This window comes from Tigriopus californicus, chromosome 12 (assembly GCF_007210705.1).
Source record: "Tigriopus californicus strain San Diego chromosome 12, Tcal_SD_v2.1, whole genome shotgun sequence".
Taxonomy (NCBI): Eukaryota; Metazoa; Arthropoda; class Copepoda; order Harpacticoida; family Harpacticidae; genus Tigriopus; species Tigriopus californicus.
In genome coordinates this window covers 9,643,760-9,704,503 of record NC_081451.1, presented here as the reverse complement: position 1 = coordinate 9,704,503, position 60,744 = coordinate 9,643,760, and the positions used below count along the sequence as shown (strand labels likewise).

The 60,744-nt window shown below is 40.1% G+C and overlaps 2 protein-coding genes and 3 long non-coding RNA genes across 6 annotated transcripts; 1 reads left to right on the top strand and 4 right to left on the bottom strand.

Annotated features, from left to right (window-relative positions):
- Positions 1–1,211: 1,211 nt before the first annotated feature.
- LOC131891340 (uncharacterized) lies at positions 1,212–7,164 on the bottom strand. Its single transcript, XR_009374391.1, has 3 exons — positions 6,823–7,164; positions 1,356–1,439; positions 1,212–1,297 (listed from the first exon to the last, which is right to left on the bottom strand). It is a non-coding gene; the product is annotated as an uncharacterized LOC131891340 (long non-coding RNA).
- A 3,784-nt stretch (positions 7,165–10,948) lies between these two features.
- Positions 10,949–20,078, bottom strand: LOC131891336 (uncharacterized). The gene is made up of 12 exons (XM_059240862.1): positions 19,858–20,078; positions 18,442–18,653; positions 16,096–16,203; positions 15,880–16,020; positions 15,291–15,497; positions 14,965–15,111; positions 14,783–14,901; positions 14,590–14,717; positions 11,652–11,882; positions 11,493–11,588; positions 11,265–11,425; positions 10,949–11,170 (listed from the first exon to the last, which is right to left on the bottom strand). Exons 1-12 carry the CDS (start codon positions 19,964–19,966, stop codon positions 11,018–11,020), a joined length of 1,812 nt encoding a protein of 603 aa, XP_059096845.1. The 5' UTR covers positions 19,967–20,078; the 3' UTR covers positions 10,949–11,017.
- Positions 20,079–20,182: 104 nt separating this feature from the next.
- On the top strand, positions 20,183–24,978 carry LOC131891685 (uncharacterized). The gene is made up of 5 exons (XM_059241314.1): positions 20,183–20,320; positions 21,723–21,795; positions 22,876–23,124; positions 23,935–24,184; positions 24,899–24,978. Exons 1-5 carry the CDS (start codon positions 20,255–20,257, stop codon positions 24,951–24,953), a joined length of 693 nt encoding a protein of 230 aa, XP_059097297.1. The 5' UTR covers positions 20,183–20,254; the 3' UTR covers positions 24,954–24,978.
- Positions 24,979–26,400: 1,422 nt separating this feature from the next.
- LOC131892294 (uncharacterized) lies at positions 26,401–31,628 on the bottom strand. 2 transcript variants are annotated; one of them, XR_009374547.1, is made up of 4 exons: positions 30,805–31,628; positions 29,854–30,736; positions 29,103–29,784; positions 26,401–27,295 (listed from the first exon to the last, which is right to left on the bottom strand). It is a non-coding gene; the product is annotated as an uncharacterized LOC131892294 (long non-coding RNA). The 2 variants fall into 2 exon arrangements; XR_009374546.1 differs by having other exon boundaries at positions 29,103–30,736.
- Positions 31,629–37,405: 5,777 nt separating this feature from the next.
- On the bottom strand, positions 37,406–38,323 carry LOC131891702 (uncharacterized). The gene is made up of 2 exons (XR_009374454.1): positions 38,011–38,323; positions 37,406–37,934 (listed from the first exon to the last, which is right to left on the bottom strand). It is a non-coding gene; the product is annotated as an uncharacterized LOC131891702 (long non-coding RNA).
- Between the last annotated feature and the right edge of the window lie 22,421 nt (positions 38,324–60,744).

Here is a 60,744-nt window from a genome sequence, read left to right as displayed (position 1 = left end):
CACAATGAGTAGGGCACTAGTATCAAAATTACGGTAGTTTGTTCATTTTTTCAAAAAAAGGAACTGTAATGCCATTACATTCTGAAATGGTGTAATTGTAACGACGCCCCCAAAAACAAAAAATAATCGTTGCTCGTTCCTTTTTTCACTCTCCAGGCTGGCATTTGATTTTTCGTTTCTTTCTTGACAACTGAGGAAACTTGAAGGTTTTAGGCAATCTGAACAGTTTTCTTTCGATATTTTCGAATATCCGGAAAAAAAGAAGTGAACAATGAACATGTTTGCGGTTTCAAATCCTCGTTAAATTTGCCTTTTTGTTTATTGTTTATGTTTCTTAGTTCAAATTTTGTTGGACTAAAAGACCTGTAACTCAGAGTGAAGTCCTTCTTTAGCTTTAGTATATTGCACTAGATTTACCAACTCTCCTCATATCTATCCATGACTTTAGGCACAGGGTTCTAACAAGGCAATCGAGAATTTTCATGGTGATCCATTGTGACTTGTTGTGTCATGGTTGCAAATCTTCAACAACCATTAGATAAAACCAGAATCAAACCCCTGTTATATACAGGGTGCGCCATATTATTGTCTACACTTGGAATTGCCCTCAATAACCACATAGCCTCTTAAACATTAGATCTGCGAAAGAGAGTTGAGGCCAAACTTGACAAAGGTGATACCCCCATCGAAATTGCCAATAGCTTTGGCATTCACCACACCTGGGGTTACAATATTAAACGTTTTCGAAGACGGTCTCGGCGGATGTACGGTACAGCTTTGGCATTCACCACACCTGGGGTTACAATATTAAACGTTTTCGAAGACGGTCTCAAACAACAGTGAAAAAAATTAAACGGATGCCAACGAATCAGTTTTCTTTGGTTTGAATTGTCAAAAAAGCGAAATCGATTTTGCAACGTAGCATAGTTTATGATACATTACCCAATAAAACTCTCTAATATACTAAAAATCAAATATCTATAGTATTTATTTTGTCCTTATAAATATGCCTTTCGACTCCCAAGGTTCAATTCAAACCGTGCGGTTTGTTATCTCCAAAAGATTGATAATGTTAAAGTACGTTCAAATTTGGAATAGAAATGATTTTCCTCTTATGCATTTCCATTGGCTTAGCCAAACGAACATGGCCAAGAATGAGGGTAATGCAATGCTAAGCAAATAATGTCACATGCTCATTAGCATTACATGTTGGCAGGAACACTACTAATTTTAGGAGTGCTTGAAATAAAAATTTAACTATTGAGGGGGGTATTGATTTAGCGAGTTGAGGCAAAACCTGAAATGTAGGTAATCTAAATTTAAGTATAAGTATATGTAATGAGGAACGCACTTACATTTTTTGGCGAGTAACAGTTGGGTAATGAATTACTATTTTTGGCCAAAGTGATTGCAACTGGGATTCGTTCCTTTTGTTGAAACTGAAAGAAGAAAAAAATACATTCATCTCGTTTTAAAAAATGTTTACATTTCTAGCCGATTTTTTATTTTGACCATGCCTTTTTCAGAATGCATGTTTTGGTTGTCATTGATAAGTAACTGAATGTTTATTTTGAATGCTTTTTTTATGAATTATGGCGTAAGTTATCAGTACACCATATGTAGCCCCCGCACGAAATATGTTTTACGTTCTGCACTCCAGAGGGCGCTTTGTCATTCAGCCTCTACCAAATGAAGGGCCGATTGGGCCAATTCCTTTTTATTGAATTATAATGTGTTTGTGCTGTTTTTGGCTAATTCTATCAAAATCTTATTTTTAATTAGTGCCTCGGGTCACATAGTGTCCGGAAAAGATATTGCTTTCAAGGCAAGGCAAGAGCAGTTTATGTACCAATATACCATGCTTCTTCCCGTTTTTTTGGGCTGTGTGACGCTATAAATCAGGCCCTTATTGACAGAGATACTTTTGTACACAAAGATGATATTGATCCTTTAAAGCATTCACGGTTTCAGAATGCTTCAAAATATGAACCTCACTTAGAAGTTGCATAAATGAGTCTGTTTTGAAATTCGTATTGGGAGAGACTAAAAAAGTTGGGATTGTACCGTGTTCAGAGAAGGTACGAAAGGTATCTGATACTGTACGTCTTCAAAAGCATCCATGAGCTTTGTCCCAATCAAGGATTTAGGGTCAATTCTAGTGACTGTAGAGCACCTTCCAGGCTAGTTCGAACCATGAAGTCCACTCTTTTTTCTCGGGCTCCTTCATTGTTTAAATTGCTTCCCTTTAATATTCGTAGCGAATACGTAGGCCTTGTTGATCCGGTTGCATCTTTCAAATCAGACTTGGACCAATTTTTAGATAGCATTCCAGATCAATCCTACATTCAAGGACTAGCTCGGTCTGCCAATTCAAATTCATTGGTAGACCAAATATCATATAAAGATTGAAAGGTAATAAATAGACGAACTATAACCTTTCATTTTATTAGAACTGTGGATTACATTCCTTGTAGCGGTTAGAAAAGCCCGTGAACAACCAAACCAAACCAAAAAAAAAACTTTTCCTTGATTTTTGACAGGACTCAATTCATGAGCATGAAGTTCAAGAAAAATGATAATGAAATTACTTTTGCCTTGAAAACCCCCAAAGCATTTGAATAACAAAACAAATTACAGCTTGCTTCTCCTTTTCATAACTTACTTTTACGTTCGCGAAACTTATCTTGCGTGATTTTGGCAAACAAAGTACATACAAACATACCATTTTCAAAAACAGGGTCAATCAGAATTAAAAGTATTTTTAGTTATGCATTGGCATGAAATTTGCATTTGCAAATAAACTTTCCAAAATATAGACATCAACTCTTTCGTTCTTGTGGTCTGTAAGGGCTATTTTGCCTTCCATATCGGACAACATATAGATAAAGATGAAATTTACACCATGATATCTTCTAGCACCTGGATTTGAAGGTGCCCTTCCTAGGTAGCAGGTTCTTGTCCTTTCCATGGTGCCTCCTGCCCTGATCATTAGGGCTCGGAAATAAAATTCTTTTTGAGGGCCAAAGAATCAATAACCAATTTTTTGAAGCACGGAATAACTTTTTTGCTCAAGAAAGAAAATATCAAACGCAAAGATTACGCCTGAAACAGAAACGCCTGTTTAAAAGCAAAAGAAAAACATAAAAAGAACGTGAAACTAATTTTGCAACAGTTTAAAGCAATTACCAAAGGTTTCAATATATTTCATAATTTTAAAACCTTAAGAATAGAAAGCCCTCGAAGTTGTCTTCTAACTTGGAACCCCAAATTAATGCCCCAAACCATGCAGGTTTCTAGATCATATTTGTTTCCTCTGGGTGAAGAGACCACTTTTTACATCAAAACTCAGATACGGGCTTGAGGTTATTTCAGACGCACTCGACTTGAATGATCCAGTCTTGAGGAAGCTAAGTTCTCTCCACTCCGCGGTCATGAAAGCTGCCCTGAATATACCAACAAGAAAACACTTGGAATATAACGTGTAACGTATTTTACAGAAAACAAACCAGGTTTCTATAGACGCTATTGCAATATGTGCTAGAGCTCTTCTGGCTTGGCATTGTGGAAAAGACTGGTTAAATCATCCCCTTACAGCCGGACGAATGGAGGTTCATGTGGGGTGAAAAGAACACGCGCCAAAGATCGTCCAGAGCTTACCCTCCCCATGCAACCAAGAAGTCAATTATTACCAAAATTGTTGAAATTTGGGAAAGACTGCCTGTGCACATCAGGGAGGAAGAAAACAATGCTAAAGTGAAGAGTATAATCAAGACCTATGACCCATCTACTCAGATATGAATCCAAAGAAGCAACAAAGACATTGTGAAACATATCTTTGTGTGACGGGGAATATAATAATCCGTAAGGTCGATCAATAGGAACCATACAAATTTAAAACTGTAGATCTTGTGTTCCTGCGACCAGAAATAAATAAGTCATTCATTCATTCAAATGCAAATATTTTTATATTTGCTATTTTGTGTGTAAAGTATTGAGATTCTAGTTGCATTTTCAGGAAAAGCTTGAGCTTCTGCCAACACGACAAGCAGGCATAATGTGTGAATTAGAGAGCACTTACTTTATTGCGACAAACCTTGAAGATTGGCACAATGCCGTTTATAAAGGAGGTGCAGAAGGTATTCTTTACAATGTATCTTCAAAACCATCCATGAGCTTTCTCCTCAACCAGGTTTTAATAGTCAATTGCAATGAATGTAAAGGTTTACAATTTTGAGTCCTCCGAAATATCCAGGTTAGTCAAAACAATGACAGTTGCTTCTCTTTGGGTTCCTTCAATGTTAAATTGTTAAACTATTAAAACGTGTGTCCTTGATCCTTCCTCTAATATGAGGTTGATTTGATACTCAGTTTATTTGTTCCGCCAGTTCCCGCCTTTTGTGTGGGTGAGTGAAACCAAGTTGGTTTTAACTTATTCGAGAAGATTACAGATATGAGCACGAGACGACCAAGTCCAACATTTTGATGATCCCGAAATAAACCCTTGTGTAAAACCCCCATCACATTAAATTCAGATATAAAGAACTTTTTTAAATGAATGGAATAGGTATATGGGCAGAAAAGTACAAGAAATGCTTTTTGTGAAATAAGATTTGAAAACACAATTAGTCAATAAAATTTCCCATTTTTTTCTAAAATTGACTGGAGTTCTTGAAAATCATTCACAAATATTGATATTTTTTGCTGAAATGGCTCAAAATGCACAATAAATTGCAGAAAAATGTCAAATATTGGTCTTAAACTTGCAAAATTTGCATATGCAACAAATCTGGGGAAAAATCTCGGATATGAAAGTTTTTTTGCAAAATTTGCACGTAATGCAGGAGGCAAGTTTTGGCTGGCCCTACTTATTACAACTTGAAAGTTGGGTTTGCAGCTTAAAGATCGAAAAATGGCCTCAATATATTACAAGTTATTGCGAAGACATATAGTCGAAAACTTGTTCGACTTCTTTTGAAACATCTTTGGGCCTCCAGTAAGTGATGAACAGGAGGTATATCTTACAAGAGGATTCCCTCAGACTAGAGCCCTCTACCTAAGACGTGTGTTTTGACCAATCTACTTTATAGGTCGGGGAGGAAAATCGAACCGGGTCTCACTCATGCTAGGAAACTGCGCTAACCACTACACCACAACTCCTTTCTGTTCAAGACAAATATTTCAAAGTTTTCAACAATATATTTGGCCTACCTTTAAACAACTTTTTGAACAATTTGCCTTTTGGGAACTAAATATCATTTAAATATTTCACTTCCAAAATTTGAATGTTTTCGGGGTCTTGAACTATTATGATTCCGTGTTTCTATGAAGTCCTTCTCTGTCAACGAAACTGTTGGTCAGTGAATGTAACACAACTATTAGGGCTTCGAAGGCTTTTCGTCAACCAAGAAATAAAATTTACATACAAAATGTGACAAAAAGGTCACAGAGCGCTTTTGTTTTGCCACTTTCGTCTTTGAGTCACTATAATTACTTACCTTCCAAGTCCATTTTGAATAATCCCTTTCACTTAAACATGGTCTTGAGGAACTTACTCGACCAGTAGATTTAAATGGCCCTTTTTTCTGAGTCTCGATTTAGGACATAACATGAGTTGAAATATTTGATGTTCAGCTTGCTCTTTCTCTCTCACCAGTATGTCGATCTAGAATGGTTGACAACCTTAATGACTCAAGGAAAATACCAAAAAAGATCATGGTAGTTTATAGCTTGCCTAGACAAGGACCAACTCTCATATTAATAGCTTAATAGCTTGATGTAATTTCAGCCCAGATTAAAACCTTATATAGTGCCTCATTATACTTCAAAATATAAAATTTTCAGAAACCTAGTTAAAACAGTCTAACTTCACGTTCAAAGTTTTTGGAAGTTCCTATTAAACCGACTTCGCATTTCTATTTTCAAAATACACAACAAATCGGCTAGATGAATGAAAATGTAAAAAAGTGAAATTTTGCTACCGGCGAAGAACTTCATACTGTTTTAGTACGTGGGCTCACCCTTTCTTCACACTGTATGCCTGATTCCGTTCGATGAAAGCATTAATCATGAACTTCTAGAAATATGGACTATGAACAAGCTTCCCGCCAAATCACCCTGTTCTTGGTCATAGTAGGGCCTTGTGTTAGAATACTAATACAGGGCACTAGATTAGAGCAACTCTGAACCACCTTTTGAGTTCAAGCAATGAAATAAGAAACGTAGATCTTCGTCAATTAAAAGCACGTCATTTTTAGATTACATACTTGTAAAGTCGTTCGTTTCAAAGTTATGTTGTCAAAAGCCTTTGTTGCTGAGCAAGAGCGGGCCGAAATTTTGACCTTTATGTAGTGTTTACTAAATAACTTTGGACTTATCTCCTGAGCTCTCTAAGCATAGTTGATGGGGGCTCAAATTTGGCCAAGTTTATCTATTCAACAAGATCTTGTGGTGATATCAAATGCTTTTTTGGAACAAGATGAATGGTTTAGGAGATAAGAATTTTTTGTATCCGTTCGCAGTGCACATCACTACGCAGTTGGGATCAGGGTAGTGCTGGGGCGAGTCCGGCAAAAGTTGGATTCATACGTATCCTTTGACTTCTTGACTTTTGGTCGAACTCGCCGAGCCCGGCTGAGGACTCGAGTCTTTTACTGGAGTCAGGTCTAACAAAAAGACTAGTCTTGCAAATTTTAAAGACGAACCCGGCCAATTTTTCCAAAATCGAGTAAAAGACTCGACGAGTGCACTCGCACTCGACCCAGCATTAGATCAGCAGCATGTTTTTTTTGGTTTTTTTATTGTTTATTGTTGAGAGCCACTCACCCATGTAAAAGTGGTTTTTTTTCGATGTTGCGTGAAGTCGGAGGAGAAGTGGCGGGGTGGTTGGTTCTATTCTTCTTCCCGATTTTTCTCATGGAATATTTTCGACGCTAAGTATACCCACAGACGGAGAAACATTCTGATACGAAATATGACACTGCCTATCGGAACTGCGAATGGACTAGGTGATGGCTAGCTTTGCTGGCTTGGCGAGGTTCTATCCTCTAGCACCCCAAGAACAACTTTAGTATCTTGAAAATGCAAAGAAATTGCAGTTGATTAGCAAAAGTCATTGTTGAATGGAATTTGACGTATTGATTTATCATTTCTAGTTAGATTCACTTACTGAAGGATCACCTAACTACCTTACAATGACGTAATATGCATTCATATCTACTGGAATCGAGGTTTTGTGTTTATCATCGAGTAATTGACAAAGGACATAGCAAGGGAGTCTTTCCTTTCAAATAAAATCTAATCCCGGCGCTAAACCAACTGATTTACATCCGTCGTGTTCGAAAAATGAAATTGCATTTATGGCGTAAACAAGAAAAAATAATTTTTGGTATTTGGTTTAGACCATGCAAGTTATTACTGAATACCAGATGTAGACACGGGCATCAAAAGATGTAGACTGCGAACCGAACCAAAAACTTATAACCCTGAAGAGTTCATTTTATGCCACATGAGCACTTCATACGACCACAAGATCTTGTTGAATAGATGAACTTGGCCAAGTTTGAGCCCAAAGCTACTCTGATCGATCTCAGGAGATATGTCTAAAGTTATTTAATAAACATTACATAAAGTTCGAATTTTCGGCCTGCCTGTCAGTTACATTAGCCTTTGACAACATAACTTTGAAACGAACCACTTTTGGGGGACATCCTTGCCGCTGCTGGGATTAATTCCCAGCAGTTCAAGACGAGAAATTTATTCATTTTTTTAAACTTGTATTCATATATATTATTTGATCGACCAACGAATTAGAGTTGGCTGATCTGGCTTTGGATCGGTTTTCATCCTCCATCCTTTCAGCGAAGCTACTGTTGATCATTTCCAGCCATTAAGCTCCAGTCTTCAAGTATAGAAATGTTTATACTTCAAGATTATTGACATTGCAATTCAAGGATCATGCAATAGTTGGCTCTTTTACGCTCAGTAGAGGTTAAGACACCTTTCATTCACTATCAAGGAGTGCTTGGATGTTTCTGGCAACCCCTGACATCAAATATAGTTTGGAAGTTTGCACGAATTCCTCTCACTCGTAATTTTTATTCACGCAAGTCAAATTTCTTTGTTCATCCATGTTGTATCACCCGTTCAGCTTAACCTCAACTTGGACAACTGAAAATTTGAACCATAGAAAAAAAGGGGTGACGAGAATTCTTCTATAAACAACATCCCTGAGCTAGATAGTAAAACTTGCCATCTTCCTCCCTATAATTTTGAATGTCTATGGCGAGTGAATCACCGTGGTTTGGATAGCGTGACTAAGATTTTTTCAATTTCTGGTCGTGAGTTTCAATTCTAAAGTTTCTAAATTTTCCGTTATACTATTGGGGTACATTTGGCGGCATCAAATATGTCCAGTGTACTGTTGTCCATGACAAGATCTACTTGTCTCATTTTATGGCTTTAATTCGAAAAGTTGCCAAGAGTTGCTAAAACCAAGATCAAGCCGATTGGCTCGTTCACGGTCCATATTTCTCGAAGTACGTGATTAAATAAGCTACGATGGAAACCCAGGATCAAGTCCGGTTTGAGGATTGATGTCGGACTGCTCCTGTACTCTATCATTCATTTCATGTTTTCTGAGTAGAAAATAAATCAACAAAAAAATTAATGAGTGGAGCTTTTCAATTTATTGTACAATTACTTTTTTTATGCTCTGGTTCACAATAAAATATCGTCCGATTCTTTGTTTTATGGAAGCACTCATGAACTTCATGGAAATGGTCAGATTCACGTGCATGCAAGGTTTATAGGGGATGTCAAGAAAAGGAAATTCAAGGAAAAATGTGGTCCAGCACCCTGATTTTGGGCATTTTTGGGAGGGAGAACTAAGACAAACATCATAGTTAACTCCCACCATCCGCCCATTGAACTGTCCATAATCAAGTGATTTTGAGTGAGCTGTGTTACAAAACCCAACAAAACGAACAAAAACAGAATGAACATGTTTGGTGTTAATTGGTCAAAACGCTATCAAATTGGCCCAATACCACAATGCTATTTGCTTAGATAAACATGTAAAATGAAATAGATATAAAAATTCAATGCATGTACATTGCGGTTTGGCTGGGCGTGTTGTCTTTGATTTTACTGCTACATGGAATAACGTCAGTTGCTCATGAACGCGTTCACTTGACAAGATTGCAAAGATTGAGATAGGGAGGTAGATTGTCAATTTATTAACAACGTGGCTGCCCGCTACTACCAACTGTGACGTCACTCAGCGCCACAAGAAAGAGAAGGACATGGACAAGTACATAAAACACATGTCACAACTAGGCCTATAAGTCTTGACTGAGTCACTTTTTAAAACCTTTTAGAAAACCTATGCTATTAAGTAATATTAGGAGGCCAACCCTAACAGCTTAGAGGTATGCTTAAAAGAAGAACTTCACGTGTTCAAGGATTGAATAAGCACAATGAATTTCTTGCTTTACATCAACCTTAATGTTGACTTATTTTGCCAGTGAATGTGCAAAACTCTAATATCTATAGTTTTGACAAATGAAAAAGCGTAAATATTAATCTACTCTGACAAAACAACAAATACTGTCAGGCAAATCCTTGCCATTTATTCAAATCTAAGAGAAATTGCGCCAGTCGCAACATTTTATATTGAAAACATAATCTACAGGTCTTTTTAGTTTGGTCAGGTCCTAGATTTAATATTCTTGGGTTTTAAAGTTGAAAAATTGTAAAATTGTAGCATTAGACCTTAGACTTGCCAAAACCATAAAAACAGAGGTTTTTGACTTTATTAAATAATAATTAAAAACCACTTTGCTTAAAATGACCAACCGTGTCATGAACGAGAATACGGATTTGCTATTTGAGACTATTATACGACATATTTTAAGTAACAGATTATAAATTTATGCTTATTCTTGACAATCAAATTGACTATGGCAGACAAATTTTTTTAAGTCTTTTTGGCCCTCTCATAGCACGTTGATTATCAAATCTTCATAAGTAGAAATTTTTCAGACCATTATCATCAAGATTGATGCCATTACCTTAAAAAAAGTGTAACATTAGGCAAGAAAGACGAACGACATGGAGACCCCCGCTCGGGCAGTCAGCTGTGCATTTTTATTAAATCTGATTGCAATTAAGCCACTTATTTTTTGACAAAATCAGTTTGGTATGAGTAGAAGGAACTTACACAGCAAGTTTCAGCACGACTGGGGCTTTGGTTGACGAGTAACTATGAATTGAAATTTAGCACTCTCTGTGTATTTGAACGGGTCATTTTAAGGAGAATTGACACCTCAATTGTCTATAAAAGGACGATTGTGGTGCCGCAGGTTAGTACATCGTAACAATGACTGCACTGGGTCTTAAAATGCCCTCAGTTCTATAAAAATCATTCAATCGTTCTGATTTTTTTTGCCACTAGAGGCTTGAGATTGCCATAACCAAAATTGGTTACAAAACAAGTATGTTGACTCTTTGCCAATATTAACAAGTTCCACGTGTTGTTGTTTTTTTTGGAAGTATCCTCGTCACCCTGTATGCCCAAGTACGAGTTAATTGTTGTTTTTCCCGTCATTAAAATCCCACGTGCTTAAAAATTCAGGCTTCGCTACCATCCCACGGAATGACATCCAGCTAGAAATCCAGCACGAATCTTTTTTTTGTGACCTTTCTCCTATGGAAACCTTTATCCGCCAACTACACCTACAAATGGAGAACACAACTGATACTGGACATGAAACTGCCCAAGGGGTTTTAGAAATGGATGATAGGATGGCTGGCTTCGGCAGCCGGGCGATGCTCACTCCTCACACCTTAGCAGTCCGAACCAAAAGAGTTGATAGGGATGAAATAAGTCAACATTTCCGACCCTTTTGTCCATTTAGCCCCTCTACTGCCCTGCCCCTAATGGTGAAATAAGTTCATAAGGGAGAAACATTTTTTGAATAGAGAGAAATTCGCAGATGGCTGGAGAGTGAATAATACAATATTACTTGGCAACAATGACAAAATTGTCAAAGCTGCAAGATATTAATGTAATATTTTGGTGAACATTGGAAGCGGCAATGTTGGAGGTGGCAATATTGGAAATTTGTTTGTGCCCGTTGTAACTCTTCAGGTATTTTCCGGCCTCGTTGAATGCCTGCAAAACCAAAATGGAGATATGTAAAACCAAAATGGAGATATGTATACGTATGTTTATTCGATGTTAACAATTGATAACATTCCTTCCGCACCTGAATCCTGTGATTTTCCGAATCACCCACTAAAATCACATTTGACAATGGATGGAACACTGCACAAGTGGGAAACTCAAACATGCCATGGCCACTTCCTTTCATTCCAATATCGTGTAAAATTTCACCATTCAAATCAAAAAGTTTGACGCGGTGATTTCCTTTGATGTTAACAATCAATTAAGTTATTTTTATCATTTAACACGTACTGTGCGCGTGCTTTCCTACCCGTGTCCGCCACAACAACAATGGTGCTGGCGAAATTGATATTGATGTCTTCAGGATGGTTCAAAGATGGAACCCAAACATCCTTGTCAAACACATCTGCAAACAATGACATTTGGAAAGGCCATCATGCAATTTTTGACAACAGATCGTTGGCCATACCCTTCTCCAAAGCCCCACCGAACATGATCAGAGGTTGGCCTTTAGCGTTGACCTTTTGAACTCGGTTGTTGCCACTATCGGCAATATAGATGTTACCCTCCTTGTCAAGGGCAAGCCCACATGGCTCTTGCAAGAATCCGGCGCCATCTCCTTTGGCCAGTATAATGTCCTTAAGGGAATGCTTATCGTCATCCAAATGTTGCAAAATTTTCACGTTGCAATCCCATTTATCTGGAGAGAATCAATGTGAGAACTTGAAACACTGAAAAATTATTCCAAATTTGAATCAAATCATTCGGATTGATTCTTGTTGGACCCATTCATACTTGTAATTTTAAGCTACGCAAAGTTCTCTCACAAAATAACCCGTAATCCTAGCCTAGCATTGATGAATTCTGCCCCAAGCAATGTTTTAAGGTCAATTGTAGTGACCGTAGAGGCTTAACGTGTATTTTGAGAGCACCTCCAAGCCTTCGTGAATTCAGGCTAGCTAGAACAATGAAGCCCAACTCTCCTCTTTCTCGGGCTTTTTCATTGTTCAATATTGCTGCCTTCAAATATTCGTAGGGCGTAGGTAGGCGTTGATCCAGTAACAGGATTTAAGTCAGACTTGGACAAGTTTTTGACTAAAATTCCGGATCAAGCTTATATTCAAGGGTTAGTCTGATCCGCGAACTCTACGTAATCGTTGGTCGATCAATTTAGATATGAAATAAAGTTAACTCAAATAAATAAGTTATTCGTCTTTAATTGTTGGGGATCCCATTTGCAATCGCAAAAAAATTAAAAAAAATAATTGACGACGTATTCTTGCTTGAATATTAAATTCAAAACTTAAGATGCACCTTATTTTCTCTTGAGCGGGTGCCTGTCGACTCCAAGACAATATTCAGGCTTGTTCAACCCCGTAGGAAAGTAAGGGGCTTCATGTTTTATTGAGGATCTAAAACCTGGCAATGATTCGACGACCAGCAAGTGTCCGTAACAAGCATTTCAGATGGAACAAAATGTGGTAGATGGATGCACTTTTACGGGTTTGACCTTAAAAAGCTATATCGCAAAGGGCAATGTTCCATGCTCACAATCTGACAATGCTCGCTTTAATTTTCCTGACACGCCTTCGACCAAAAATTTACTCTACCAAATTCTGGCCTTAAAAACCCTCGTTCTACGGCAAACAAATAGGAATTACGGCATTTGCGGGAAGTAAAAGTAGGTCAGGATATGAGAACCAAAGTTTTGGTTGGACTGACTTGCTTGCTTTTAGAACGATAATCCCAAAATACTGTTGACATCGACATATTCATGCTAAGGGTAACATCCTTTCCTATCCTTGTGGTGGTCAATTTCACCAGGAACTTTAATTTAGCAGTGCAATTCAAATGAGGTTCTGTTGGAGCTTTCTGAAATCCAGGTTTGAAATCATCCATTGAGTTACGTACCTTACATATCTAATCATCACGTTTCAGAAGTTCAAGCCTTATCTCTCACAACAAAAAAGGAAACAATTATGGTGCCATTTGGGAAACGGAACGGGCTAAAATGATGATTTAAGTGTTAAATTTGATCTTGGTTATGTTTTCACCCTCCACCCTTTCAAAGAGGCTACTGCTGATTGTTGCCAGACATTATGCTACATTTTTCACGTATTGAATTGTTTATAATTCAAGATGATTCACATTGGAATTCAAGGTTAATAAAACAGTTGGCTCTTTTTCACTCTGCAGTGATTAAAACACCTTTGATTTGGATGTTTCTGGTAACCGCTGAAATCAAAAATATTTTGAAATTTTACACGAATTCATCTTACTCGTAATTTTTATTCGCGCTTGACAAATTTCTTTATTCGTCCATGTTGTGTCACCCGTTTAGATCAAATTAAACTTGGACTACTGAAAACATGACCCATAGGAAACAACCCAGGCTGACTAGAGTTCTTCTAGTTACATGCTAAAACTTGCCAGGTTCCTCCCTATAATTTTGAATGTCTATGGCGAATGAATCCGCCTGGCTTGGATAGCGTGACTAAAATTGCTTCAATTTCTGGTCGGGAGGTTCAGATCAATAGTTTCATAACTTTCTATATAACTATATAACTATAACTATAAAAATAGTTTTCATAACTATTCGGGTACATTTGCCGGCGTCAAATATGTATGAAAATGGTCGATATTAGACTTTAATATCTGGAAGAATTTCCAACACAGCCTCATGTCATTTGGAAGACCTTGTGTACTGTACGTTTGAGCAAATTGTGGACACACAAGTTGATGTCAAATATGTGCAACTTGCTTAAGAACTAATTGAGTTACAAAAATAGCCTTTCATTAATAAAATAAGCAAAACAATTTACTCTCATTCACAAAGGACCTCTCTTTGCCAAGCTAGATCTTTTTCGCCACTGTCACGACTATGACGGCTCAGTTCTTGATGAAAGGAGGGCCCATCCAAGCTGATATTGAATGCCGGTAATTTCGTTCTTTTTGTCTTCAGGAGGCCCATGAACGTTTTCAACGGCTATATTTTGGATCAGCGACGTTCAGGCTCATTTTGAAATTCACCGCGGTATATCCAACCAAAATTGAGCATTCCCGTTTTGAGCTCTTGTTGATAGCCCAAATGAATTTAGAGATATGGAGTCAAGAAGGCAACAAGTCGCAGCGCTTCTTGAGGTAAAAGTGAGCGTGGCTGACATAGGTGTTCCAGGTCAAAATCTAGCTCTTCATGGCTCTCTTGAAGTCCAAAGTGAACCAAATGGGACGAAATTAGGGACATTCAACCCATATGGGGTTGCTCTAAAACCTTGGTAACTATTCCTAACCACACCCACGAACGGAAAACCAATCAGATTTGTGGTACATGAGACTGCCTCGTGTAGTTTGGAACAGAATAATGTGAAGGCTTCCCCTCCCCCCCCCAACAAAACAATGAAACTTACCTAAGACAAAGATTTGCTTATTCTTCGAATCGAAGGCCACTTTTATGGGATACATGAAATTCAGGCCTGGTGCGCTCTCGATAGTTTTCAGGTGGGCACCATTTGGTTTGTAAACTTCAATAACGTGCCTGCAAATCATTAATTCGGTGTCGATTCTTTCAAATACCTACCAAGACATAGACATGCGTCTTACTTTTCCGGAAGGCAGATGTAGATGTTTTCATTCCATGGGCATATTCCTGCTCCAGTGGGCCTCTTTACATGAAAGCGGTGCATTTTCTTCAGCCTTGGAAGCGCTGGTTTGCTATGGGTCTGAATATTCACTTTTAGCTCTTTTTCAACCTTAAACGGACGCTTAGATATGTCATGACTTACATCCACAAGGATGCCCGAAACGTCCTCATTTTTGACGGTTTCGGTGATGGTAAAGTCGTCGTTGAGGGTGAAGGTGGTATTTTTTCTCTTCAAAATTTTTTCCTTCAACTCATCTTGGCCATCAACCAAGCCTTGATACTTCAAGGTCTAAAGGCACGAATTAATTATTGATTCATTTTTGATCGGTTCAGAAACATATTTTTATATGTAGTAACAATTATGTAGTAATTTTGCAATTTGAAAGCTCTAATTACAAATGGGTTCAATAAAGCGAAAACGTACCAAAGACAAACCTCAACGTAAAACACAAATATCAGTGTACGTACCAAATTTGATGTGTCCTCGCATTTTCCAGCCTCTTCTTCCAGCTTGTACAATTCTTGGAATTTGTCCTTCATTTTTTTCCCTTCAGACTCTTCTTTCTCAATCCGTTGTTTCAATTCTGCACGAAATCGCTCTCCTTGTTGCCCAATGAAGCGCTTTTGCTTAGCAACCTCTGCAACTGAGAGCTCGTCCAGCTTTTGTAAGGCACCCTAAGAAATGGCCAAATATATTTTACTCAATGCTATTTTTGGTTACCTTTCTCCTACTTTTAGAATTTCTTTAGACGAGAGGGCAGCAATTGCAAAACACCGTCTTTGTCCGTTTACACATGTAGGCCAATAAGTCTTTATTTCCCATGGGAATAAAGTAGGATTTGATGAGAGAGAACCAAACATTCAATCTTCTAGTCTGCTTTGCTAAATGTCTCATTAACAACAAATTTCCACATTGAGCAAGCATATCAAATGTTCCCAAGTTCAGCGAGCAGGCTCATTTTCAATGTCGAATAAGAAAAACAGAAAAAAAAATGCTCAACAAATCCCGAGTTTAGCCATCAAAAAAGAAAGTCCAAACCCACAGTCCGACACTTACCCGAAAATTGGCCTCAATTGCCTCTAAACTAGCTTCGAGGGTTTTAATCTCGCTCATCCGCTTGCTCATTTCCTCCTTGTTGATCGCTTCGTCCAAGCGCTGATTGGTCTTCTCGGCATTCGGCAACGAAGAGGTGTCTCCCTTTTTAATTTAAGATAAGGTGAATGTATCAAAACATCGGATTATAGTGTTGCTGTTGTCCGAGGCCTCACTTACCTTTACAACAAAAGTTTCCTCGTGACAGGCCGGGCAGCTCAGCAAAGATTTGGGATTCACATAATCCTGAAGGCATGAAGCACAGGCCACATAACCGCAGGGGAGTCTCTGCAGATGACAAAGCAAATACGGTAGACAGTTTTTTTCCTTTAGTTGGTGTTATTGTACCGGGTGCGCCATATTATCACCACCGTAGTATACATTTCAATGGATGCAATGAAGTAAAACTCATTTGGAACGAGTCAGAGTGCTTAAGACTTGAAATTAAAGTTGAAAGGCATATATTTTGATATTATGTTTCTCAAATACGCAGCCTCTGACTGCCACCCAGAGCTCGAGTCTGGGGACAAAGCTGGCGAAAATATTGTTTGTATATCCATTGTCCATATCGGCCCAGGCGTCGTAAACTGACCCCTTTAGTTTGCCCATATTGCTGTGAATGGTGGCACCGGCATTAGTTTTCACACGCCCCCAGATGTTGAATCCAGGGGTTCTGGTTGGGGTTATTTGGAGGCCGAAACAATTTCGACCACAATTCTCTGGAGCCCCACCTTTGTTCAAGGTAGGCCTGGACGTGGAGAATAACCTGGTGGCGGGCGGCATGGAGCTTATTGATACTGTAAATCGTGGAACCGCGTAAACTATTGGCAATTTTGATGGCGGTTCCACAGTCCTCTTCCGGAGTTCTTGCATGTTTAAGAGGCTATGTTGTACATTTTCAAATTTAGACTGGCAATATGCTCGAAAGTGGTACGTTATGATTCCTTGCAAGCTATGCCTAAAAAGGAAACTTAGCCAGACCGTCCATTGGCACAGTTATCCACAGTGGTAAAAATACCCTTTAAAGTTTTGATGGAAATTCCCATGCACATCTTGGCATTTTTCTCCCTCAGAAAATCATGGGGAACAATTTTGATTTTATTGATTTATAAAATTCTAGCCCACATAAAAAACTTACATACCTAAAGACATAAAAACTAAAATTTTCAAAAACCTACTCAATGTAAGTTGGGAGCACATTTGGTTAGCTCTTGAATTTAAATTATGATATCATCTGTTTCACCGCTTCTTAGTTACATGGAATTTAGTGGCCCAAATTTCATCGTTTTTAGCCCCAAAATGCCCCGGTTATATGTTAATTCAATTTCCCAAAGAATTAATATCAATTTTCAATATCACAAATACAAAAGAATATTTTTCCTCTTCTTACATCGTCTCACAAAAGCTAAAAATGCTATATAATGTCACTTAAAACACACTAAAAGTGTAATCTTTGAAAATGTGTTTTAAAATCATCATGTGTACACTTAGTTATGCATTCACTTGAATTCTGAAGACGGTACATACAACAAACAATGTTATAGATTTTGTTGTTTCTTGAAGACTTTGTTGAAACTGATTAAAAATAGCTTCTTTAATGTTTCATTAATATTTGTGAAATTTTCAGTGACCACTTAACAAAATGTACCTTGGACGCTTTTTAAAATGATTTTTCAAAAATATGCATTTTTGAGGCTTTTAGATATGGTTGTACAAGGTTTTAACTTAATTTGAAATTATGCAAGAAACGGAAAAACAATCATTCATTTTAGCGATAATGAAAATCGATATTATATCTTTGGGAAATTGAATTAACATATAAGCGGGCATTTTGGGGCTAAAAACGATGAAATTTGGACCACAAAATCCAAAGTAAATAAGTAACGGTGAAATAGATGATATCGTAAATTACATTCAAGAGCTAACTAAGTGTGTTGCTAATTTACATTGAGTAGGTTTTTGAAAATTTTAGTTTTTATAATGCTTTTAGGTATGTAAGTTTTTTATGTGGACTAGAATTCCATAAAACATTATAATTAAAGTTGTTCCCTATGACTTCTTGAGAAAGAAAAATGCCAATTTGTGTTTGGGAATTTCTCTGGAAACTTGATAGGGCTTTTTGAACACCGTGTATCGGGGACACAAACAACGGTAGCCTATAATACGGCGCATTCGGTAATTTAGTCTCATGATTTTGCAAATGAGGTAGTGAAATAACTCATGTGCGCAATCATCGCCAATTAAAAAGGGAAAATTGCATGAAATGGAACATTTTACCTTTTTTCATCATTTCTCGATTCCTGTATTAGATTGGAAAAATTGAACAGATCAATGCTCAAAATTTCTCAGAAGCGTCAATGTACCTTAGTGGCTTTGAAGTGTGAACTTGGAAAAAAAAACCGTTTTTACTCTATAACACTCCTAGAACACTCAACTAGTCATTCAACACATGCACTTCTTCATTGTTACAAATGATGCCAGCCATTGAGCCTAAAATATGAAAAGCAAAAAAAGAAAGAACCTTACTTTAGGGTTCTTGTGCGCTTTAAAGCAAAGTCCACATCCTTGATTAGCCTCTTGTTTGGCCTCGATCTTTTTCAGTGCACTGATGCTGGAGTTTTTTCGGACCTGGGATTCAGGTAATGACCATTTCCTCGAAGCGACACGTTGATGTGAAACTTGATAACCCGTTGAGATCTTTCGGGGGTTGGTATTTTGTGACTGCTTTCGAATCGGGACTGCAAAGGACAAACGGTTTGCGAGTTAAAGCTTGCTCTGTTCCCAGGCGTCTTCTAGTTCAGTTTGCTCCCTTTGCTCCCTTCATGTTTTACTTTTTTTCTTTGTGCCAAAAAAGCAGAGGCTGTAAAAATGATATGACTAAGCTGCTAGGTTCCTGTACAGAACCAGAGAGGTTATCATGGTGAAAGGAGAATACACGACTGTGGAATGAAATGGATTGATGCAAATGAAGAATGATAAATTATTTCCAATTGCCCACTTTCATTACAGTAGCCAGAGAAAAGGTACCAAGTAGACAACCAACAGGAAATCGTCGAAAAGGTCCCTTAAGTTTACAGTTACCCTAAGACCATCTTTATAGGTCAAAAAGAATCATTTGGCATTTTTCTTTTGAATACCAAAATCATAGGAATTGTAATCTTTATTAATCTAAAAAAAAAAAAACACGTTGGAGAGGCTAAATAGTATGCGTATTTGATTGAAATCCTAACCCTTCTAGGGTGCCAAAGATATATCAAAAGTGTTTGAATGGTAACTTCAATCATTTACTCTTTTATGATTTTTTTTTTGATTTGATTTGGTTTTTCACGGGCATTTCTTACCGCTACAGAGAATGTAATCCCCAGTACTGTTAATAATGAAAGTTGATAATTCGTCTATTTATTACCTTCCAGTCTTTGTATGATATTTGGTCTACCAACGAATTTGAGGAGGCAGAACGAGCCAGTCCTTTATAGTAGGGTTGATCTGGTATGCTATCTAAAAATTTGTCCAAGTCTAACTTGAAAGATGCTACCGGATCAACAAGGCCTACGTATTCCCTACGAATATTGGAGGGAAGCAAATTAAACAATGATGGAGCCCGAGAAAGAAGAGATGTGGACTTCATTGTTCGAACTAGCCTGGATTCTCGAGGGCTTGAAGGTGCTCTCAAAACGCACATTAAGCCTCTACGGTCACTATAATTGACCCTAAATCCTAGATCTGACCCTAAATGTGCATGGTAAAATGTTCAATATAATAATCAACCTGAAATGAAGAAAGAAAAACAACCATTGAAAGCACCCCCCCCTCAGAGGTCGCACGTCTCTTTGATTGTTAAGAAACCCGAATTTGCCTATTTACTTTGCTCGTTCCCCACAACCAAAGGATGGACGAAATAATCTGCATTGCTTCAGTCTTTGTTTTAGTTTTTTCTCTTACCACTAGTCTTCGAAAAATCTGATAGGCTTTGAGCTCCTTCCCTTTCTTGGTCTTGAGGATGAGCCTTTTGCAGGAAGGATATCTTCCTTATGATCGAAGATGCACTCATATTTGCCCTTAAAATCACGAAGTTTGAAAAGGCGAGTAATCCTAGGAGGAATGCGATTGCAGTTTTTACACTTGATGCTTGATCATGTATTCAGATGTCATAAATTAGATTTAGCTAATCATTTCGCGTCACCTCAAGATTAGATAAGCGGAGCCTGGAGCAAATCAAATGTCATTTTTTCAACTGGGCCACATATTTCGCTATCTCATATCCTGTCAATGCCACATAAATATATGTAGGGAAAGAATTTAGACTTCGAGCACCATTGGACACTCTTCTCTATACGGCATGAGGAGGTGCATCTTAATTGCCATTCTTGGTAGCTTTTTCTATCTATCCTTGGCCAACAACTATGTAAGTTACTCGGAGTGAACGATTGAAAATGACACTTTTCATCTCCAATTTACCCAGTCTTTCACAAAAATAGTAAAGAAAGGGGGAGAGAGCGTAGACCCTTGAGGACTCCCTATCCCAAGATCTAAGCTAGGGGATTCAAAAGATTGGAAAAGATTGAAAAAAAGACTGCCAACAAGCTAGGACCTCATCCATGCTCTGGTTGTGGCGTGCCATTCGGTTTTTTGGGGGGGTCGATGCTGTCAAGAGTTGCGCTATGCAAAGGTAGCTGGAGGTCAGAGTGCTCAACGTGAGACCAGATTGACATTGGACTCCTTTTTCCACGATTGTTGATAGAGCCGATAGAATTTAGATGAGAGTAGAGACCCTGGTCAGAGACGCGCGAGGTTTGACAAGTGGCTCCACTTCAAAAAAGTAAGCGATCAGATGAACTGAAGAGTTTCCAAACAGATTTCAAACTGATGCGCTTTGCAAGAAAGAGTACTGTCATGACAAGCACCAGTGCATATTTTTTTCAAGGACACTGCGAAATTTTACTCAAAGCAAGCTGATGCATGGATATGACATTTTAGATTATTAAATATAGTTTTGTTACTTTCTAAATAATTTATGTACACATTTTTTATAAGATTAGATTGCCAACATATTTCATTCTATTATTTAAATTAACATTATGGCTTGTGAACTTTCTGAGTCTCTCAAGAAACAAAGCCCATGTTCGTTGACAATTGGCAGCCTATCAGATCGCTCGAATTTGATGACGTATACTCAACCTCGCGGGTCTCTGCATCCAGGGTCCCTAGATGGGAGCAATAACTCTGCTTTGCGTCTTTGGCTCCCTCTTTTGTACACAGGCACAACACGGGCAATTTTCAAGTCGACGTCGAAAAAACTTGTTCTATCAAAAAGCCATTGCTCTACTAAAGATCTGTCGAAAACTCATTGCTCCTATAAGAATATGTCAAAAGGTCAGTACTCTTCAAAAGAATTTGTCAAAAGACCATTACTCTTTTACGAGTCTGTCAAAAAGTCGTAGGAAAATATGTTTTCCAACCTTCATTGTAAACCCCTTGAAAATGATTTGGTTTTGGCACCTTGAAAAATATATTTTTAGACGAATCATTCGATGAAAACATGACTTCAGATATGATGAAATAGAATACAGTGCAAATTTCAACAAGGTGAGTGCAAAGTTTGTAAGTCAACAATCTGTCTTGACGTACGATTTTGCATATCTTTAATTGTGCAAAAAAAGTACAAAAATCTGGTTTTGGGCTAAAATGTGAGTTCGTTAATCCACTAATGTTTGCCCAACGGATCCTGATATTAAGTGTATGAGTTACGAAAGAAGAGGAAATGGAACAGTTTTTAACAAATATCTTTAATAAAGCGAACATTTCAGCCATGGACCAAGCAAACAATGCCTCAGTCCGGAATCAATCCACCATTTTCATTGAAACTGGGTCCTTGCTCAGGTAAGAATGGCACCTAAAGTTGTATTAGTTGCCATGAAGCCCCTCACTTTATTATTATTATCGTGAACATTTCAAGTTTGAGAAAGTAACAATGTACCTTTAATGTGGTTATGAGATGGCGGCACCTTTGAATCAGTCTAGATGTATGCTACGGATTCTCTTCACATTTTGTGACAAAAACATCACTTTTCAATGCGCAAAATGGTAGCCATATCAAGGATTTTCCCTTGTTCTATAAAATGTTCCAAAGGATTGTACCAATGTTCTTCAGGAAATAACCCTTTATTACTTAGGTCGGCATTTGCTCCAAGGACTGGACCCTTGCTTTACATTTGCGGAGACAAGAACTTTAGACTAAAACACTACTTGGGTGGAAAAGTTGATGAATTGAATTCCAATCTTGTTTACCGTTGCTCATTAAACCAGCAGGGCTTTCATTGCCTATTTTCATCACTTTTATTTGAAAATTGTCTTGTAAATGTCTTTTGATCTAAAATACTACATGATAGCTCTGTTTGGCCTTCTTTCTCTCTTTGCTTTAAAGATTGGGGAGATATAATGAAATGTGCGCTAGTCTGGGAGGCTCAAGTTAAGAACAACTAAAAGAGGCCCTTATTTTCAAGGCCATACAGCCTAATCGAAATAAGGAAGACGCACAGAAGATTGCAAAATAAATATACATTGAACACAATTTTTTCCCTGCCATTATGTTACTTGGGTCACTAATTTTACATAAGATTTTGATGGAAGTAGCCAAAAAGCTACTCAAACGCAAAATAATTCAACTAAGAGGAATTGGCCCAATCGGCCCTATATTTGGTAGAGCCTAAATCACAATATTAGACCATATATTGTATAACCAGTGCAGATCCCTTTGAGGTAATGAGGTTGAGTGAGCGCTTACTATTTCCTGATGCGCTTACAGGACAAAAATAAAAGAAGATATATACTGAAGATCATTTGGAATTAAAAAGACGCATTTCAATCAGACTCGAAGAGTAAGATACCTTTATCAAGTTGATCCCACTCGGTACGAGTGAAACTCATACATCGAAATAATAACCTGATGTCCTTCATTAGACATTGATCCAATCAAAACGGCTACATATGGATCAAAGCTCATCGAGTTTCATTATTGCGGGGAAGATTGGCGATCAGCTCAAACTCTTTGCATTAGCCGGGGTGGAAAATTGTGGACACCAAGTTCCAACACAGAATATGAATCCGTGTTCCAAGCCATTGACTATGATGTTGGCGGTAAACTTCCAATTTGGTTCCACAGCTTTCGCTCTTGGTGGATTGGCTCTGTTCGGCGACCTTTTTCTGATGGTAAGGGCGAATGAACTCAAGATCGTGCATATTTAAAATCATTTCAACAGATATTATATCCAAGGATATCTCAGCGACTGCAGTGGCCCTTGATGTGTCTAATGAACTATTTGCCTTGTAAAAAAGATATTATTCATTAGAGATATTTTTACCACCAGAGCGCGGGGAACTAAAAAGTGTTCATTAAAACCATTATTCATTTTTACCCTTTACGCTTGAAAAGAGCTTTTAACACAAGAAAAACTGAGAGAGAGGATTCAGATTTACATACTACATCATATATCATATTATCAAATCCTGATTTCTGCCAGAAAAACATGCTTTTCATTTTCAGCTTGAAATGTTAAAATTATATTTCAAAGTGGAAAACACCTATTGTGTCTATTGAATCCCAATTTTTTTTATTTAATTCCTTCTGACATTTGCCACAAACAAACTGTTAAAGGCTGATTTATCCTCAAGCGGGTAACATGAAGCTTTCAAGTTTCACGAATTTAGAATTTCCTCTTATGAATCTTATTAATGGAGGTTTGAGTATCACATGTCAATGCCTGATGCTTTACATTTTTCAGCCAAAAAAATTAACCACATAATAGGGTTATATTCATGACAGTTATTTGACAATCTTAATCTACAACATTGATTGTGTTTGCAGCCTCAAAACTGATTTAAAAAAGGGTATTAAGCCATCCTGAGAAAAATATTTCGTCTACAGCAAAATCAGAAAATCGCATACAAATATAGGCCCTTCTCTTTGTTTACCCCTCAACAAATAACCATTGTGTTCTATAAATATTGGCTACTTTTTAGGTGTCCCTGAGGCCAGGTATTCTGGTAGTAATGGGATTTGGATTCCCAAGCCCAAATCTTGTGAGTCGATTACCTCATACAATATCACCTTAGTCAAACAGAATTGCAACTTCAAACAACCCTTCATCTGTGAGGTTAAGCCATATTGCAGTTGCAAATACGGTGCCAATGAATACCCTTGTAACCGGCAAATCACGGTATTACACCAATGTTGTCTGGATGTGTTTTGTGACCCGCAGGGCCGCATCAAGTGAGTATTGACTATTTCGTAGAGTATATGCACAACACACATAATTTCGATTTGCTAAAATTATGTACTAGCTTGAGCTACTTTTAACACTGAAAGCTGTTGTAATGCACATCCCGTTTATCCCAAGAGGTCCAATTGACATTTTCGGTCACATATTTTGTAGTCACGTATCCCCTAGTTTATGAACTAAGTCATAATATATGTTGCAATCAACACTTGTAGGCTTTCTTTAAGATTTAGACACCAAGGGGATCAACTAAACATAGATAAATAGTTACTTTCCTAATGGAAAAAATATTTGTTGTTGTAAAACTCACCAAACGAAGAAATGATTGTGGTTTTTTATATTTCTCTAGAGCTCCATGGGCTCATCTGAACACAGATTCCTAGTTTATTAGTAAGGATAGTTCTTCAAATAACTAACAATAGAGATTTAATAAACATGGTTCTCCATCAGTTCAAAGTTACCTTATGATTTTCTTCGTCATTCATTTTCATCAACGAGTAAAACAAGAACATTATGGTGACAAATAATGCCGAAAATGGAACACACATCTTACATTAACATTTAAGCAATTACTAAGTAAGTTCAAGAAAGCTTGATTTTCTCATTTACTTAAATGTACTCAGCTACTTAGGAAAATTTTGATGGCTATAACATTATAGGAGCGTTTGTTTAGTCTAGTATTTAAATATTATGATTTTTTCTTTCAGGCTGACCACTTTATATGGACGAGATGAATATGGAAATGTTTCAAAATTGTGTTGATCAATGCCAATTCCGAATACAACACCCAATTATGTTTTACTATTTCATGCCGATCAAGGTTGAAATCTAATAGATGTGTGACAAAAAGTTAATACCAAAATACATCAATGGACATTAATCCTATATATCAATCCAATGGGAATCAATCAATCAGATTTGGACGTAGGTTAATAATATAGATTTCACGTCGAGAAAAAAATCGTAAGAACTTGACGGTTCAGATATTCGAAAAAGCTGAACAAACACAAAGTCCTTAGCTCCGACAAAAGGTCGATATTGAGTAGCTGTATGGATTAGTTGAGTAACTATGTTCTTTAGAAGAAGTTCTTACGGGCAAACATACGCACACTAATAAGCAATGACTTATCTGTCTGAAATATGACGTTCAACATAGATAATTCGTCTGAATAGCTATAAACAACCCTAACACACTGACTGAATCGGCACTTTTATTGACTGAATTTGCACTGGCTTCGATTTAAACCCTTTCAAAGTAACATGGTTTTAATTGTTTAGATGTTTCCATTTTAACGACCAAAAAGAGAAGAGCGCCATCGGCCGTTCGGCTTGCTTGCTGCTGCTGGGACTAGTGCAGGCAGAAACATTTCTTTCCTTCATATTTCAACATTACCATGGCCCCAGTTACAAACGTTATTGTTTTGAATCAATACATAGGCGCCAAGACTCTCATTTCAAGCATAAAGTCATTAAATCAACTGAACTGATCGTCTCTGGCTCGTACCTCATTCAGGGTCCCCTGCTCGTACTAATGACACTTGTGTTCATTCAGAATCTTTAGCTCGTTCCGTCTCAGTGAGCAAAATTCTACTCAATGCAACAACCAGCTCCGTCGATTTAACGAAATTGAAGTACTTGAAAGACAGAAATTTCCCAAGTAAGCAATTGAGAATATTTTGCATAAAATGTGTGACCTGGTTTGTTTGTTGCGAGGTCAGATGGCAGCTCTCTCGCTGGGCCTACCATTTGATGATGGGTGTCTCAATTGAGGGATGTTCCCGCTACGTTATCACTACCAAGATTAATTAGTGTACCTCACCCTAGGGAATGCCCACAGATTCAATCATTTTAAGCAATTAAAGTAGCAACTAATGCCATTATTTAAATACTGCAAAGAAGCTTGGACTTGGCTAGCCTGGGATCGAACAAGGATTCGTCACTTGGAAAACGGGTACTCTACCAGTACCGTACCGCAACTACCTGTTGATGCTGAAGAATTGATTTAAAAATATGACATATGTGACTCAGATCATTATGGCAGTAATAAATGCAAAACCTGCGATACGGCCCAAACCAGTGCCAGCAGCCGTAAGCAAGCCAAACGACCCATGTCGCTCTTTTTGCCGCTGGCGGCCAAAAAAGAGAACGAACTAGTTCCTAATTGTTTCAATGCAGCACGTCAAAAGATCAGAAACTTAAAAGCCAGGTGAATCTGTACAACCAATGGTTGTAAAAATCGAATTATGGTCGCCCATTAACGGGTTAAATGGGGCTTGAGCAAAGAGATCGCCGGAAGAGAACCGGATAGAGCAACCCTCACAAATTTCCGATAAAGAGAGAAAGAAAGTTATCATCCCTATTTGTATTCATAACGCAAACAACATTGTGCATACTGAAAATAAATTTATGACAAATGTGCAGTTTTATATACCTTATGTAGGGATGTTACTCTATCCCCCCCTCCGTCAAAGTGTAAACAACAAGAGACATTGGCTCTGGTAGGCATTGCAAGAAGGACCATGTACTACGAATATACGTAGACGTTTGACCCCTCTCTCAAGAAAGGATACTGCTGAAAAAGTCATTTGCAATTTCAGTAGAGTTTTTGACAGTTTAGAGTTAGATATTAGTGTTGGTGTTAACGTACCTGGATCATTACCTGAAAGCAAACGGACAATTTTAAATAAAAATACAAGCAACACATTTCCATTTGTTTTATGAATTCATTAGGGGTTATATTATTGCTTGTATTGTTAGCAAATGCTCCTACGATCGAAAGGATCATTCATGAAGACCTTCATCTTAAGAAAAAGGCTGCTCTTTGGGTCCCGTGCCTATTGTCAGACGATCACAAGAAGGGACATCTGACGATGGCGCATGAATACAAGAAGCTGGTTTTCCAAGAGAGAAGTTCAGTTTTGCGAAAAATTGTCACAACGGATGAATCGTGGATCTCATTTTCAACTCCTGAGATGAAGAACCAAAGCAAGCGATGGTCCAAGGTTGGAGCAAAAGGTCCGACAAAGGCATTCAACTTGAACCGCGAGAAGAAACGGATGCTTATTGTTTTCTTTGACTGCGATGGGATGATTTACCACCATTTCCTAGAAAACAAAAAGACGATCAATTCTGAATACTACAGTGAAGTTATGACAAGATTTTTGGAGCATTTAAGGGAGAAGAGGCATGACAAATACGCCTGGGAGTGGCTTTTGCACAAGGACAATGCTCGACCTCATTACAGCAAACAAACGATGGCTTTCATGAAGTCAAAAGGTATCAAGCTGATACCCCACGCTCCCTATTCTCCGGATTTAGCCCCATGTGACTTCTTTCTGTTCCCGGAGCTCAAAAAACGCGTGGCAGGCCATCGTTTTGTCACTGATAATGAGCTAATTTACGGGGTACAGGCGGGTCTGGGAGAGCTCTCACAAGAGATGGCTTATTTTTCGTCTTTGAGAAGTGGATGGACAGATTGAATAAATCGATTTAAATGGGGATTATGTGGAAAAATAACAATGACATGTTTTTCCCTCAAGTGGTTAGTTTTTTATTATTTGACTTATTCGTTTTTTCTTGGTATTTCCCACGTATTTAACCAAAATCAAGTTTGCAATTTTGTTTTGTCATTTGATATTTTGCCATAAAGTGCCATTTTGTTTGTCCCAATCAACAATCCGCAATAAGCTTGTTAGTTTTAGACAAATGCAACCAGTTCAAAAAGTTATTTACCAACAAATTCAAGTTTAAAGAAATTAAACTTTTTGTCGCACAATGCCTGCCACAGGGCGTTTGCAACAGAGGTAAAGTAGGCCTTTTAATTTCATCTGAAGTTAAATTTCAAATTGTCCTTGAGGCAACTAGAACAGACAAGCATACATAAGAATTGAATTATAGAAATCATAGCTTTGTTGAAAAGCCAGGGTCGTTGGTATTCGTTTTTTTAGATCCGTAACTGAAAACGTGTTGGCATTTGATTGTAAGCATTCACTCAAATATGAGTTGCTCCCCTAGTGTGGCACCATTATCAAAAAACCTTATTTAATAAAGGAGATTCCCCAAAGATCAATTCTTGGCCCCTTTATTATTCATCATTTTTATTTCACCTTTACAAAGGTTACCCCCCTCAATCGTCAATCTCGTCTTATGCAGATGAGACAAAGTTAGGTTTTGGTTGGAATTCAAATTGCAATCAAGACTTACAAAATTATTTAAATCAGGTTTATGAATGGGTACACAGACAAAACATGAACCTGAACGGCGGGAAATTTCAGGCCATGTATATTGATCCCAAAATATAGGCACACCATCCTATTTAGATGACCGTCAAACCCGATAGAGGTAGTCGACCCTATTAGAGATCTGGGGATAATCATTGAGAACCAGGGAAAATTTGACGAATTTATCATGACTAACGTGTGTAAGGCATTTCAAACATAATAATGGAAATACAGAACTTTTAAATACAGGGATCCGTTTACAATGAAAACTCTTCACAAATCTATGGGGACCTTTAGGCAAGCTCTGGCAGGTTCGTTTGTTTGCTGGTACCAGTGTCAGTGATGCAAGTCTGGGGTTTCAAACACAATTTTGAGCGGCTCACCCTTCTTTCACAAAACTATAAAGAAAGGTAAGCTTCGTTGAGACTAGTCTGAAGTGCCAAATTTGCAACACTGGCACTGGCAGGTATGTTTGCTTGCTGGCATCGCGAGCTTGCCTGAACGTCCGAATAGTTCAACAGCACCTGGAGTAGGCTTCCCCTAACTGGGCCCCGATGACCGTAGCATGGTTAAGTAAGATAGCGTAGTATTCTTGGATTATCCCTCCATATATTGATAGTTGAGGTTCGATGTCGACTCTTTTTCCATTCAGCTTACTAGCAAATAAACACTTGTCATTCTGCTCTCTCACCTAATGGATTGTTCCCATTCTTTCCCCGCATTTCCGCTTCGTCTGTTTCCATCCTTGCATGGCGCAGTCATCGTCCCGTTGACAGACTGCGCCCAACGGGTTTACAGAGCCTCTAGCTCCGGGATTTGACCTCAGATAGACACTCGCCACACTGCACTATTCTGGGTTACTTTTTGGTTTCTTTCTTGGACGGAGCCTTTCACTGTCATTGGAAAGTTGAGATCATTATCTCCCTCAGTAGACACTTTTGGTCAGGACTGGGACGTCAAGGCCACCATGGCACCTCCCTCAGCACCGACCATAAAAAACTTGTGGTAGGTCAAAAAGCAGTGTTTCGGGACGTCAAGTCCGTGCTGGAGACTGCCAACAGGGATGCGTCCACAGTGGATGACGTTGCTTTTCGGGACACGGTTAGCTCGGTTTTGGCCGCAATCCAAGAGGGCGATGAGCATCTTAAGGATCTTGGCCGAGCTGACTCCAGCGCCAAGACTGTGGCAGAGATCAAAGCCATTGATGATGAGATGGAGCTTGCGCAACAACAAGTGCGTGGGGTGGCGATGAAACCCTGACCCCAACCACGAATGTCTCAACCACAACACCAAGAGCCATGTTCTAGGAACAGATGGGCCTCAAGCCGGTTGATCTTGGCGTCACCTTCTCGCAACAGGAGTTCACTGCGTAGCTGCGGAAATTCAATTCTTGTCATTTGGCTTCCAATACAGACAGACACTCTTCGGAGCAACACTCATACCTTCTCGCGGGACTGTACATGGGTCTTGCCAATTTCGTTGCCGCTGGCACTACATCCACGTCCATGATGCACAAATGCTATGAGATATTGAAAGCCAGGTTTCTTGAGGCGTATTGACCTTCCAACACAGATGGTCATGGTTCAAGGCGTCCATGTCACACGGACAAACTTTTCCAGAAGCCTACAATGCTCTGAAGACGCATAGTTTGGAGGCTGAAATCAAGTACATGACGAAAGATGATTGGATGATATTTTGCCTCCTCAGCATGGCCTCGGCGAGGCCGTTGTTACAATGCAACTTCCTGAAACTCAAGAACCCTTCACTGCAAGATTTCCTGGATGCAGCCGCAGCTTTTGAGGTCGCTTATTCCTTGCAGGCGACGACGACTCTGGCTGCAACACTCGCTGTCACAGAGGAGATGGATTTTGAGTCAGATGCAGCGCTCAATGCGGTAGCTGCAATGAAGTGTCCGAATTGTGGGGGCAAACAGCACTCACCATCAGTCTGTGGGTCATGAACTATCATCTGCAAAACTGCAAGAGAACCGGCCATTTTGCGAGATATTGCCGGGCTACGCCCAGCCATGGTCATGGACACGCTACATGTCGCGACCAAGGACGTCAATGGCGGGTTGAGCTCGAGGAAACTACGGAATCGGCGCCAACGCAGCAGCAATCAACGCGGTCCAGTTGCTAATTGCAGAGGTCAGCAAAGAGAAGGCACAAATTTGCGTGATCAACCCGGGTCTTCAGAAGATGCCAAGGACGACTGTACTTTTATTTCCTCAAGCTCAAGACATTGACCGTCTGGGTGGTGTCGGATTCTGGGGCTGTCTTGTCAGTTTTCCCTCTCTCCTTTCTTCTAGGCGGTTTTCATCATCTCCTAGAGAAGAATCAAATTCAACTGATTACGGCTAGTGGATCACAACTCTTAAACAACAGTTAAGTTACCTTCTCTCTCTGGGTATGAGAGTCCAGTGGTCTCGTGGGGCGCAAGGTCGAGATCAGGGTCATTTGTTGGGCAGATTTGACGGGCCTCCCACTCATTAGATGGAGGGATTGTTGCGCTTGGCATCTTACCACAGAACTTTCCACGAATCAATCCAGAATTGCTGAGTCCTCCAGAATCTGAGTCAGTCCTTGTGTGAATTACGTCCACATTCAAATCGGGGAAGAGATGACTGTTGCCACTACGGATATTCAGGAATGCACTGAGGTGAATGCAGAATGGGCCTCAGATGCTTACTGTATGTCTAGAAATGAACGCTGTATGCCAAATTACAACGATGGCGACGCCTTACTTGTGGGCACATGGAAGATTTGCGTCCAAGACTTCAACGGCGACGGTTGTGATTACACTCGCTGACCAGGCGAAGCCAATGCGAAGTACATGGGCCGCCTTCTGGCCGAGGTGAAGGCCGAATTTGTAGACGTTCTGGTCCGTGGAGTGAGCAAAGACCTCGACGGATGTATTATAAGTTCAAGAAGACAAAGATCGAAATAGACCCCGAAAAATTGAAAAACATCAAGCCTTGCCACGTTACGACTGCTCGCCAGATACCCGTCCACCACCAGACTCCTTCTGCGGCTTTGATGCGCGAGCTGGAAGAGGCGCGAGTCATGGAGCGCTACCACGGTCCCACGGACTGGATCAGCCCGGCAAATTTTGTGCCTAAGCCGAGGACGAACAAAGTGAGGCTGGTGACTGATTATCGCCAGCTTAACAAAGTCGTCCATTGGCCAATCCAGCCTTTTCCGAGCGCCACCGACCTGATGAAAAAGATCCACTCCACCTCGCAATGGTTTGTGAAGCTCAATTGCCCACACAGATACTTCAAAGTTCAGTTGGATCTTGAGAGCTCAAACTCGACCACATTTCTGTTACTGGACGGAAAGTGGCGCTATCTCGTTGCGCCCATGAGGTTAAATTTGAGTAGCGATGGATTCAACGTGAGAACCGATGATGCAGTATGGGGCCTCTTCAAATGATTGCTAAAAATCATTGACGACATATTGGTACAGGGCGCCACCATCGAGCAAGTCTTCTGCCACTTGCATATGATCCTCTTGAGATGCCTAGGTGCGGGAATCAAACTCTCCCTGGACAAACTGGAAGTGGGGACCTCGACCAGGTTTGCGGGATTCATCGTTAGTGGTGAAGGGATCCGCCCTGACCCCATGAAGTTGGCGTCCATAAAATATTTCCCGACACCAACAAACATTATGGAGCTACAATTGTTTCTGGTACTGGCCAACCAGCTAACAACTTTCCTTCCCAATCTTCAACATCTCACTTCCATGATGCGTCAGCTTTTGAAGAAGAATTTGAACTTCTTATGGTTGGAAGACCACGCGCAAGAGTTCGAGCGGGTAAAGGACGTCCTCTGCTTGGAGGCGATCATGATACCTTTAGATACCTTGCTTCCGACCAAACTCCTCACCCATGCCTCTCAAGATCACGACCGGTTCTCCAATCACAACACGGGACTGTTGTGAGGCGAAATTGTCGATTTCTTTGTCCAGACTTGACTATTTCTCCGAATTTGGTAGATGCAAGACCGGATACATCGGATAGCCCGGGCTTCCTCATGAATAATTGGGGAAAGGCCCATGTGATTGATGTGAGGAAGTGGGGATTTATGTACGGAAGTGATTCACTTTCTTTAGGTTGCTTTGACCAATCAGGGCTCTTGTTTTCGCCGTTTCCTTTGTTTTTGTACCTTGAGCGGCAAATTCAAACGGGGCTCCAACAAAGACTCGAGCCGAGTAAATAACTGTCATCGTCATTCACATGTATATGTTATATATTCTCGGGGGGGGGGCAGTTATAGTAATCTTGGATTATCCCTCCATATATCTGTATTTGATGTTCGATGTCGACTCTTTTTCCATTCAGCTGAATAGCAAATAAACACTTGTCATCCTGCTCTCTCACCTACTGGATCGTTCCCATTCTTTCTCCGCATTTCCACTTCGTCCACTTCCATCCTTACAGATAGAAAAGGTGCAACGGACCTTTACAACAAACAAAGTTGGTGTAAGCCACTCAAGTCATTGGGAAATACTGTGTACAGCCTTTTGCCCATACCTCTCCGGCAATTATGCGTCTTAGATGAACCCTTGCCTAGTCTTAAGTGAGACTTAGATCGTTTCCTACAAATAATACCTGAGCAGCTCTCTGTTCAGGGGTGCTTTATAGCAGCAAGTACAAATTTGTTAGTAAACCAATTTTTTTATAAAAGAAGACTTGACTTGCTTGGAAATCATTCCAAAGCATTGGCTGAAAACCCGTAAAAAAGAATGCTACTTAAAAATTGGTCAAAGTCTGACTTGAAAGATGCTACAGAATAAACAAGGCCCACGCGTTCCTTATAAGTACTAGAAGGACTAGTTTGGATTCTCAACAAATTGAAGGCGCTCTCAAAAAGTGCGTTAAGCATCTACAGTCACTACAATTGACCCTAAAACTTGGGTCGGGACAAAGCTCATGAACGTTTTCGAAAACGCACAGTTTCAGATATCTTTCGTGCCTACTCTGAACACTGTACAGTCCCAACTTTTTTAGTCTCTCCCAATGGCTGAGCTCCCTCAGTCCTGTGATGTTCCTACTGAAACATCTTTGGATGTGTTCGACCTTTTGCAAACCTTCTGAACTATTTGTAGTCCAAATGGGCGCGGTATATTCAAATGAGGCTGGACAATCAACTTGTACAGAGTTAGAATCGTGATATTATCTAATATCACGATAATGTATCTGATCACATGTTTGAAAAACTTTGTCATTCCGTTCAGGGCCATATCACTCTTGGCGAAATTATAGATTTGGTCGAAATAGGATACGATCACAGGATCAATTTGTTTTTTTTTTGCCCCTTTCGCCCAAGCGACACCTTTCGGACATGTAGGGAGAAGTCAAACGTAATATAAATGACAACGCTTTTTCAACCACCAATTGAACTTCTCGCCGATCTCAACAAACTCATCTTTAGAACAAAGAGCTGTTGCTCCTAAATTCTGTGGAAATGAAAGCACACTAGAGAGCTGATCTCCAAGCATGTCAGCCAAAAACCTCCACATTGTCTATGGCATTACCATCGACCTCAAAGGACCCTACAGGGTATCTCATTTTCCTCTTAGAGTTCGCATTAGAGAAAAAAGTCCCCGGATTCGACCTGACCTCTTAGTCCACTTTACTCTTCTTTTTCAACTGATCATTCTCAAAGGAGGCCTTTTCCCTACCTTGAACCAAATCTAACTTTTTTTAAGGATTGGCCACAACAACCAGATTTAAATTCTACGGAGTCTTTTTGCTAATTTGCAACTCTTTTTGAACATTTTTTTTCCTAAACTTCGGAATCTTAGCTTGCGTCCTACCTTTCAGAACACATTCACGGATTGCTAGAGTGGAGCAAACTTCCTCAAAAGCTGAAACTAATTCATTAATTTGTAACCCCGAGTTCTGAGTAATGGTCTACCCTAGCTCAAGAAAATGATGATCTGACAGATTACTAGGTAGCATATGGGCATACTGGATTCAATCAGGGTCATTGGAAAAGACCAAGTCCAGAATGTTATTTGCTCGGGTGGCTACACCAACATAATGGGAGAGATTGCACTGAATCGTAAACTCATCCTAAATCCCCTAAAAAAGAAAAACTTCGATCGAAGTGCGCCATCCAGCTCTTTTCCCGTGAATTTGAGAGCTGTCGAGAACGAGCATATTTAAGAGGGGGTGCCTATAAATTGTGACAATGGACAGATCAAGAAAACCTTGGTAAAATGTTTGACAAAAAGGGAAAGGCAAGATTTTGAAGTAAAGAAATTTGCATTGTTCAGAGCTTCTATACACTGAATGAAACTAAAATGTTTCGGAGCTTGACTCCACTTCCAAGACAAACAAAATGGCGACCTTTGAACACTCCTAACTCTTTAGTTACACGGAAAGTCTTAGATAGAACTGAATATTAGCGGTATTGGTAAGGGTTCATAAACAAAACATAGAGTCATATATTAATGGGTCGGATAGTGATCTCAGTTCAGAGAATTGAGAAACTTCCAGCTTGCTGATTGGTGTATTTTTGCAAGCTGGATCTCGGCACTTCCATCACGTGATATCTGATCAAACCCGTCTTCTTTGTTATTATTTTATCCCAGAACGTTCTCGTATTCTAATCTAGATTATTCTGGAATAATCTCTGGAACCGGTTTCCGGAGTTCTAGGAAACGGACGTGTCACTACAATACGTTAACCATTTTCCAAGCACACATGGGCCAATCTTCAAGTGCGTCCGTCAAGCCCTCGAAAATCCAAGCTTGTTCAATTACTGAAGTCCACCTCTCTTCTTTTTCGGACTCCTTCATTCTTGAACGTGCTTCCCTTTAATATTCGTAAGGAATGCGTACGTAATGTTGATCCGGTAACATAATTCAAGTCAGATTTCAGCAGAATATTAAACATTTTTTTCTTTTACTATGCACGAGACCCTAGATAAAGCATCATCATCATCATCATCATCATCAAATGCTCGTCATCCTTCCAGACAGGCAATGTGGTCTGGGCTCATAAAAAAGGAATGTAGGAGTTTATATTATTCCACCTATGAGATTTCTTACTTTAAAGCGTCGCTAATGGGGACGTTTAGGCAAGCTCTGGCAGGTTCGTTTGTTTGCTGGTCACGGTTTGGAGAGTCGAAACCGCCCTTCAAAAGAAATTATGCTAAGATTTAAAGCACCCATCAAATTGATGATAGCCTTTGGTTTCTAAAACACTTCTGAACAAGTTCCTTGGCTGTTGGAATTGGCTTGTTTTTTAAATGTTAATTTTAAAGCCAGCATTTGAATTTGCCACTCGAATTGGAGTTGCTAATTTTCAACCTTACCATCCCCGTCCATATTCCAGTGGTTCATGGCCAGGTGTATGCCAAACCATGGAGTACCACCAGACAACCGAGATTGATTTGTAACCGTGGGGAGTACGGTTAGTTAGTGATTTGTATCCATAGTCAATTGATAATTGTATGCCCTGATCAGGGTTTTAACCGGAGGCCTTAAGATAGGTCTAAAAAATTGAAGCCCATGGACTAGGTGCTCTCCATCTTTGAGAGCTATCGAGGTATTTTTACCTAGTGCTTGGGTCAAGAGTTACATGTTTCCGTTCACCACGGGAATTCAATAAGTCAGGACCTTTCACCCCTGGCTGGTGGACGGAACAACGCATGAAAAAACTGAGGAGACCTGAAAAGAAAAGATTGCGACACCATTTTTTCCTCTAACAACATATCCTTTGTCTTTAAACACACTATTTGTTCTAAGATAACATCTAGGTGAAGCTTTTGATCCAGACCACTTGCAAACAGAAAAGGTCATATTTTGAGCTGACCACATCTGATGATTGTAACATTGATGACTTGAGACGGCCAAAATATGCAATAAAAGCTTTGTTTTGTGGCAAACATTTGCATGAAAGCTGGTCAAAATATGCACCTTCTTATGTTCTTTAATCCAAAATATGCAATCTAAAATGAAAAAATCTCGAGGCATGCAGTCGCAAAATTTACGCCAAGGTTACTTCACAAACAAATTTTTGATCCTAACAAAAAGCTGATTATTGGTGAATGCACTTGCAGCAGACCATCTCGGACATCCTATTTTGGGAGTGAGCCACCTATTTTTCAAGACATTTCACATTCTAATCACAATTTTTTGGTCAAAACCAACACCATCCATACAATATCTCATCCACACACGCATTATAGTTGGCAGATCTGGTTAGCCCTTGAATGTAGGGTTGATCTGGAATTTTGGTCAATTGAGGTGCGAAAAATGACGAAAAGCCATGGCAAATAGAAAATTGACTTTGTGTCCTTAAGAAAAGCCTTGACGTTCCTAACATCTCCATTAGAACAAGTCACTCCCATGGAGCCGACGAAAATTAATTGACCCGATGCCACACACAAGTCCTTGACCGCAATGCAAGTCCTGGGTCATTTTAATCTTTCCTTCGCACTACTGCAGATTACTTTGGCTTCAAAAAAAAGACAAGTCACATTATCACCAAAAATGAACATAGGCTACTTCAAGCGATTTTCATCAGGTCGACCACAAACAAGGCTCTGGAGCCCCAAGCCCCTCTTCACAAGGTCCCTCTTAATGGTCTCGGGCTCACTTTCTAATGCCGGGTCTGGTTTGACTTCAATCGAGTCTCTAACATAAGTGTCAATTACCGGGTTCAATGTGTCACAAAATTCAAGAACATGACAATTTGTTGCAGTTCTGACATCATCATACTATCCCGGCTTACCCTTCCATAAATTTGCAATCGCAAAACGCACTGGAGTCTGTCTGTTTTTTTTTGAAATTTTTGTTGAATATCGAATAGCATTTATCAATAGGTTTGGTGCGACCCTCTCCTGTATTTCCGTCGCATCCGATGATTTGAATTAGAGTAAGTGTGCTCATGACCTAGTTTATGTATTTTACTTTTTCCCGATAATAAATTGAGTCTATGCTTGGAACCATCTGCGTGTAGTAATTCCTCTCCGACCGTAGAACGTTTAGAAGTTCAACAATTTTCATATATTTCAATTGCAAAATCATTTCTATAGTGACCCATTGATAATTGGAATGTCTTCACGGTCTCTTTTACAAGAGGCAACCTATATCCTAGAAGTCTTGTTCACCATCAATGGAGTCCGTGGAGCCGGAGATCGCCCCACCAATCATCAGTCCAGTATTCATATTCAACAGGGAAATCGCCAGAGGGGCCATCACCAGATCTATCCTCACCCCCGGATCCATCGACTCTGAGAAGACTCTCATCACCAGATGCATTATCAGTCCAGTATTCCTCGACAGTAGGGAAATAGACTGAAGGGCCATCACCAGAGGGTCCGTCCAACCTATCATCAAAATCGCCAGCAGCGTAATTCGCATAAGACATATCAATTTGCCTGCTGTGGACTCCAGTACTGGCCAGAGCCAAAGTCAAGAGAAGACCGAACAACACAGGGAACCTCATTGTTACTTTTTCGGGACGAAAAGACCGAGATTGTCTTACGTAGGTGCAGATCAAAAAGTGAGCTCTGAAAATAAGTTGTATTGACTATATGTAGTTGAGGCAAAAAAATATCTTCGTTCAGAAAATGGGAAGCAACTTACTGTCTCAATGACTGGAGCTTCCAGAATGGATTCTCAGGCTGGAAATTGGGACCTTCTTTATATCAAAACAATTGTCAGAGATACACGTGTCCTAATGTATTACCTTTTTGTCTATTTGTAAAAACTATAGATACAATTCTCAGCTCTGACAGACTTTCATGAATCATGACCCTTATCTAGATTTGCATCAGCCAAAGAATACTACAAAAATCAAGCATCTTCCATTATTTGATCCCGAGATGTCGATAGATGGACAATTCGTCAAATATTGAGAAAAAAAAGAATTGTCAAAGAATATTTGCATCACATCAGGATCATCTATCACTAAAATGTCAAATCAAATTCCTCAAACAAATTTTGAGTGCGAGAATGTTGTTAATCCTAGACTGGTATTTACTGATGGAACTAGTGTGCCTACAACGATATAAGGCACACCAGTACTGCCCAGACGGGGGTTTAAAAGAAGATATTTGATGTTTTCAGGTCAGTCCCATACATGCTTTTTTATCTTGCATATACAAGTATTTCATTCATAGGCCTCTTACGTTGTACGAAAAATAATTTGCGTTCTGCCCTTTAGAGGGCGTTTTCCCGTTTTCTTTCGGCTGTCTGACGTTGCAAGTAAGGGCCCTAAAACCTGGGAAAACTAATACCTGTCAAGTAGGAAATCGCACCAAACGGTTTTTTCTGATACTGGGGCCCGTTTTTAAGGGCGATCTGAATTACTGTTCAACCGAAAATTGAGTTTCAAAGGCATTCGTTGCTCCGAGCTACTTAAATTACTAGTTGCAGGTTCTTTAAAGGACTGGCTCGTTCTGCCTACTCAAATTTGTCGGTAGACCAAAAGTCATATAAAGGTTGAAAGGTAATAAATAGATAAATCATAACCTTTCATTTTGACAGTACTGGGAATTACATTCCTTGTGCCGTTCAGAAAAGCCCTCTTTTGGGCTCTTTTATTGTTTAATATTGCTTCCCTCTCGTATTCATAAGGATTGGGTAGGTGAACTAATCCGCTAAATTCACTTCAACTGAAAGGGAAGTTTCAATGATAAATTCACATTGGAATTGCTAATTTCTTTATCTTTGATTTATCATGATTTTGTATTTTAATGGTACAAATGTGCGTATTGTGCAATCAATGCTGAATAAAAGACACATCTGTTATACTTCTTCAATAACTCTGGTTGCGTCACCGGATTGGCTCCCGCAAGGGTTGGACAAATTTAAAGTGTCTGGTAAAAGAGAATCAGTGGCAATTGCATAAAAAATTGCAATGGTATTACTACAGAATAAACGATCTTCCACTTGAACCAGCAAGCAGTAACCAATTTATTGAATAATCATTTCACAATGATATGAAAATGGCACATCAAAGCCAAAGCAGCCCACCGTAAAGCAAAGTGACACGCCAAACTTCAAAGGTGTATGCTAAACATGAGGTTGAACTACAAGGTAACTAGTTTTAACGACGCTGACCTTCCTCATATAGCAACGTGAAAGAAGGGTCAGCTTCTCAAAAACGTGCTTGAAGCCCAAACTTGCATCACTGACACTGGTACCAGCAAACAAACGAACCTACCAGAGCTTGCCTAAACGTCTCCATTAGCGACGCTTCAAACTAAGAAATGTCATAGCTGAAATAATATAAACACCTGCTTTCCGTTTTTTTTTGTGAGCCAAGACCCCCTTCCCTGTCTGGAAGGGTGACGAGCATTTGATGATGCTGATGATGCTTTGTCTAGGGTCTCGTGCATAGTAAAAGAAAATTTTGTTTAATATTTTGCTGAAATCTGACTTGAATTATGTTACCGGATCAACATTACGTACGCATTCCTTACGAATATTAGAAGGAAGCACGTTAAAGAATAAAGGAGTCCGAAAAAGAAGAGAGGTGGACTTCATTAACCCGGGGAGCTCCTAGGTCGACATTTTCGTCAGTATGCTTCTCATGCGAATGAGCTATTTAGCTTGAAGGACCTCAATTAGGGTTCTCGACTTGAGCAAAAAAGAGGCACTGCCGAGCAATCAAAGATCAAGAACGAGTCTTGAAGCGACCCTTTCTTCGAACCCTAGAAAGGCAGGGTCACGTGTCGACACTCGGTTAAGCATTTTTGATTTTTACTTATGTACCCTCTTTTGCTAAAGACGGGAGCCCTAACTAAGGTCCTTTGAGTTAAAAAGCTGCCTTTCCAGTTCAGTACACAGAAGTTGAAGGGTTAATTGAACTAGCTTGGATTTTCGAGGACTTGACGGACGCACTTGAAGATTGGCCAGGCCATGAACAACTGGAATATGGACGGGGACGCTTGGTTTGGGAATAAGCTTTTCGCGATTGAGTTAACGCATTATGTTCTTCTTCAAATGAGAATGATCCTAGGCTACAACAATTACTCATTTCAATTTTCAGGTTGATCGAACGATTGGATCAAAAGTTATGCCGTCTTAAAACGCACTACAAAGCTCTTCAATGAATGAACGAACTAGTCCTCTTGTGATAATTGATTACCAGAAGAGGGCTAAGTCATTCATTCTGTGCTCTGTTATGTACTGCACTTTGAGAGGGAATAACTTTGGACCCAGTCGTTTGATTGAGCTGACATTTGAAATACATCATCGCAGGGATCTGGGGCCAGCCTTATTTGACGAAGTATTTAATGCATTGACTAGAATTGGAGTTGCTAATTTTCAACCTTACCATCCCCGTCCATATTCCAGTGGTTCATGGCCAGGTGTATGCCAAACCATGGAGTACCACCAGACAACCGAGATTGATTTGTAACCGTGGGGAGTACAGTTAGTTAGCGATTTGTATCCATAGTCAATTGATGATTGTGTGCCCTGATCAGGGTTTTAACCAGAGGCCCTCAGATAGGTCTAAGAAATTGAAGCCCATGTACTACATAGGTGCTCTCCATCTTTGAGAGCTATCGAGGTATTTTTACCTAGTGCTTGGGTCAAGACTTCCATGTTTCCGTTCACCACGGGAATTCAATAAGTCAGGACCTTTCACCCTGGCTGGTGGACGGAACAACGCATGAAAAAACTGAGGAGACCTGAAAAGAAAAGATTGCGACACCATTTTTTCCTCAAACAACATATCCTTTGTCCTTAAACACACTATTTGATTTAAGATAACATCTAGGTGAAGCTTTTCATCCAGACCACTTGCAAAGAGAAAAGGTCATATTGTGAGCTGAAAACATCTCATGATTGTAACTTGACGACTTGAGATGTCCAAAATATGCATTAAATATGCATTAAAAGCTTTGTTCTGTGCCAAACATTTGCATGAAAGCTGGTCAAAATATGCACTTTCTTACGTTCTTTAATCCAAAATATGCAATTTAAAATGAAAAAAATCTCAGATCACGAGGCATGCAGTCGCAAAATTTACGCCTAGTTTACTTTACAAACAACTTTTTGCTCCTGACAAAAAGCTGATCATTGGTCAATGAGAGGGCACTTGTAGCAGACCATCTCGGCCATCCTATTTTGGGAGTGAGCCACCTATTTTTCAAGACATTTCACATTCTAAGTACAAAGTTTTGGTCAAAACCAACAGCATTTTCCTTGGCTCAAAATCCCTTCAAAGTATCGGTGTCACACATGTTTCTCCGACTCCCAGCCAAATTACATCAATAACAGAAGCTGAAAAAGTATGTGCTCAATCTGGCCACCAACTTTTCTGCACGAACCATTTTCGCTTCCATTTTCACCTCCACCTACTTGTTTTTGCATTGCCTGTGACTTCACTCTTCAATTTTCCCGTGTGCACTGAACCATGACTGAACCAACGCAATGAATGCGTAAATGTTATTGACTTGGACTTTGCTCAAGCCTTTGACAAAGTAGACCATATTTTACTTTTAAATTGTTTAAGTATTACAGGTAGTGATGGAATACGTATTCTTCAATCTTCTTCATTCTCTTTAGCCGATATGCACACATGAGTAGCAGAATGAAATCCCAACGGAGACTTGGTCAATGCTTGAGGGAATCAAGAGAGAACATGAAGTGAGCATGAAATGGTTGGACAGAGGCAAATAAACAGGCACATCACACCTCCCCCCAAATCGAATATTCTTTCCACACATTGATTGAGGAACTATTTACTATAGCTGACATTTGTCTTCTTGGAGTGAGACATCTTTCTTCTGTCAAGTTTCCAAACCAGCAGGAACAAAAAACTCGGATCACAGATTTGCGAAACGTCATCTCCACAGTATGGGAACGTACTTGGCATCAATTGCAAATCAATCATGGTTGACCAACAACAACCTGATTTCGGTGTTGGGGCTAGCATAGGCATTTATACGGGCACCATAGTTTTAAGTGAAAATCAACAACTTCATGACACTTGAGAAATGTGCCATCGGCGGCTCAAATTAGAGCCTTTTTTGAAGAGTCAATCTTGACTTTGTGGCAATGCAGCAAACTGGTCGGTAATGGGTTGCTCCAGTGTCGGGAAGCCCAACTGATTCAACCGTATCGTAGGGCGTGTCACCGTACTGATTACACACTTGGATCTTAACTGTGGGGGTGGCACTTGAACGAATATTTTGCACCTTTATGCTCGACACATCTACTCTTGTAGTGCAAACACTTTCAGACACAGGCAGGTTTGGGAAATCGCTGGACCTTTTCGACAAACACCTGACCATCCCTCCCACAATTACGACAGGTTTGATGTTGCGCAGGGCAGTTTGGACCCTAAAACCGCATCTTCCACAACGACTGGAAGAAACAATAGACGCCATCTTTTCCCCATCAAACGCATAATATTTGACTTTTCACGAACAAAAAGAAACAGGTTAAAAGGCCAGCGATTCGTAACAGACACCTTACGAGAGATGGCCAGCCTTAGGATTGATAGGTACAAAAAACGTTCAAATGAAAAATTCAAATCCCACGAAAAACGACCAACGAATAATTAGACGCATACTTATTCATTTTCTACAACAGACGAACCTTGCCGACTTTCCATACAAAGGTGTGAAGAGAAAATGTTGCATGCATTAAGTTTTTGTTTTTGTTCATTTTGTTGGGTTTTGTAACACAGCTCATTCAAAGTCACTTGATACTTGAAAATTCAGTGGGTGGATAGTGGGGATTGACCGTGACGTTTGGCTTAGTTCTCCCTCCTCAAAATGCCCAAAATCAGGGTGCTGGACCACATATTTCCTTGAATTTCCTTTATTTGGCATGCCTTATAGCTTGTTAACTAGGTGACCAAGAAAAACAAATGAATCTCGTAATAATTACCTTTCCAGGTGAGAGTTCTTTAAACGCTCGTACCTCTGAGTTAAGGCTTGGACGTTACCCAGAATGACCATCCAATTACCACTTTGGCGAGTTTAGTTTCATACAGGTTAACGTCCAAACCCATAACTCCGAGTAATGGGCTTTAAAAAAACTGACCTCTGGTGATTTTGGATTGAAGATGTAATCATAATCGGACGAACACTTTTTGAGACATCGCTCAAATTACTAACATGATCAGAGAGGTTACAAACTACCAGGAGCGCGGAAATGTCATGGACTATTTGAATGGACAGTCATTTTCATTCCTAATGTTTTTTTTATTATCATCCTTTTGAAATTTTACTCCTGTATTTCAAATGCAAATTCATTTCCATAATGACCCATTGGAATGTCTTCAACGTTTCTTTTACAGTTGGCAACTTAGATCCTAGAAGTCTTGTCCACCTTCAGTGGAGTCCCCGGAGCCGGAGCCCGAAAAATCAACGTCCCAATATTGATCGCCCAACCAATCATCAGTCCAGTATTCATATTCAACAGGGAAATCGCCAGAGGGGCTATCACCAGATCTATCCTCACCCCCGGATCCATCGACTCTGACAAGATTTCTTGTTTGGACATCTTTATCCGGGTATCCAACAACGACTGTAGTGGAAGGATCATCAGCAGTCTTGCCCTTGTCAGAAGCACCACCAGTATGATAAAATGCCCTAGAAAGATCATGATTGCGATTCGCCTTAAACTTGCTGTGGACTCCAGTACTGGCCAGAGCCAAAGTCAAGAGAAGACCGAACAAGACAGAGAACCTCATTGTTCCTTTTTCGAGACAAAAAGACTGAGATTGTCTCACGTAGGTGCAGATCAAAAAGTGAGCTCTGAAAATAAATGTTATGGAAAATAGGTAGTTAAGGCAAAAAACATCTCTTTGTTCAGAAAATGAAAAGCAACTTACTGTCTCAATGATTGGAGCTTCCAGAACTGAGTCTCATGCTGGAAATTGGGACCTTCTTTATATCAAAACAATTTTCAGAGATACACGTTTATTACCTTTGTATGTACCTATGTATACCACTGTATTACCTTTTTTGTTTATTTGCAAAAACTATAGATACGACTCTCAGCTCTCACAAGCTTTCCTGACTCTTATCTAGATTTGCATCAGCCAAAGCATACTACTCTAACATGCATCGTCCATAATTTGATCCAGAGATGGTGTCTGACACAGACACTCCCACTAGAGACGTTGTGGGCTGGAGTGCAGCTCGAAACTCTGCAACATTTCGACGTCTGATCTAGCCCAGAGCTCAGCCCTGACCGAAATGCCAAATGCTATTTGACCCGAGCCACCTCAAACTGGGTCTGGACTCTGGGCAGCCCAGCTCAAAATCGACCTTGGATTACAGAAGTACTCCATGGTCCAGCACAAGCAACCTCGAGTTGGCTTAGGCTCTGGCGCAGTCCAGTTCGAAACACAAAGCTATCATTTAAGCCATGGAGTACGTCGTGTTTAAGCAAGCTCAAGCTCGACCGGGGCCATGCCTCTGCTCAGACCGAATCCGGCGGGGTTGCTTAACTGTGGCTCAACTCGGTTTCCCAACTTTTGTCTTCATTTAAAACAGAGTTTAACAAATAGGCATCATGATAGGCATCATCAGTTCCTCTTTTGATGATTTGGCACGTTACTCCAACTTTCTTCACAAAAAGTACGTTGAAAAAACCGCAATTAAATCATGACAAAAGAGAGCTATTTCTTTACATAATTAATGTGCAAACCCTAACTCATTGTAACAATGCATGCGAGCTGGTGTTATGATCCAAAACCTTTGGGACAACTCCTTTGAAAACCCCACTCACAGATAATGGAGGTAAAGTTATCGAGCAGGCCTCATCTATGAAAGATTTATGTGTAGTTTCAAAATGATGGAAAGTTCGATGAGCATATCCAGTTGAAGGTTGGCAAAGCTTTTCAAATGTGTGGTTGGATATATCGCATGCTAGAGATAGCATCACGATGCTAACTCTGTACAAGTCGATTGTTCAACCACATCTTGAATATGCCTCGCCCATTTGGGCTCCAATGAGTTCAGTAGGTTTGCAAAAGGTCGAACAAGTCCAAAGATGTTTCATATGTTAAATTTCATTTCTGTTCAATATCTCCAATATGCAGACAACCTGGTTCTCTAGGCTGATTCAGCCGTGGAATAGCAAAATGCCATCAATGCACTCCACGGTTATTGCCAAGAGAACGGCCTTCAAGTCAATAACATCAAGACGAAGGCCATGGTTTTCCATAAAGGCCGTCTGCCTCCCACCTCCTTCCATATCCACCATAGTCCGGTTGAAATCGTCAATAATTTTAATCATGTCGGTTTCACATTCTCCATTCAACTCTCCTTCACCAACCATCCTAAATCATCAATAGTCAAAGCCAAGGCCAGGATCAGATACATGTGCAGTAAGAATAACCATCAAGAATCTTCCCCTTCCAATAGTTCTTCAACTTTTCCGGACCTACATCAACCCAGTTTTCCTCTACGGCCTTCACCTGTGGCTTCCAAACTCCGCCCAATCCGCCCACAAATCCACTGATGCCACGTTCACTAAGTTCCTCAAACGATACCTGTGTTGCCCCAATATGCCAAACAATGCATGGACGCATTTTCTATGCGAAACCGAGCCCCTCACTATTAGGCTGGCAAGGTTAGTGTCCAATAGTGTTGGGAACCTGACCTTTCCGGAGGTAATGTCCGGACACAAGTTGTCCTTCCCGGTCAAGGACTTAATAACACCTTATTGTCCTTGGCCCGACATCCCCTCGGAGTATTGGCGGTCAGCACCTTTGTCTGGCCCCCAACCCAATGCCATCAACAACAGGAGCTGACAAAAGATCTGTTCAATCTGACCCACCCACTCTACTGCAATAACCAAGATTTTCATCATTTATCTCTCCCCACCTGTTTATGTACTATCTGCAATTTCCCTCTTTACTTTTTTCATGTGCACTGAACCAATTTGTAGTTAAACACAGTGTGATATCAAACTCTAGTCAACTATTTCATCAGTTTTGACCATTTTATTCTTTTATTAATTGATTTTTGTATATGATATTTATGCATACAGTTTTATACATTTTACAATCTGACATGACCAAGAGTCGCAATAAAGTTTATTTATTTATCAATTAGGAACATCACAGGAATGAAAGAGCTCTCGTATTGGAAGAGACTACAAAAGTTAGGACTGTACTGTGTTCAGAGAAGGTATGAAAGGTATCTGATACTGTACGTCTTCAAAAGCGTCTATGAGCTTTGTGTCCTAACCCAGGATTTAGGGTCAATTCTAGTGACTGTAAAGGCTTAATGTGAGTTTTGAGAGTACCTTCAAACCTTCAAGAATCCAGGCTAGTTCGAACAATGAAGTCGACATCTCGTCTTTCTCAGGCTACTTCATTGTTTAACTTGCTTCCCTCTAATATCCGTAAGGAATACGTAGGCCTTGTTGATCCGGTTTCATCTTTCAAGTCAGACTTGGACAATTTTTTAGATAGCATTCCAGATCAACCCTACATTCAAGGACTAGCTCGGTCTGCCAACTCAAATTCGTTGGTGGACCAAATATCATATAAAGATAATAAAAAGTAAATAAATAAACGAACTATAACTGGCAGAGGAGAAGGTTGTAGACTCGGGTATTAAAAGAGGGATCGCACTTGGTTCAACCACGGACTTCTAAAAAAAAGAGATGGACTCCACTTAGTCACAGATTCCCTTTCTTGGGTGACCCACAAGGGAGAAACGACAAAGTAGCAACGCCAATTCAGCCTGTATTATGTCTTAAGGCTGGGTTAGTCTTGGTCAGATCGGCTGGGTCAACAGTTTGGCATTAAGTGATGAAATGGGCTGGAATTTTTGACTCCTCCTACTTGCGTTGAAATTGCTAATTCAGGGTTACTCTTTTCAGATGAGGAGGCTAATGATAAGGTTTAATATATACACTTCATTAAAGGAAAGCTACCAAATGTCAATTATTTTGAACTCCATTATTGTGGAAATGCTTGTAATTACTTTCAACTTCATTTCATGGTTAAACCATGTCCATGCCCAATAACTAAATACCAATGAAAAGTCAGGCTGGCTTTGGCTATCAAATTTATTTGAACCCTGGTTACGCTGGAGTCAAGAAGTGGCCATGACGGCAAAAAAATTCGCCTGAACTCAGGTACTTCACTAATCTACGTCAATTGAGAGTCAAAATAACATCATTGTTGACCATATTTTGTCTAAGGCCCCCCAGGCATGATAATCTATGATTAAGTGAAACTGTTTTTCCTGTAAACGTTAATCACCAATCTGGCTGTGGCAGCTGGGATCGAGTTGACAGCTTGTATTTTTAGGGCTTGAGTGAGTCACACTGATTTTTCAAAAACTGGGAAGAAGATAAGAAGCTCTTTACCTTTCGAGGCAATTTTGCCTAACGTTACGCGTCGTCAAATGCAAGAGACGGCGCTGTTAACCTGGAAGAGTGAATGCGTGGTGTAAAAAGAGGGCAAGGCTAACAGACCGGTATGGGAGGATGCCCAACGTCCAGTACGTACTTTGAGTGACCCTCGCACCAATTGTGCGGGTCCGGCAAGATTGGGATGTTATGCCAGTGTGTCAACTATCCAACTCGGCTAAGTCCGGCACAAAACTAATGAGTCAAGCTGAAACGTAAAATAAAAAGGCAAGCGGCAGGCTCAAACTGAGCTGAACTTGATGGTTTGACAGTACAGTCATTACGTTGTGGCATGGACAGTACCCCAGCTGGGGTTAGCCCACAGACCATATAATGACTAGACCTCGCATAGCGCGAGGAAAAATGCGAACGTTTGCCTTCATCAGCTGGTACACAAATTTTGGTGTACAGTGACTCATGCTTTTTCATCCGCCAGCGTGGCCAGATTCAGAGTGAGCTTGTCACTGATAGCGTTCGTTGAAGGCCCAGCGATTGTAGGTCGTTACTACTGATCACGCAGTCACCCTCCTCTTTTTTGGTGTACTGAGTTGTTGACTTAAAATTCATTTTCCTCTGCATTGAGGTCGGGCCAATGCGACATCTAGTCGTTATATGATCTGTGGGTTAGCCCAGCTGTCCCTGGTTGTGGCATTTTTTATGTTCATTAAGAGGATGGCTCAGGCAAGGCATCAATCATACTGGCTGTTAACTAACTGGGCTTGGCCATGGACGAGGAGACGCAGAAGCGGGATGACAGCAGGGTGGCCGTTCAAAGTGTCAAACCTCCGAGCCAAATTAGTAACTCTGTTGCACTATCCTCAGTGAAAAATCGAACATTTGGGGGCCGTGCGAGGCTCAATCTAGTTTTAAGCAATTTCAAAGAATAAGCCACATGTTAAAGGTCTCATTGAACAAAACACCAAGAAATAAAGCAGCGTTGATGATAACGCAATGGCGAGCAGTCACGCTTCTGGAAGAAAGTTCTCATTGCTCGCTCAAAGTCCAGGACTGGCTCCTCCTTCCATTCCCATCAAGCAGGAGGACAGACATCCAATCGTGGCTAACCAGTGTAGACCAGAGCAAAGGCTTGCATTCTTCCAGGCCGACAGCGCCATTACCTGCATGTGACTCCCCGTAACCTTACTCAAGATTACCACCTTGAAAATGGAGTTTGGCAATTTCAACAATTTCAAGTTGGGCTTTCAGTGTGGCTCACGCAACCTCTCACACTACAAGCTGTCAACTCGATCCCAGCTGCCACAGCCAGATTGGTGATTAACGTTTACAAACGGACACTGTTTTTGCAGTGTTTTCAACACGATGGTATTTCCCATCAGCAAAAGACAAAAATCAATTGTTAAGGCCTCCAAACCTAGTTGCGGGTACCGTTGCTCTATTGGGGGCGTGGCTCGGGATATCATTGCCACTGGTCAAGAGACTTGTGGTAAGGAGTCTCTACTATAATGAAAACTAGTTTTGATACCCTTCTGGATTACACACTCGATGGCAAAAAAAAACATTTTGACTGGCCTCTAGTCTTTACTAGTGCCCTGTATTAGAAGAGTACGACAGTGAGTTCAGCGCACCACTGCGGCAGAATTTTGAACCTTCAATTCTGTTCCAAAACACCAAGTTTATATGCGTCCCAGTCCCACACCAAACTCGTTTTTCTTAATGTTATTGCTTTAAAGGTTAGTTTCAAGGTTGAAGTTGCATTTCAGACATCCTTAAACGTAAGTTAATGTTTTAAACACCACTTTATGCGCCACTTTGTCCATTTTCCGGGGAAAAAGTGCATAATCTGAATTTGATGTTGCTGTGATTGCAAGTAATGATGCCTAAAGAGTAACTTCAGCCTTATAACTAACCAATAAGCGATAAACATTTAACAAGATGCGTTTGGTTTGGATCTGGGACGCATTTAAACTCATTGTTTTGGAACGGAATTGAAGGTTCAAAATTTCACCGCAACGGTGCGCTGAACTCACTGTCGTACTCTTCTAATACAGGGCACTAGTCTTTACAAAGCCTCTGAGTCTGGTTTGAGAAGGAAGCGATGAAGTCTTGGTTGGCCTGTACCTTGCACAGGAAGGAGTGTATTTCGTATTCGTTGCTTGGTTTTGATGCTTGCTCTAAGGCTCTGCCTTTTTGGGATCTGGCTATATTTCAGATTTGGACACCCGCATGCCCCATTTATCATCCTTGCCCCAATGACCCACTTCTTCGGGTTAGGGGTCATGCCACATTCCTTTACTCTGTCAAGAAACTGTTCTAAGGCGTCATTTTGGGATTCTTTTGTGTCCGCCGCGATTATCATGTCGTTGTTGATTTTATGGACATTACGGATGTCTGCAAAAATCTTCTGGCTCGCCCGATGCTGGTTTTAGCCCCATAGACATCCTCTTGTAACGGTAGAGTTTGCCATTTGATCCAAACACAGTTAGGTGCCGAGATTCCTCAGCCAACTGATTTAATGACTGGGTAAAGTCCAGTTTTGAAAGCACTTTGCAACCCTCCAGTTTTGCTCTGATGGCTTCCGGAGTTAGAATCGGTTTGTGCGTGTCCAAGATCTCGTTGTTCAGCCTAGGGCTCTCTAGTAGAAGAGTACCCCTGACTGGCGCAGCCTCCAAGATTTTTTCAAAAGGAGTGGCAATGCCATGTAGAGTCTTGCTGCGGTGGTTTTTTTTCTTGCTTTTTCGTTTGAATTTGGAGCAATTCAAGAAGTGTTTTCAGATAACGACGGAAAGTCCGAGTAGATCACCCAACTTCAAAAATGAATTTCAAGTGAGGCCATTTTGGATTGGTCAAGATTGGCCCGATCGGTGAAGCAAATGTAAATACTTAGCAGAGCTTTGAAAAAATTGCCCAAATCATGGTTTACGTGTATTTGATGTTATCGAATGTGCTATTTACTTTTATCTTATGTCAACGCCAAGCTGAAGTCTTCTTTGGCAACCCTTGTCGTCCGACAACGAACCTGACATCCGTTTGTTGACAACGCCGGATGAAATTTTCAAGGGATCCGTTTGTCTCTCTATGGAGTACGGTAGTAGTGGAGTGGAAAGCTCTCTGAAACCTCGCTAGAAGACGTTTCAGTTTTGCGTTACCTCCTAATCAAGTACCTGAACATGAAGATGGAATTCATTGAGCACATTGAACACTCTCTCAGTGGGGAATGCATCTGATTAGGAGGTAAAGCATCGATCTACCAAACCTCGCTAGAAGACGTTCGATCTTCGACCGAGCTTTCCACTCCATTACTCCATGGTCTGTCTTACAATGTTTGCCCCAAGGAACGTACTTGAATCGTTCAACCAAGGCTGAAAATGGTAACACATGGTTTTCGTAATACGAGCAACGGTGGAGGGATGTCTTCAAGAGCCTAGGGGTTACGTGAGTTGACCGATGCCTGGACTGTTTTCATGTTAGAGTTGATGTTGATTATGAGCTTGGCCTTTGAGATCGATCTGAGGGGGATATCCTGCTCAACAGGACCCAAAGTAAGGTCACTATCATGATCTCTGAGCTTTCCCAATCAATACCTACACGGTCTGGCGCCAATCCACGGGCTATTTACCCTGTCTGGAAGTCAAACCTTGCTCGGATGGCGTGGGAGATATCGGTTTGATTTTATCATTGAGCTGACATTTCAGCCACCAGGGACCTCTAGTGTTTCTAGATGATCAGCAAGTGAATATCTGAAAATGCTAAATACAGACAATTTTCTTTGTATTTCCATATACAAACCTAGCATGACAAGCGGTCATTAAGTGTCTGTTTTCAAAACAAGTGTTACGAAAATGTGAAGAGGGTTGAAGCACCAATAGCCTCATTTAGACAATGAAATCAAATACCATTGAAATCACAGCAATTTCAGATAAACTTTGAGGGTGAATTTTAAAAGAAAAGTTGCGATCGAAATTACAACCATTCATTTTAATAGCACTTGGGATTACATTCCTTGTAGCGGTTAGAAAAGCCAGCGAAAAACAAACCAGAAAAAAATGACTTCACGCGGAATACGAGCCTCATTCATTGGAAAGAATCTGGGAATTAGCCGACAAGTTGTCAATGATATTAGAAAGAGGTTCAAAGCCTGAGAAAACAGTGTGGATCCCGGCTATGATTATTGCTTTTAAATGTCGAATTAAGACGAATCAATCAGGGTCACCATGGGTGTGGAGGAAACCAAAGTCCAAAGGACCATAAAATACCTTGGACCCATGTCCAGGGCTAGGAAGAAGATGCAGCTCATCATTAATGCAATAGTGCCAAAAGATTTGCCCGATCCAAGTTCTTACTCAATGAAATAACAAATGGAAAGCAAGTCATCCTTTTCATTACTGAAAAATTGTCAGGATTGACGGCGTGCCTAAGAGAACGACAAACCACTATATTTCCGATATGAGGGTGAAAAATGTACCTGACAATGTTGAGTTCACTTTTGAAACTAAACATGAGACTTCAAGGGTCGTCCTGGTTATCGTGGACAACTTGGCGGCCGATTCCCAAGTTCTTTCCAATGAATGAGGCTCGTATTGCGCTTGAGGTCATTTCGATCGCAACCTTTCTTTTGACATGCTGTTCAAAATATAAAAAGTATATTTATCAAAACTTTGTCTGGACATAGAAATTAACCCTGACTAAGCCTATTCTTAATAAGACGACAAATGACCATTAAAATCTAAATTCTAATATTGTCAAGTTCCTGATCAACCCTATATTCACGGTCTAGCCAGATCCGCCCATCTCTAATTCGTTGGTAGAACAGAAATTCTATGAAATCAAGCAAAATAAATTCATTTTTCCGTCTTGAACTGCTGGGGATGCCATTCCCAGTAGCGGTAAGGAAGTTCAAAGGACAAAAGCTACTTTGTTTTCAAATTTCTTCGATTACAATTACTTTGCAATTGTAATTGTAATTCAATTACTGCACATTACTTGGCTACCACTTTTTCTTTTCCTCTTGCACAAAAACTATAGGTCATTGCGATTTGCTACACCTAGTTGCTGAGAGAGATTGCGCAAGATCGCAAATTCCTCCAGCTTTTAAAAAAACTAAGACGTCGATTTAGATACGGGAATATACCCATCTGGACTAGCCTCCCACTCTACAACGCTAGCCGGAAAATTGAATTCGCCTGAATTAAAAACCTTCCAGCCAAGTTCTCGGTCCAACTCATTTCCTGTCAAATTGAGAGCTGACAAGAACGAGTTTACTGAACAAGAGGAGGCCTATACATTGTCACAACTGACCTTGGATTTGACAAATTAGGACCTCTGCTTTTCCATGAGACATGTGTACATGAGTAATGTGCAAGTCATTTCAAATATATAGACATACGCCCCCTTGTGGAAAATAGGATTGTCAGGGCGTACTCTATCGCAACGAACTAAATTGAAGCTAACCATGGCTAGTTCTTCATCTAAGACCCCTGAAGCTATTTTTTTTAGAGCTCGTACCTTAGAGTTAGGGGCTTGGACGTTAGCCAATATGAAAATACATTGGCTCAAGTGATGAACGGATGTTCATTGTGGGTAAAAGTTGGTTGGAGCCAAGTTTCTATTATGGAAATGAACGAGCCCTGCCTGCCTAAAGCTAGTTCCTCAGTAACCTTGATCTTTGTTCTGTCTCTTTTGGAAATAAGCCAATGTACATAAATAAAGCCCTTTTACGGGTTGATTGTCCTTCGATGGACTAGGGCTATCATATCTTTCACTAGGCCTTCAAAACTTAAATCCTGCTTGTGAACAAACCTGATCATAAGTGGAGGGTGAGAAAACCTTATAGGAGAGGGTAAAAGAGGATGCTCTGGCCCGCACCTGACCATATACGATCTAAAAGATGAGTTGGGCTCAAGGCGTCCAGAGGATGAGGCGGGGCAAGGACGGCTTTACCCTGAACACATCGTCACCCTAAGAATCGACAGTTGCGAGACATTGAAAGGGCCAAATTTGAAGTGATCGTGCTCTGTCCCTCTGAAATCTGGGGGGAAATTGTCTTGTGAATACTACTCAATGGTGCGCCCATGGGTTGGCCTCACTACCATTTTGTGGAACCATGTCACGAAGTTGGCCAACTTGTCCCGCCCCCTCACACTGGATTGGAGCCATTGAAGATATCAAATCCAATCCCTTGAACGCTTGTTCCACATTAGGAAACCTCGTAGGTCTCTAAAATGAAGGTAAGATCGAGAAAGATCCTTCGTTGATGGCCAAGCGTGGCCAAAGTAACCTTTCGCCTTGTTGCACAGAAGCCCGCCTATCCTGGTTTCCCAAGTCTTGGCCAGCCAAGATCGAAGCCCTGTCGTCAGAACTCAGCACCTTAGGAAGCTTGATATGAATTCATTCAAACTAAGAGCGACGTGGACCAACATGCAGAAGTTGATATTAATGATATCTGGTTATGGCCGCAGAGCATTTGTGAGCAAGTGTCAGCCTGTCTGCCTGTTAATCTGTGTTAAAGAATGTCAACCATTTATTTGCCTTGACAGGTTCCTTACATAGAACAGCTATGGACAGGACAAACGAAGTTTGTTCACTCTCAGATCACCAACCATGATCAATCATTTCATAAGTCAATACTCCCCAAATTGTCAACTACATTAGTGACACCTGGAGAGAGCATTGAAGCTTTCTAGAAATGTTGTAAGAAGGCAGCGTGAATTTCATTTCTATCCCCAACCGGGAGCTCCTAGGTCGACATTTTTGTCACTATGCTTCTCATTCGAATCAGCTATTTAGCTTGAAGGACCTCAGTTAGGGTTCTCAACTCTAGCCAAAAAAGATACTGCCGAGCAATCAAAGATCAAGAACAAGCCTTGAAGCAACCCTGTGTTCTAGTCCTAGAAAGGCAGGGTCACGTTTCGACACTCGGTTAAGCATTTTTGATTTTTACTTATGTACCCTCTTTTGCTAAAGACGGGAGCCCTAGCTAAGGTCCTTTGAGTTAAAAAGCTGCCTTTCCGGTTCGGTACGCAGGAGTTGAAGGGTTAAATCGAAGGCAAATTAGAACATTAGTGGATGTTCTTGTTCCACCAGGGATTCAACAAAGTCAAGCTAGAGAGCGAGTACAGATGTCCACAAGACGTAATGAATCAAAGAGAATTTCAAGTTTTGAAAAGGGTACGCCATGCTATGCCAATAATTTTCGGTCCAGCTGGTGATCAAAATCCGAGATGGATTCCTGTTGTGGTAGTTAAGAAATATGGACCCACAAACATTTCGGTCAAAGTGGTTCCAAGAGGACAGATATGGAGAAGGTACCTGGATCAGTTAGAGCCAAGATTTGTGTCGGAAGACAATGATGGCCTGGAGAAGGACTTGAAGGCCGAAGGGAAAAACTGGAACGGAATGAAGAACATCGGCCAGCAGTGGAAGTTTCCAGTCCTAGGTATGACCTCAAACGACTATCAGATCAAAACAATGAAGCAATTACCTCTACACAATATTTTTTCAAACGAAGAGCTCCCAATCGTTTGAATTTACAGGAGGGTAATGTTATGTTGTGGGATTCGTTACTCTCAGTTTTGGTCACTAAACGTTGTTGTACAACTGGTCACGTAAGAAGGAAATGCTCAGAAATAAACCATCATTGTTAGAATACAACATATGTAATAAGTTATCCTTTAGCAGAGTTGTTTAGCAAATCCCTGCTGGAGGGTGCTGTTTCTCAAACTTGGAGGGTTGCAGGGATCTCTCTAGGAAGAAGAAGTGTGAAAACTAGATATGATTCAATGCTACAGGATTCTAAAACAGGTTAATCATATTCAGCAATCGTTGTTCACCAAGGTTCAATGTACATTTAAGGACAAGGACATCCAAGAAAGAAGATCTGAAGGGAGACTCGAAGAGACTGAGTATGAGGAGAAACTTTTTTTCCCTAAAGAGTGGTGAATGTTTGGAATAAACTTCCAACTGAAGTACAAGCTGCTCATAATTTCAAGATATTCAAGGTATTGATGGAAGACCACATCTAGGAAGAGATCTACGCTTCTATTTTTATTACTTGAATTCGAAAAGTGGCTCAGAGTTGCTGTGACCAAGAGCAGGCCGATTTGGCGGGAAGTTCATTCACAGTCCATATTTCTAGAAATTCGTGGATTAAGAAATCCCCCCAGGTAAAGTGGATTCAATCCTCCGTGCCCTAGACACCTTAATTTTGTAATAGTTATGGCGATATCTAATAGTGCTTAGTGATGAGATCAAATAAATTTTCAAAATCAGGAATGCTAGAAAGCTAGGAAAGTCAAAGCACTAGCCGTTTCCAACGGAACGTAAAAGGTTAGGTTTGACCAAAAGTTTAACCCTGGTTTGAACGAAGAAAAATCAGGGTTACTTTTTGTGACTAACTAGCGGGTTTCCAATATTCCAATAGTTTTGTCACATAGCACTGAAAATGTAAATTGGTAGCCCTAGTCGCAACCTCCCGTGATAATTTATTTGATCCCATCAGTACCAGAGATCCCTGGTTCGATTCTTCTCCCTGATCTTTATTCAAAGGAAACCTTGAGACTATAACCACGCCCTTAGAGGTGATCGGTTTCCTTGGCGGGGAGAAGCTAACCCCTTCGATCCAACTATAAACAAATCGAAGAAAAAAAATATGAATTTAATACATTTATTTGTTTTGCAGATTCAGCATATTTGATTGATGTTAAGCCATTAACCCGAAAACTTCATAAAAAATCAGTTTTTATTCAAAGGTTCATTTTGAGCAGTCGTGCAGCCTATCAAAAGAAAAGAAGGCTAATTATGATTTACATCTTGTCATTCGTTGATATTTGACCAAGTTTCGTGCTGTGTCTTTCTTTCATTGCTCTCAATCATTTAGAAGCGTCTTTTTATACACTGAACTTGATGTCAAGTAAACTTGTAAAAATGCAAGATTCAGCTCTCTTCAAATATTCCGATTTCTCCTATTTGCATCGGATTTAATTGTTGCCAGTCGTGATTCACCAAGGTGACGTATCGACCCACCATCAAGTATTTGCACGTCACGCCAGACAAAATACTTTTAGGAGTTGAATATGGATGCATCCCGCAGTAATTCATGGCCTGGAAATCAGCGTCTTTCCATAGGGATTGGTCGGGCAAATTATGATTGCCCACCCAAACCTGAACATTCTTATTTCTCTCAGTACAACAATCAGGCCGACCCAACCACATCACGGTTCTAATGGCAAAATTGGATCCTAAATCAACCGATATCCAATCGGGTTCATTGGTGAATACTGATTTGGCGTGCCAGTAGATTAACGTTCCATCAACTGCATTGGTATTATGAACAGATGAGTGCATGGAACTGGTTGTAACTGGTCTTGCTCTGGCCAAGTGTTCCCCCACATATTGACAATAATGGACTTGAGTTGTTGCACTAATCGACGAAGGGATGAATTGCTTGGTACTGGGGTCGATTAGGAACAAGTAACTGTCGTAGTTTGATTTAGACCAATTTTGAAATTTGGAGTGACTGGTTCCATTTTCGTCTTCGCCCCATTCCTTCAATCCGACGTTCCACGTTAGGTGTCTGAATCCACTGACCTCCGTCAATTCACGGGCTAAAGACGTAAATCTAGGGGTGACAGAGTCATTGCTCAAACTGGACATGGCCTCAATGAACTCATCCGTTCGTTCCATGGGCAAGATACCACCCTTGAGAAAGCATTGCTGAATGGCAGCCCTGAAGTTGGTTTCTTTTGAGACTTTGGCCAAGAATATCTTACGCCCGTTGATCATTATCCAATGGTGGAAGCCGGCAGCCTTTGCTTACTTTTCCACACTGATGTTCATTGGGGGATGAAACATCGACATTTTGGGATTGGATACTGACAGCCCAGAACGATGAATGAATGGACCAAGAGCCCCTTGAGGATCTTCGGCAAAGTTTGATTGTAGCAGACAATTGTGATCAACAATATCTGGGTTGAAGTGGTAAGACGAGCAATCTCTTGAGGCTTGACAAAACAAGGCGCAATGAGTTTCAAAAGGGACTGTTTTAACCAGTTGAAACGAATGGCCATAATGGATTATAGATAAAGTGGCAAGTGCGAGGACGAACTTTAGGAACATGGTCCAATTTGTCCAAGAGGTTTGGGGTTAGTAACTTCACTCAGATATGAAACAAGTTTCGAAATACCTCAGTGGCATGACTTAACGTTTCATCATACTTCATTCATGAAGGTGTCAACCCACATACCGTTCTACGTAGGTTTGACTCCAGGTATTCGTTATTTTCCCTTCAAATAACACTGAAAAAGATATGTGTGAAATGATTTCTGAAGTGTCTTTTTTTGTTGGCCCAAAATTATGAGACTACATACTGCATCCCCTATGGGGTTGAAAGCTATGGTCGTATTCTACGTATGAAACAAGGACATTTGGGTGGCTAGTTTGGAAGGGAGACCAACTCCCATATAGTAAACTATCCCAAATAATTTCCTTCATATGGTATGGTTAAAATCTCCCAAACCTCCATTTATCGTTTTGTTGTTTCGGTCCTCATATTTACAAATAGTGGTCATGAAAATTATGAACTAATTGTAACAATTCTGATGCCCACAAAACTAATCCATGGTGACGGATTGCAGTTATGCTAAAGATGCTTAACATAACCTCTATATTAAGCATCTTTAAGTTATGCTCTCTTCTCCTGGCACGATATCCAAGTTATCACATGTGAGTAAAACTAGCCAATCGGGGAGAAGTAATCCGGCCCGACCATCATCTCAGTGAAGAGACATTCTTGAATATGAACTTCAGATGGGAAATATAACTAGTTGATTGTTGTTCCTCGATCTTCATGGTTTTGCTGTTTTGGATAGGTAAAGGTCAAATACAAGTTTCCCAATTGTGGCTGAGCCAGAAATGTTGTTGAGAATAAATCCCTTTTAAACCATGATGATCAAAATAGTGTGCATTTAACTTGCATTTCCAAGCAATATTTCTATCACATAACTGATGTCAACTTATTTCATTTGCCACTTAGAAGTACATCTAGGGAGATATTGCAAATGGCAGGTCTGAAAAATAAGGTGAATATGAGCAGCTTGAGGAAGTTTGTCTTCCATCCGAAAACTGTAAGTTTTGAAAGATGAATTAAACGCAAAAATGAACAGTGCTACATTCTTGTAATAGCCCGAATCCCCTAGCCGTCAATTCTAGATACCCTTTTCCTCCCCTTGTGCATTTTTTCAAAATTAATGGCATTTAGTACTGTGCATTAGTAGTAGTCATGCGAATGTTGAACCTGGAATAAGATATCTTTTTGGGGGAGAGAGATGCAAAATGTTGATCTCCTGATGTGATGCAAATATTCTTTCACAATTATTTTTTTCTCAATATTTGACGAATCGTCCAACTATCGTCATCTCGGGATCAAATAATGAAAAAAGCTTGATTTTTGTAGTATTCTTTGGCTGATGCAAATCTAGATAAGGGTCATGATTCATGAAAGTCTTTCAGAGCTGAGAATTGTATCTATAGTTTTTGCAAATAGACAAAAAGGTAAGACATTGGGACACGTGTATCTCTGACAATTGTTTTGATATAAAGTAGTCCCAATTTCCAGCCTGAGAATCCATTCTGGAAGCTCCAATCATTGAGACAGTAAGTTGCTTTACATTTTCTGAAAGAAGATAATTTCTTTTGCCCCAACTACATATAGTCAATACAACTTATTTTCAGAGCTCATTTTTTGATCTGCACCTACGTGAGACAATCTCAGTCTTTTTGTCTCGAAAAAGGAACAATGAGGTTCTCCGTCTTGTTCGGTCTTCTCTTGACCTTGGCTCTGGCCAGTACTAGAGTCCAAAGCAAGTTTAAGGCGAATCGCAATGACGATGTAGCTCCGCTTTGGTGGCAGCGATGGAAGCGCGCAAGTACTGATGATCCTTCCAATACAGTCGTTGTTGCATACCGGGATAAAGATATCCCAATAAGAAATCTTGTCAGAGTCAATTAATTCGGAGGTGAGGATAGATCTGGTGATGGCCCCTCTGGCGACATCCCTGTTGAATATGAATACTGGACTGATGATTGGTCGGGCGATCAATATTGGGACGTTGATTTTTCGGGATCCGGCTCCGGGGACTCTACTGAAGGTGGACAAGACTTCTAGGATCTAAGTTGCCACCTGTAAAAGAAACGTTGAAGACATTCCAATTATCAATGGGTCATTATAGAAATGAATTTGCATTTGAAATACAGGAGTAAAATTTCAAAAGGATGATAATAAAAAAAAAACATTAAGAATGAAAATGACTGTCCATTCAAATAGTTCATGACATTTCCGCGCTCGTGGTAGTTTGTAACCTCTCTGATCATGTTAGTAATTTGAGCGATGTCTCAAAAAGTGTTCGTCCGATTATGATTACATCTTCAATCCAAAATCACCAGAGGTCAGTTTTTTTAAAGCCCATTACTCGGAGATAAGGGTTTGGACGTTAACCTGTATGAAACTAAACTCGCCAAAGTGGTAATAGGATGGTCATTCTGGGTAACGTCCAAGCCTTAACTCAGAGATACAAGCGTTTAAAGAACTCTCACCTGGAAAGGTAATTATTACGAGATTCATTTGTTTTTCTTGGTCACCTAGTTAACAAGCTATAAGGCATGCCAAATAAAGGAAATTCAAGGAAATATGTGGTCCAGCACCCTGATTTTGGGCATTTTGAGGAGGGAGAACTAAGCCAAACATCACGGTCAACCCCCACTATCCACCCATTGAATTTTCAAGTATCAAGTGACTTTGAATGAGCTGTGTTACAAAACCCAACAAAATGAACAAAAACAAAACTTAATGCATGCAACATTCTCTCTTCACACCCTTGTATGGAAAGTCGGCAAGGAACGTGTCAGTTCGTCTGTTGTAGAAAATGAAAACATTTGCTTCTAATTATTCGTTGGTCGTTTTTCGTGGGGTTTGAATTTTTCATTTGAACGTTTTTTGTACTTACTCATCCTAAGGCTGGCCATCTC

Coding starts and splice junctions, on each gene's coding strand:
- LOC131891336 (XM_059240862.1), bottom strand. CDS start 19,966: ATGAGTGCATCTTCGATCATAAGGAAGATATCCTTCCTGCAAAAGGCT. Junction 16,021..16,095: donor AGGAAACTTTTGTTGTAAAG/GTAAGTGAGGCC, acceptor TAAATTAAAAAG/GGAGACACCTCTTCGTTGCC. Junction 11,426..11,492: donor TGTTGTTGTGGCGGACACGG/GTAGGAAAGCAC, acceptor TTAACATCAAAG/GAAATCACCGCGTCAAACTT.
- LOC131891685 (XM_059241314.1), top strand. CDS start 20,255: ATGAGGAGGTGCATCTTAATTGCCATTCTTGGTAGCTTTTTCTATCTA. Junction 20,321..21,722: donor TATCCTTGGCCAACAACTAT/GTAAGTTACTCG, acceptor CGAACATTTCAG/CCATGGACCAAGCAAACAAT. Junction 21,796..22,875: donor GAAACTGGGTCCTTGCTCAG/GTAAGAATGGCA, acceptor GTCCTTCATTAG/ACATTGATCCAATCAAAACG.